Raw genomic sequence first — 72,089 nt, 5'->3', positions numbered from 1 at the left:
GTTCATTCCTCTTCAACTGTCCTGCCTACTGAGCTATTCTGTATCTATAACATTAGAGAACCTCAAGGGCATCTCGTCACTTCCGTATCCCACTTCTTTGCGTATCGATTCTTCCAGACTAATCTCTTAAGCCTCAGCCTACTCTTCATCACTACTACATTGTGATTTGAGTCTATATCTGCTCGTGGGTACGCCTTTCAATCCAGTATCTGATTTCGGAATCCCTAACTATGACGTTATGTAACTGAAATCTCCCAGTATAGCTGGCCTTTTCCAAGCAAACTTCCTCCTGTTGTGAGTCTTGAGTGTTCGCTATTATGAGCTGAAATTTATTACATAGCTCAATTAGTCTTCTCTCATTACTTGTCCCAAGCCCATATTCTCATGTAGCCTTTTCTTTTACTCCTTCCACTGCAACTGCCTTCCAGTCCCTATGACTATTTGATTTTCATCTCCCTTTACGTACTGTATTACCATTTCAATATCCTCATGTACTATCTCCACCTCTTCATCTTCGGCTTGCGACGTCGGCATGTATACCCGAACTATCGTTGTCGACAGTGGTTTGTTGTTAATTCTTGTAAGAACATTCCTATCATTGAACTGTTCACACTAACACACTCTCTGCCCGACCTTCCTATTCACAATGAATCATACTCCCGTTATACCGTATTCCACTGCTGTTGATATTACCCTATACTCATATGACTAGAAATCCTCGTCTTACTTCCACTTCACTTCACTGACCCCTACTATATCTAGATTGAGCCTTTGCATTTCTCTTTTCAGATTTTCTAGTTTTCCTACCATGTTCAAGCTTCTGACATTCCAAGTCCCGGCTCGTAAAACGTTATCCTTCAGTTGATTATTCAATCTTTTTCTCACGGTAACCTCCCCCTTGGCAGTCCCCTCCTCGAGATCCGAATGGGAAACTATTCCGGAATCTTTTGCCAATGGAGAGATCATCACGACACTTCTTCAATTACAGGCCACATGTCCTATAGATTCACATTATGTGTCTTCTGTATCCTCACGTCGTTGATCATCACTGATTCTTCCGCCTTTGGCTGCAGTTTCTCACCCCTAGGACAAGAGAGTGCCCTGAACATCTGTCCGCTCCTCCGCCCACTTTGACAAGGCCGTTGGCAGAATAAGGGTGACTTCTTATGCCAGAAGTCTTCGGCCACCAATGCTGTTTATTAACCATAATTTAAACAGCTGCGGGATTACAACAGGGACAGAATACGTTTTGGTTATGAATCAATGATGCTACCCCTAGACCACGGTTGTCATTGATACTACTGAAGTTTAATGAACTTGAGGTTTTGCTGCAACTGTTAGATTTTTCGATGATGAATTTTAAGATTTAGCCGAAGAATATGATGGTTTTACTACATGCTTTTTAGTTTTCTGCTGTGTGAATTTATTTTGCGCTTCGTACTTCGTGTTAATTGTGACGTTTTACTATGTATCTACGTTTTTAGCTGCTGGCTTAACGACTTTATAATGGATTTATCCCCTTGGCTGAGATGTTATGCTGCTATTAAAAGGTTCTGATGAATAATTGTTTAAATATTTGGGCTCAAAAGCGATTGTGCATGACCAGAACCCCTACAGACATTAAGCTATCAATGGTAAAATTTTAGGTCGCATATTTCACTCACCAATGTATCAGGTAACGCTGTGAACAAGTGTCGTGACTGAAAAGTTTGTCACGTCGTACTCTTATTTCTTGAAGATCAATCTTCTTAGATGTTCTACATTGCCATTTATTACTTCTCCAAAATAAAGAATTAGGCTCAATCATCGTTGCAAATGGCATGCATGCAGTAAAATTGGAAAACAAAGCCTTCAGTTCTACGCAGGTTTTGCCTAAAGCCAATCTCAACGTGACACTCCCTCTTCTTCACCCATCTTTCACTCACCAATCTTGTAGACCATACCACGCAAGGAAACTTCAATAGTTCCCAACCCATATCTCTCTGCTGACATGCATAATGGTATAAACCTCCACCATGGTCCACAGCCATAAATCGGCTACAATCACCTCCAGCAAACATGGATCAAGACCTGTTGATGCAGCATCCCTAAACTGTTGGGAACACATTGCATCAACCTCCTTGTCTGGCTCTATTCGAGATATCGCTTCTTCCATAGCAATCGGCACTGGAAAGTTGTATTTGTAGCCCCAAGACCAGCCCGTCAGCATTGAGTAGCAGTATAGCAGTATGACGTCCAGTCTTTGCCGGGCAGTGCCGTACCTCTGATGCAGCCTCCGTCTCAGGGATGCGAACCACTGACCACTGACTGCCTGGGCTCCTGGCAGCCAGCCTCCACATGGTCTGAGACATGCGATGAGGTCCAACAAGATGGCGCCAGTCCGCATGTCCCTGATCACCGGTGGTTACACCGCCATCCTGTCGTCGTGACGTACCCAACATCAGCGATCACAGGCAGAGGTAACAGAAAATTGTGTATGTCGTCTTCAAAGAATGCCTGTGGCGGCACACCTATCCAAACATGCTGTCATTGCCCAAAACCTACTGTCTACCTGCTACAGACACACTGCTCTATGTCTCCATATATGATTGCTGCAACGAGCTAACTGTTCACATCGTCTGCACCACCACTCGCCTCGAGCAGGCAGCCACTCAACCACACTTTCCTACGAAAACTTATTACATTTGGTGTCAGAAGAACTGCTGGAGATTTGTAATGATGGAGTAAAGGAGGGCAGTAATGAAAACTATGCAGCAGCAGTGGCAGTCAGCACAAGAATTCAAATAAGTGCCGACTTGAGGAATTTTGGCCTCTGTGGCTACAGTTTTTTTCCTTTCTTTCTTTTCCGTTTGAGTACATTTTTCTCTTATGACGGTAGTAATATATAAAATGTTTGTTGATACGAGACCGACTACCCAAGAAGACGACTGAGCATTTCAGAGAAGTAGATCGTTTGAAGGGTGACGGGGTGGGGAGGCAACTTAGAGTGTGTCTCCACCTATCCTTGTGCACATGGTTGAGGAGTGGAGAGCTGAGTTAGTTTCACGGACACAGTTGCACCGAACTTTCTTAATCTGAATATAGCAAGACCAGTAGGAAGCGGCAGGGCTTCGGACGCAGCTTCGTCTTATGCAGAAAGGACGTCACTGCACCATGCGCAGTCAGCTGTAATAAATGCTAACGTGAAAGACCAGCAACGTATTCTGAAACAGAGATCAGTATAAATGGCCGGCCTATAATTGCGCCGATAACAGTTTATTCTCTGGAACCCACCATAGCAGGCCCAAGGCAAAGCGATTTGACAAAGCCCACTGTTTACAACGATTGAAACAACTGTCTATTACAATTGTAAGACATAAACTTCCAACTTGCTTAACATATTTAATTCCGAGTTTTAATAGTCTGCGAAAATTTATTACCTTAAGATGAACTCCAAATCTTTAAAAGCTAAAATAATTTAAACAAGGTCAAGGTGTTCAACTTTGCTTCCGCCGTTTTTTCCCCAGCATCTATGGCTTTAATGAAACAAATTGGTTACACATGTATCATAAAAAGTATTTTTCATCGCTGGCCACTACTTTCTCTCATCTTTCGGGCAGTGTACGAATCCCGCGTCGAAAGAATTGTTCATCTTTTGAAGCGATCCAAGAATCGATCCAATTTGTAATGTCTTCATGTGATCGGAAGTGTTGGTCAGCCATGCCATGCGCCATTGATCTACGCAGGTGACAGAGGGAGCAATGTCTGGAGAATACGACGGGTGGCGTAGAACTTCCGATTTGAACGTTTCCAAGTACGTTTTGATCTCTTTTGCAACGTGGGGTTGATCGTTGTCGTGCTGCAAAATCACTTTATCGTGCCTCGACGCCGAGCTGGTCCTACCAAATGCAGAGCATGATCTAGGAGATGTGAATATTCGGTTTGGCCGTCGACGTGGAAGCATGGCCGGGATATCCCCACGACTTTTTGCATTTACTGCTATCGTAGTGAACTCATTTTTTGTCCCCGGTCACAAGGCGTTGCTGAAATCCCTTCCGTTTTCGCCTCTGAAGCAACTGTGTCAAACGCACAAACACCGTGCAACGTCTCTTGGTTTTATCTCACACGCGACCCAAGTTCCTTCTTTGTGAATCATGCCCATAGCCTTGAGACGTTTTGAAATGGCTTGCTGTGTCACTCCCACTAATCGTGACAATTCTTCTTGAGTTTGACGCAAGTCTTCACTCAGAAATGTCTCGAATTCTGCATCTTCGAAAACATTCTCTCTTCCACCACTATGCCGGTCTACGACGTTAAAATCACCGTTCTTCAAGCGTTGAAACCTCTCACGACACGTTCTTTCACTAATAGCGTCCTTACCATACATACTTGAGAGCATTCGATGTGACTCAGCCCCTGTTTTCTTCATATTGAATGACGAGAAGTAAGCTCGTGAATTGACATTTTCAATCAAGAACAACTTTATGATGCAGACACAAATCGACTAATGTTTGAATGAGGTTATATTGTCCGAGGTCGAAGCTAACTGCCTGATGTCTGCGATCTGTTTCTTTCGACCTCTACTTAACGTTGTCGCCACCTATCGACAAACAGCGGAGGCAAAGTTATACAACTTGTAATTCTATGGCTTAAAGCAAATAAGATCGCGAAATGATACTGAAACTTAAATTTCCTTAAGCCTTCAAACTTCAATAAGCAAGAAGAATTATACATATGTAGTGGTCAGCGTTGTCCACGAAGAAATACACAAGACATAATGATGTAGAAATCACACGGGAATTCACTTTAAAAACACAGTTGTACCACACACAGTAAACAATTTAACTAAAGGTTAAACGAGCAACTGACCAATGCAGAAATTTGCTCAGCAAGACACCCACGAACCTAGCCAAACACACCTGATGCCTGACCCTGAGAGTGGGTGACCCACACAACCGATATCTTGAATCAGATCTCAATTTAACTATGGAGAAAGGTCAGTAGTAATGTACACAGGCAACATCCAAGGGGAAGGACAAGCTACTAAAACAACACCCACGCTTCCGATTCGCTTCTCATTCAACTCGCCTACGAAGTCACTGCAAGCCTCAATATTGTCCAAAATGTTCCGCAACTACAAGGATACAATCGCCTACGCGGCATTCGAACTGAAAAGACCTAGTGGTCCAACAAAGCCGGCTGTGGCACTCAGAACCACACAGTGTCCTTGTCCTGCAGACGTAACATCCCGTACCATACCAGGCGTCCAACAGAAGCGAACCACCGGCTGAGGGCGACTCCTCGGCCAGGAGCGCTCGTGTGTGAACACGAGAAGTTCCCACCCGAGAGCGGCGCTATTGGTGTGGCACCAGGCTGCATAAACGCGCTGATTCATATTTCCGGAGAAGTGAGTAACCAGCACACTTGTTGCTAGTACTGCGTAACTGGTAGCCCTACCATCCTATAAATCTGAAGAAGAAGTTTCTCTCTCTTTTGATAACTGGCACACGGCTGCGAAGTTGGGGAACTGGAGTAGCGAGAAGTTGTTAAATGTGGCTTTTTTAAGGCGGCCGCTGTGGCCGAGCTGTTTTAGGCGCTTCAGTCCGGAACCCCGATGCTGCTACGGTCGCAGGTTCTAATCCTGCCTCGGTCATGGATGTGTGTGATGTCCTTAGGTTTGCAAGGTTTACGTAGTTCTAAGTCTAGGTGACTGATGGCCTCAGATGTTAAGTCCCATAGTGCTTAGAGCCATTTGATTTGGTACTTTTAAAATTAACAGGGGACGCTAGAACATACGCAGTGAGAAGCTGCGGCATGCTCAATTCTTCGCGAACTTTCGGGAAGAGTTGGTGGGTCATTACAGAAGAGAGAATATTTCTAGCGGTTATCGGGAACAAATTAATGATATACTTCAAAAACAAGTGGAATAGATACTACGCTTTTTCGGAGAAATCGTACTGGTATGTATGAATGGACAGAATGTGATTATGTCAGTAAGGTCATTATATAGGAAGCAGAACAACGGGCAATTGATGCATTTTTGTGGGAACCACTGGCTGAAATATCACGAAAATGGCACACCGAATTTCCGAAGACCTTGGGCGAAATACCAGCAACTGCAGTAGCTTTGGCTGAAACTGACTTAATGTCTAGGCTGTTAAACAAACGAGTGGTTTTCAATACAGAGGTCATATGTTGTACATTCGGATTCCAGGCCACTTTCAGTTGTTTTGTAGGAAGCCATACTGTGAAAGGTGCAAGCAGGTGGGGCGCTCGGTTAGAAAATGTCCACAGCCATGTGGAAAGTGAAATGAGGGTTAACTCTCGTGCCTCTAGATGAAATGGAATACGGGGCGGTGTGATCACTACACAACACTCCCAGTAAGTGTGACCAAGGGACACCTTTGCGCAAAAACAATGGCAGTTATTTGTGTAACCGTCTGTGCGAAGGGAAGGTTGTGTAAGTTTTTGTGGCTGCAGGATCATAGGAATCTTTGTCGAATCCGAGTGTATTTGGTATCACAAATTTGAACCATCACGTTCTTGACTAGGTGGTGCGGATGGTAATAGTGTTCATCCACTTGGTTTAGCATTATTGGATTTACGAGTGGGGAGGAGTGACTTCCTAGTTGTGTGTGTGTGTGTGTGTGTGTGTGTGTGTGTGTGTGTGTGTGTGTGTGTGGGTGTGTATGTGTGTGTAAGTTGTCAATATCATTAGTATAAGCTATGACACTCTTGGGCTAGTGGACCTCCTGTAATGCAAAGTCGCAACTAAATATCAGTCGTGCCACACGTAACCGATCAAAGACATCATACAGACGCAGCATGTGCTCCTCCTACATGTCTTTGTAGAATACAGTGATACTGTCCAGATAGACCATACATCTTTCGATTACAGATCCCATAGTACTACATGTAGCAAGAGTCTGAAATCGCTGTTGCACTTTTCAATCCTATTGCCATCCTACGGTATTGGTAGAGACCAACGATGTTGGTTGTGCCCATGTCCAACGAAAAACGCTGTTTTATGTCGATCCTCCATTATGACCTCTAATCTGTGGTACCTGCTTCGTAAGTGCTTGACGGTATTGTCCCATGTTGTCTAAGGTCTCTGTAATGTTTGGCACTGGGTAAGCGTCTGTGGCAGGCTCTTGGTTTAAAATTCAATAATCGTACGCAGTAAACCGTATGAGACTTCTTACCACCTGAGAACTTCTCTGGAACGATGATGATAGACGCTGTTTCGACCTGAGTAAACATCACACCAAAGTCGAGATGCAACAGCGCACAGTGAAGCTGAGTGGGACGTCACTCCACCACGGTTTTACTACTGAAATTTCCGAACTGTCACAACGAACAAATGAGACGTCAGGTGAACCAATTAAACTGTATACACAATCCTTTAGACTTAACTCACGGTATATAATACTGACAGGTCCTGGGCGAATGCTCTGTATGAACGTAGGAGATGATCTTTTGGTTAATTATGTATGTATAGTAGAGCCCTTGCCAGAGAATGAAGAACTGGTTCAGACACTACATTTCATATGAAGTAGTGTATCCTTTACGCAGGAAATTTTTTGAAGCTGAGTGATGCCCGTCAGTGTAGCCAGTTTTGGTTTAAAAGACTTGAGGCTATCAAAAGACGCACTGACGGCTAACTTAGAGGTGTTAGAAGCATTAGTTGAATAGGGTTTCGAGGGTAGAATATTTCAAGCCAGGTCACTCTGTCGATTACCAGCACTAAGGGAAAAGATGTTGCACCTGAAAGGACGTGATACAAAGGTCATGGAGAGATTATTGGAGGAATATGCGAAACTATTTAACTTACCTGCACCATTACCTGCTACACCACTGATGCAACACAGAATTCCTAGAGGGAACAAACTGCCTGTGCACAAAAGCCATATCAAGCCCCAAATCGTACACAAGTAGTGAGAGAGGAGTCTTTTGGTCAACAGGTCGGGGACTGAGTTAGAGGTGAAAGCACAGTCTCTAGGCAGCATCTGTCATCATCGTTCCAAAGAAGTTCTCAGATGGTAAGAAGGCTTATACGGTATACTGCGACTATTGATTGTCAACCATCAGACTATCACAGACGCTTACCTAGTGCCAAACATTATAGAGACCTTAAACAATCTGGGCAACGCTGTGACTTTACTACTAACGATTTAAGAAGCAGATACCATCAATCAGAGGTAGCAATGGAGGATCGACATAAAACAAGGTTTTCCGTTCGATACGGTCACGACCAACATCGTTGGTCGCTACCAGTGTCGTTGGATAACAGTAGGATTGAAAAATGCACCAGCGACTTTCCAACTCTTGTTATATGGAGTGCTACGCGGTCGGAAACCGAAAAAATGATTGGTCTATCTGGACAACATCACTGCATTCTCCAAGGGCATGTAAGAGAACATGCTGCGTCTGTCGGGGGTTTTGATCGGATACTTGTAGCACAACTGATACTTTGATTAGAAAAGTACCACTTCGTGTTATAGGAGGTCCACTATTTAGGCCATGATATTGGTCAGGATGGTGTGTTAACCAATTCACGACTTGCACAAGCCGTAAAGGATTTCTGAACACTTCGCAATGCATATCTCAGGATCATTAACTTCTATAGAAAATTAATTTTAAATTTGTGGATGGAGCAAAACCCGTTGCACATATATACATTTATTAAAAACAGGTGTAAAGTTTCACTGGACTTCAGATCGTAAAGCAGCATCTGAGCGATTAAAAAATTTATAGGCCACCGGTCCCATCCTCACTTTTTCTGACTATCGAAGACAGATTACATTAGTGTGCGACTCAAGCGGCCATGATCTAGGCTGTGTTTTGACCCAACAGATATATAGGCCATAACAATCAATAGTAAATTAAACAACAAGTTTACTGTTATCAGTCAACATTTCATAAATTTCCGCAATGTGTTTCAAAGGTTGAAACCTCCATCATTAGTTGAATTTATTTGTGCTAATGTGACGTGTGTGTTGTGTTTCGACTTTAGGCTGACTCCAGTGGCCAAAAGTTCCTTTTTCTGTCATACTATATTACAAATATACGCCACACTTTGTAAACAAAGATGGGGTCTACAAACCAATGGCCTATTCTTTTACACAGCGCAATAAGGCGGAAAAGAACTATTTAACTACCAAAAAGGAAATGAGGAAGTGCTCAACTGGTTCAAATGGCTCTGAGCACTATGGGACTTAACTTCTGAGGTCATCAGTCCCCTAGAACATAAAACTACTTAAACCTAACTAACCTAAGGACAGCACACTCATCCATGCGCGAGGCAGGATTCGAACCTGCTACCGTAGCGGTCGCGCGGTTCCAGATGTAGCGCCTAGAACCGCTCGGCCACCCCGGCCGGCAGGAAATGCTCATGCTAATTTATGGCATCATCTACTTCACTGATATCTGGATGCGTGACGTTTTTTAGGGTCATAGCGGATGACGGAGCAGTGAAGTAGCTCCTGAGTTTAAAAGATCCCACTAGTTCTTTGACCTGCTGAACTCAAAAGATAAGTAAATTTGATTCTGAGGTTGTACATCGTCCAAAAAAATCCACGGAAGTACAGATGTAAAAGAACAACACAGAGCTCAGGCCACTGGCCCGTTTTGTCAGCAGTTCATAAGACAAACGTAGTTCAACTTTTAACACAGTGTGCTGTACAACCAAACTAGGTAAAGCCATCTCATAGTGGTGCCAGCAAGTTTGCATAACGAAGCTTTGAGACAGGCTCACGACTCTATTTTGGCTGAGCACATTGGACCATGTGCCACTCTGCACTGCATCCTGGAATATTATTGGTAGTTGAAAAGGAGTCAACATGTAGAGCATTATGTAAACATTTGAGAGTCGAGATGAGACTTGAGCAAAGATTACCTAATGTCGATAGGTCACTCCAAATGATCTTAACAGACATTTTTGGTCGCTTTGCAAAAGGACCAGCAGGGAATGGATGTATATTCACTGTAATTGATCATTTCTGACGTTTACTTGCTCCTCCCACCAAACCAAACCATCGGGCACAAATGGTGGCATGGGTTTTTGATAACCACTGCTTATTGAAGTTTGGAAGACCTGTTGTCACAATAATTGACAAATGCAGTAACTCTATGTCCGAGTTACTGAACCAGTTTTATCGACTATTACACATAAAGGAGTTACGAAATAACGCACTACACCCACAAACAGATGCCCACATAGTAAGGAAAATTTTCCATTATTACTTCAATACTAGCCAGAAAGACTGGAACGCCTTACTACCATAGGTACTATCAGTTTATCCGTCGGTACTAGCAGCGTGTAACTCGAAGATCCACGAAAATGTGGGTGTATCACCATATGAGGTTGTTTATGGCCCAGTAAAGCCCTGCCATTCGAATTGTGCAACCTACCCCAGGAAGAGATATGTCCTCCATTCGAAACTTTTGATAAAAGTTTAAAAGGTACATGGTACCAGGCTAAAAAGATTAACAAAATGGCTCTAGAATAGCATGAAGGAACCGACAAGAGCATAGAAAAATTGCCTAAATGCCACGTCAGACAGTGGGTAATGTTATCTAAAAGTTACGTGTTGAAAAGAAAAACTAATAATTAAATTTACCAAGGGCCTTATCAGGCAGTGGAAATTACATCTCTGATTAACGTCGACCGCAATATCCAACCTGAAGCCGAGTGGTGCATGCAGGGAGAATTCCTCAATTTCAGGGCGAACTGGAAACAGTGCCTCAATTTCTGGAAGCACCTTCTAAAGGTGCGAGGTAAGTGACTGGACAAAATACGAAAAAGAAAGGTAAAACTCAGAAAGTGAAGCGGGATGTACCGACAGTTGTTCCAATATATGCACACATCTTGCGACCAAGAGATGAGTTTTCGAGCGAATTTTTGTGTTTTATTATTAGTTATTGAGGATTAGTGGGCAGGTGGGCAGTAGCGATCGAAAGCGCCTTACTTCAGGGGTAAAACGACGAAAATGAAACGAGGTGACCTTTGTGACAATATATTATGGTATGTGTCTTGCTGTCACAAGTGAGTGTAATGGAAATATTTTGCTTAGGTGAGAGATTGAAAGAGTTTTTAGATGAAACATAATGTACAATGTTAGTGGAATCTTAGTGCGTCTAATTTTGTTTAGAAGGAAACATCGATTTACCGGATCCAGTACATTTATTGTTTGTATAAGTACGTGTTTTGTGCAGAAATAGTTGTGCTGTCTTGCAACATTAAGTGGTAAAAAGAGTGAGTTCGTGTATGTTAAGCCTTATTGCGACGTCGTCTATGTCGATCCACTCATGCAGAATGGTCAAGAATGTGAGGAAGTCTCAAGCACTGTTGCCCAAAATAGGATTACTGTAGTGCCGAACTGGGCAAGTCACTGTCTGCACCACAAAACGGATACACAGGGCTACAGAGTCAGTCTGTCTCACTGCAAGAAGGGCGTGACCGACGTCCCACGGAGGTTCGCAAGTGAAGCCGAATTCTTTCAGAAAGGTATGGTCAGTGGGTGCTTTCAGTACTAAAACCGGTAGACATCAGTAACTCCTGCTACAATCGAGGTCATTTTAGCTGTGTACCGTGAACAGAAATTCAGGGATAAACGGTACCACATGCGACATTTCAGGACCTCCTTTGCAATTACCCACCACTATCACTGAACCACGACCTCAAACGCCAGCTAGTCTTTACTGTACCAGCCAGAGGTACCCTTTGAGATACTGCCCGAGGAAAACCAAACTTACTTAAATCACTCACTAGACTTGACTATTCTTGCTTAGCTGTCTCAGGCGATAGTTGTACAAAATAGCCGCTTGATGGTGGAACACCTGCTTGACTGTGTGAAAAAATATCAGACCGAATGTAAGCACTGACTCATCATCATAGTAGTTTCCACATCAGCGTCCTCCTTAATTCTGATAACGGTATGAATCATGTACTACCACCTCCGACGTAGATGTGTCCAAATTCCACCCTTATCTCCCTTTGGGGTTCAAATGGCTCTGAGCACTACGGGACTTAACATCTGAGGTCATCAGTCCCCTAGAACTTAGAACTACTTAAACCTAACTAACCTAAGGACATCACACACATCCATGCCCGAGGCAGGATGGCAGGATTCGAACCTGCGACCGTAGCGGTCGCGCAGTTCCAGACTGAAGCGCCTAGAACCGCTCGGCCATACCGGTCGGCTCCCTTCAGTGAAGAAATGATTCACCCTCACTGAGTGAAGTAAAGTTACACAAATGGGAAGTAAAGGACGGGAACCAGAAGCTCTATCACAAAGTAGGATTGTGTACATAATGCAATAAAAGAAGAAGGAAACAGGAAGCAGAAAAATTACGCAAGAAATGTTTACTCCAAATTCGTGCAGTAGAATGAAAGTGTAGAAACAGTGGTAAATGTATCAGCTGCATCTAGAGTCTTAAAAAGCAATTGAGTGGGTTGGATTATTCTAAGCAGGGGGGAAATGTAGTGGCATAAACTCCGCCACATTCCACAACCATAACCAGGCTTTAGGCACCTCCAGGACTCACGGACGAAGACAGTCGATGCAGCAACCCTTTACGGGTGTGCCACTTTCACGTCAACCTTGAGTGACGACACCCGAACCTAGAAAGTTGTACAGAACTTTGTGAATATTTCTGACTACAGTCAGATTGAAGAGTAGCAGTAGGTCTCAACAATAAATATACAAAAAAATTTTCTGATCATTTGGCACTGGACACATAGCACCCAACGTCAACTGTTGTCTTCAGCCTCAATGGTACTGTTTCCAAACCTTTATTTGAATTTCTCCATTTTGACATTCATGACAATTTGTGTAAATTACAATAAAAAGAAGTAGTTCTACTACTGTAATTTCGGTGCCGAACACCACATACGTCGACTCAATTTGACAGGCTTTCAGATAATGTATTATTTTAGTTAAATATATTGTTGAAGTCAAAACTCTCCAGTAGCTATAGAATGGATTTCTGTCCGATTTCTCACCACCAAACGAAAAGTGGGGAATGGGCAAATGAAGCATCAAACTGACCAGCACATACACTGCTGGGATAAAAAATTAGCACAGCTGAAAATACGTTTTTGATCCTGACCCGGTGACGTGATATGACACCTGGGGGACTATTGATAAAGTAGTGGCTCAGCTAACAGCGCGGCATTGTGTCTGCCCTTTAATAGGGAATACTCACAGCCAGAAGGCTCAGTGTGATGCAAAGGTATGAATGAAGCAGGCAACCATGTCACATAGGCACACTCGTGCTTCCTACAGCCAACTGAGAGAGTTTGAAAGATTTCAAATTGTGGCCTTCCAACTGGCGGGATAATCCTTTCCGCGAATTGCACACAAATTAAAACTGTGTGCCGGACCGAGACTCGAAGTCAGGACGTTTGCCTTTCGCGGGCAACTGCAGCGCACACTCCGCTGCAGAGTGAAAATCTCATTCTGGAAACATCCCCCAGGCTGTGGCTAAGCCATGTCTCCGCAATATCCTTTCTTCCAGGAGTGTTAATTCTGCAAGGTTCGCAGGAGAGCTTCTGTGGGGTTTGGAAGGTATGAGACGAGGTCCTGGCGGAATTAAAGCTGTGAGGAAAGGGGGAGGGGGGAGTCGTGCTTGGGTAGCTCAGTTGGTAGAGCACTTACCTGCGAAAGGCAAAGATCCCGAGTTCGAGTCTCGGTCCGGCACACAGTTTTAATCTGCCAGGAAGCTAGCACACACTCCGCAGCAGAGTGAAAATCTCATTCTGGAATTGCACACAGGTTTGACGTGCTGCATCAGTTGTGCAACGTTGCTGGAATCAGTGGTTAAGTTAACATTATCACCACGCGTAGACGAGGTTCTTGACCGTCACAGAGCACAGATGCCCATCAGGATCGTCGTACAGCAAGAGAAGTAGTGGCAGCTCGCACTGCTACCACAGCACAGATAGGAGGGCTTGTGCGCCCAGACATGCCAACACGAACTGTTGTGATCCGGTTATTAGCAATGGGACTACGGGCACGCACAGTTCTGGCCTGTCTTCCACTCACGCCACAGCATCGACGTGCACGACTCGACCGTTGGCGCCAGAGGATATCTTGAAACATGGAAAGGCGCCCCGTGGTCTTCAGCAATGAAAGCAGATTCTGCCTGCACTCAAGTGGTAGTCATTTGCTCGTACTACGTAGACCTGGTGAGCGCTGTCTCGTAGAGTGAATTCGTCTAACATCAGGCTATAGGGTGTGGGGTGCGATAAGCTACAACTTTCGTTCATTTTTGGTGTTTCTGGAGGGGTGCTAACCAGCTATCGTTGTATTCAGAACGTTCTTAGACCTGTACTTTTGCCCTTTATGCGACAGGAAGGTGATGTGTTGTTCCAACAGGATAATGCTCATTCACACACTGCCCATGAAACTGAACGTGAAGCAACTTCCTTGAGCAGCACCATCCCCGGATATGTCTGCAGTTGTGTACGTGTGAGATATGAAGGAACGAGAAGTGACATGTGCGACTCGTCAACCAACAACTCTTACGGAACAACGTGAACAGGTCGCGCATGCGTGGTATAACGTATCCCAGGAAAGCATTCACCATCCCTAACTTCGACTGGATGCCAAAGTCAGAGGCTGCGCTGCCACCCGTGGAAGCTACTCCACCTACTAATATGGCTGTTTCATCAAGGGTCGATGCCTGGTACCTCAGAACCTCTTACGCTATTGGTCTATAAATTTAATCATTTCATGTACTCGATATGCATTGTTGCAACAATAAATCTTGAGCGAACTGGAAACCTCTAAAAAGGTTTATTAATTTCGTTTTCCGGCAGTGTAGCCTAGCAAAAAAAGATTTATTTGCTTGAAAGCAGTCAGTGGAATCAAGAAAAGTGTGATTAGTGATTTGAGGGAAATGTGTAATAGTTCGCAAAGAGCTACGGAGGTGAGGTGTAAAAAACTTCATCGCTTTCAGGTGTTGTTATTTTGCGTACAAAAAGTTGCACTGGTATGATATTCGATTTTTTAAATGCCTTCCTTTGAATCAGGTACTAAATGTAGTACATTTAGAGAGCAGTGACCACAGGAAGACAAGTGAGGTGTAAAAAATTTATCCTTTCATTCTTTTATTTCTGAAAAAAAATTGTTCAAATGGCTCTGGGCACTATGAGACTTAACTGCTGAGGTCATCAGTCCCCTAGAACTTAGAACTACTTAAACCTAACTAACCTAAGGACATCACACACATCCATGCCCGATGTAGGATTCGAACCTGCGACCGTAGGGGACGCGCGGTTCCAGATTGTAGCGCCTAGAACAGCTCGGCTACTTTATTTCTGAAAAAATATGAAAATAAAGCAAACTGAAAAAAATGAAAATAAAAGACTAGTCAAATGTTTTGGAACAGCGATCGGCAGATGCTAGCGAAGTCCAAAATGTTTTTGAAATGATTCTACGTATAAGAAATAAAATAGATAAAGAAAATTTTGACGTACGTTTGAAGTTACTCGACTTCATGTACAGGAAATGTTGTGCCGATTGAAATTTATTCAATGTTCAAGTTAAAATACTAGAATTTTAAGGGGTAGTAGGGGGTTTTGACTGAAAATGCAGAACGTACAGTCAATTGTGGCCTTGATATATTTCTATCATCTACACCAAGAAGTATAAAACTTCTAATTAGGCACCTCATTTGCTATACATGATATCGAGCATCTTTAAAAGGCGCGTCCAACGCTTCTCTAATCTGTTCTATTTCGTATCATTAGACAAGTAGCTTCATGAAACAATTTTCTCAATTCTTTGTTTTACAGTTTTAATTGAGGATTTTACTGATACACATGTTTCGATTTTGTAACGAATGTTTGCATTTTACGCTCACAGATTTTGCACTATGCCATTGAGGCGCATATTCATAAACAAGATGCTAAATCGTCCTGCACCAAAGAATATGTATGAACGAGTCTAATCATTGGTGTCAGTAGTTTCATAAAATATATGTCTTGTAGTCCTTCCCTTCGTTCCCTCTCAGAAGTGGAACAGTTTTTAAAGAAAATTTTACGCTACAGTGAAATAATTTAATATATAACATAGAAATTAGGAAATAAATGTTTCTATGACACTACAGATATGAGCTTTGGTAGTACGAGGTATCCAGCACGTTCATAGAAGTTTAGTTGTCAAACGTCTCTCCCCTGGTGGACGCACAGTGAAAGTTAAGTGCGCATGTAACACGAATTTGATGGTATTTCTTACGGTAAGCAATGCAACTGTGAAGTTGTTGAGTCATTTCAAACTTAGACATCTCGTTTGTCATTATTTCCCCGTTTTAGTGAAGTTTTACGTTATTTTACACAATTATATCGAATCAGTATGAATATGGAACATGTAAACTTGGTTGGTGCGAGGGCAGTGTCCTCTTAAATACAGGGCTATTACAAATGATTGAAGCGATTTATTTCCCCGTTTTAGTGAAGTTTTACGTTATTTTACACAATTATATCGAATCAGTATGAATATGGAACATGTAAACTTGGTTGGCGCGAGGGCAGTGTCCTCTTAAATACAGGGCTATTACAAATGATTGAAGCGATTTCATAAATTCACTGTAGCTCCATTCATTGACATATGGTCACGACACACTACAGATACGTAGAAAAATTCATAAAGTTTTGTTCGGCTGAAGCTGCACTTCAGGTTTCTGCCGCCAGAGCGCTCGAGAGAGCAGTGAGACAAACTGGCGACAGGAGCCGAGAAAGCGTATGTCGTGCTTGAAATGCACTCACATCAGTCAATCATAACAGTGCAACGACACTTCAGGACGAAGTTCAACAAAGATCCAGCAACTGCTAACTCCATTCGGCGATGGTATGCGCAGTTTAAAGCTTCTGGATGCCTCTGTAGGGGGAAATCAACGGGTCGGCCTGCAGTGAGTGAAGAAACGGTTGAACGTGTGCGGGCAAGTTTCACACGTAGCCCGCGGAAGTCGACGAATAAAGCAAGCAGGGAGCTAAACGTACCACAGCCGACGGTTTGGAAAATCTTACGGAAAAGGCTAAAGCAGAAGCATTTCTTAAACAGGAGATTGGAAAACCTATGGATCGGTCGTGGTGGAGATCATGATCAACAATTCATGTCATGGCCTCCACGCTCTCCCGACTTAACCACATGCAATTTCTTTCTGTGGGGTTATGTGAAAGATTCAGTGTTTAAACCTCCTCTACCAAGAAACGTGCCAGAACTGCGAGCTCGATTCAACGATGCTTTCGAACTCATTGATGGGGACATGCTGCGCCGAGTGTGGGAGGAACTTGATTATCGGCTTGATGTCTGCCCAATCACTAAAGGGGCACATATCGAACATTTGTGAATGCCTAAAAAAACTTTTTGAGTTTTTATATGTGTGTGCAAAGCATTGTGAAAATATCTCAAATAATAAAGTTATTGTAGAGCTGTGAAATCGCTTCAGTCATTTGTAATAACCCTGTAGACGATAATGTTTGGTTTGTGGGGCGCTCAATTGCGTGGTCGTCAGCGCCCGTATAAATTCCCAATTCTTACACAGTCCAATTTTTACTCAGTCCAATCCAGGTACTCTCACGAATAATGATGGTGACGATGAAATTATGAGGACAACACGAACACCCGGTCCCCGGGCAGAGAAAATCCCCGACCCGGCCGGGAATCGAACGTGGGACCTCGTGAGCCATCTTAAATGGAATGTCTATTCATGGACCCTCTTCATGGAGAAGAAGAAAGACCTGATTGTTTCAAAACTGTAATATATTTTACATAACAATTTTCAGAATACATTATTCAGTAACTGGTCTTTAAGTGATTTATGTTTTTACTGCTGTTCCTTGAAGTCGCGCTCGTAAATAAACACATCTAATAAAGGCCACACGGAAAATATTCACATTTATTCTGTGTAAATTTTGAGCTATTCGCTCCAATTGATTTATCATTGTGACCTTTACAACCCGAGCTTCGCTGTTGCTCTGTGATCATGTTTCACTTCTCGGTCATCTCTGAATGTTGGTTTCATCCAGCACGGGAAAACGTTGTACACTCAGGTGCACCTTCCCCTTCGTCGCGGGAGGGGCTGGCCCCTTAAGTTAGCTGCAGCGTGTGAGCCTCCATGTAGCTCCCCACTCTACCTAATGGAGAGGGGCGGCGTCTTAACTGGCAACCATCTGCGAGCCGGCTCGCGCCGTTGCGCTACCCGGACCGCCAAGAATGCAGCTGACGTGTCAACGCGTACAAGGCGGCGCGGCTACAGCTGCCCTGAGGCACACCACCTGTCCGAACAACTAAAGACAGTACTACACTACCATATTTCCTTGACAAAGAAATATGATCAAGTATTCGTAAAATTTCTTTCGCATAGAACATTGGCGTGGCGCTGAAACAGGCTGTTACAGTCATGTTTTTTGTGAAATTTCAAGATGGCGGACCACATCTACCTGTTATTATGAGCCGCAGTTGCTTTTTCCACAACTGCATTGTGTATGCATTTGGAAAAAGAGCGGTGGAGAAAAAGGAAACATGCTTAGGTGAAGCCATGAGATAGTAAAAGCATTCAGCAAAATTTGTTACGAGAGTTGCCAAGTGGAGTACGTCAGGTCTTATATAAATTACATACGAATGGACGAAAGTGTATTTCGGTATTTGTCCAGTTAAGTGGCTTGTTCATATTACAAAACAGAATACTCACTTGCGAAAATCTGTATGTGCAGAAGGCAGGCTCACCTTCACACTTCTTTATACAGGACAGAGCTTTCTAGTAGCACATGAACCGCAAATAATTCTAGAAACGCGTGACGCAATTTATAAAGCACTGAAGGGGGAATATTTGAAGATAAATAAATGTTTGGTGCACTAAAAGGCAATAAGAACTATTTTTATTTTTGAGTAATTTAATGTATATAATTAGTGTTTCAACCACTACAAAATTAATAATAAGAACGAAATAGGCTGGCGCTTTTTTAACTTGTCTATTGAAAAATAGATAATTAAAAAAGTGAGCTAAGAATTTATTTATTTTAGAGTGTCACCACTCTAGTCCGGCTCGCTGAAAGGCTGCCTGGATGTTTCTGGATGTAGAGGTGGATGGTTGTAGCTATGGTTGTAGATAGGAAGACGCCTGCAGCATTTTCTATCTGCCCATCAGCATAACGATTAATAGCACGCATTGCGCCCCTTGCTCACCCACCCCTGTCGAAGCATGGTTAGCAATAACTGACCCAACCAATGCTGCTCACAACTTCGAAGCCCTGTTTACAAACAAACTACAGAAAAGTCAAATATCTGTTAACGAAGCCAGCGCTCCAAGCGGTTACATTTCACATTCCAGTAAACAGAGGACGAACGACTTTTATGATCAAATCCATGGCGAGGCTCTAGATTTGATCATATTTCTTTGACGGAAGGCGAGATTTGATGAAGTTCGCAATTACACTAATTCATTGACATTATTATGTGTCATGTCAACTTTGACAAAGAAATATGGTAGTGTAATACCAGACTAACCAGCTGAGGCAGTTACTTCTAGTCTAGTGAGATACTTCCGTCATTTGAGACACTTCTGAAGTTCTTCTACCATGACTGATCAGCTGAGATGTAGCCATTTTTTCTGACTTATAATCAAGCCCCCATCAGCTCCAAATAAAAAAAAATTGGTTCAAATGGCTCTGAGCACTATGGGACTTAACTTCTAAGGTCATCGGTCCCCTAGAACTTAGAACTACTTAAACCTAACTAACCTGAGGATATCACACACATCCATGCCCGAGGCAGGATTCAAAACTGCGACCGTAGCGGTCGCGCCGTTCCAGACTGAAGCACCTAGAACCGCTCGGCCACCTCGGCCGGCCTCCAAATCCACAACACCCAGGTATATATTTGGGTGAACTACTTTCGTCAATGGTTCTGGTCCACGACTTCATTATACATCTGAGCTAATATTGAAGTTTCAGTACCATTAACATCTTCAGAATTTGCCTCTACTTTTGAAACCGGACCTCTGTTTTCATACAATAATATCAACCTTGTTTCTGCCCTGAAATACCCCTTCCAGGCACCAAGACATGACCCACTGGTAACACAATCTGACTGTTACGATGACGTTTCGGAGATGATAAAACTTTCGCAAAGTGAAGCGAAAAGGACCGGTTTACTCGGAAAAGCACAGAAGGAATTTAAATTTTGTGTGTCCCTCCTTGTGACCGTATCTCTGTGGGACTAAGGCCATTCACTACTATAAGAAATTGAAATACCTACAGCCGTCCATGTCAAATCACTTATTTTACGGCTACCAGTTTCGGCGCCTCAGTGCCCCATCTTCAGGCCGCAGCTGGTGCTGAAGGGATTAACACCATCCGTATACACGATGTATCAGTAGACAACATAACTGGATTACGCAGTTGATGATCGGAGAAACATCACCACACTTATAGTCTGTGTAATCTAGTTATGTTGGCCACATATACATCGCGTATGCGGACGGTTTTAACACCTTGAGAACTATCTAAGTCCTGAAGATGATGCACTGAAGCGCCTTAACTGGTAGCCGTAGAATAAATGACATCATAAGGGCACCTGTAGGCGTTTCATTTTCTTACGAAATTTAAATTAGAACATTGGCTTCAAAGATCGAACAATACTGTTTCGAGTGTGATGAGTTGAAAAAGAAGAAAGCAGGATTAAAACCTAACGTCCCGTCGACAGCGGGGAAACGGAGTACAAGGTCGGATTACTAAAGCATGAAGAAGTAAAATGATCGTAAGTTTTTCGGAGGTATCATCCCGGCATTCGCTAGGAGTGATGTAGGAAAATTACACCTAACCAGACGATGATTTTGACACATCGTCCTCACGACTGCGAGTCCAGAGTGCCACTGCGCCACCTCGCTCGGTGTTATGAGTTCTGCTTTACAGATTCATCTTGTGCGGGACGAATACGTTTTGTCTGTATAATAATTTATTACGTCAAGCTTACTTAGATAGGCAGAAAACAGTCACATCGCCGGTTTCGGCAATTACTCTCCATCCTCAGGTTGCCTAATCCATTAAAGTACTTTCTATACTCACTACTCGCCATTAAAATTGCTACACTACGAAGATGACGTACAACAGACGCGAAATTTAACCGACAGGAAGAAGATGCTGTATTATGCAAACTGATAGCTTTTCAGAGCATTCACACAACGTTGGCGCCGGTGGCGACACCTACAACGTGCTGACATGAGGAAAGTTTCCAACTGGTTTCTCATACACGAACAGCAGTTGACTGGCGTTGCCTGGTGAAGCGTTGTTGTGATGTCGCGTGTAAGGAGGAGAAATGCGTACCATCACGTTTCCGACTTTGATAAAGGTCGGATTGTAGCCTATCGCGATTACGGTTTATCGTATTGCGACGTTGCCGCTCGCCTTGGTCGAGATCCAATGACTATTAGCAGAATATGGAATTGGTGGGTTCAGGAGGGTAATGCGGAACGCCGTGCTGGATCCCAACGGCCTCGTATCACTATCGGTCGAGATGACAGGCATCTTATCCGCATGGCTGTAACGGATCGTGCAGCCACGTCTCGATCCCTGAGTCAACAGATGGGGACGTTTGCAAGACAACAACCATCTGCACGAACAGTCGAAGACGTTTGCAGCAGCATGGACTATCAGCTCGGAGACCATGGCTGCGGTTACCCTTGACGCTGCATCACAGACAGGAGTGCCTGCGGTGGTGTATATTCAACGACGAACCTTTGTGCACGAATGGCAAAACGTCATTTTTTCGGGTGAATGCAGGTTCTGTTTACAGCATCATGATAGTCGCATCCGTGTTTGGCGACAACGCGGTGAACGCAATATGGAAGCGAGTATTCGTCATCGCCATACTGGCGTATCACCCGGCGTGATGGAATAGGGTGCCATTGGTTACACGTCTCGGTCATCTCTTGTTCGCTTTGAAGGCACTTTGAACAGTGGACGTTACATTTCAGATGTGTTACGACCCGTGGCTCTACCCTTCATTCGATCCCTGCAAAACCCTACATTTCAGCAGGATAATGCACGACCGCATGTTGCAGGTCCTGTACGGGCCTTTCTGGATACAGAAAACGTCCGACTGCTGCCCTGACCAGCACATTCTCCAGATCTGTCGCCCGCATCTCGTGGTCGTGCGGTAGCGTTCTCGCTTCCCACGCCCGGGTTCCCGGGTTCGATTCCCGGCGGGGTCAGGGATTTTCTCTGCCTCGTGATGGCTGGGTGTTGTGTGCTGTCCTTAGGTTAGTTAGGTTTAAGTAGTTATAAGTTCTAGGGGACTGATGACCATAGCTGTTAAGTCCCATAGTGCTCAGAGCCATTTGAACCATTTTTTGAACCAGATCTGTCACCAACTGAAAACGTCTGGTCAATGGTGGCCGAGCAACTGGCTCATCACAATACGCCAGTCACTATTGATGAATTGTGGTATCGTGTTGAAGCTGCATCGGCAGCTGCACCTGTACACGGCATCCCAGCTCTATTTGACTCAATGCCCAGGCGTATCAAGGCCATTATTACGGCAGAGGTGGTTGTTCTGGGTACTGATTTTTCAGGATCTATGCACTCAAATTGCGTGAAAATGTGATCACATGTCAGTTCTAGTATAAAATATTTGTCCAATGAATAACCGTTTATCATCTGCATTTCTTCTTGGTGTAGCAATTTTAATGGCCAGTGGTGTATATACAATCAAATACAGTTAGGGAATTTGAACAGCGGGGCTAATGGAGTGGTGACAGGAATGTCATTATGCCATTCTTTAAACTAACCATTAACTACACCAGATAAGTATATGACAAGTCGAACCCTTTGGGTATAAGGCTTCCTTCGAATCTCTCGTTGAGCAGTGTGGTTTGGCAGTAGAAAATAGCGAAAGAAAGGCCGAAGTTATAAATTCCACGTTTAAGAAACGCAGGAGAATCGTCCAAACGTACCGTCATTTGACCATCGTACAGACTACCACATGGGTAACCTAGTAATAAGCATCCCTGGCGTAGAGAGCCGAATGAAGAGTTCAAAACCAATGTTGCGTTCGTTGTGTTATTCATTGGTTTGATATTTAACTAATTTGTAAATGGAAATGATAATCTTATGTTATAACATTGAGTAATTACTAAATAATTTTTGTCCCGGCTAAAGATTTGAGCAAGTTGCTAAAGGACTCCAAGTTTACGTCGTGTTAAAGTGTTGTCTGTAAGTTGTTTAAGTGTCACTAAATCACAGTTCATCCAACAGGTTCTATACAACTATTGATTAAGATGGAAGCAGTTATCATCAGCAAAATGATCATTAAAACCACCGAATATCAGCCGCGCACAACACTGACGTATGTTACCTGAAACAATATTCTTCGCAACTCGTGCGTAATTAATTTCGGCTCCATACATCAGCTAGAAGAGTTTGTAATAACAATCGTGCTATGAGCACTGTTTTTAAAGAAACAATCTGATTCGAATCATCTTCATTAAAATGAGTTCGGGACCACCGGTGCACATTTATTTTTACACATTTGAATTACCTTCGGCATTTATTCTGCAGAGTTGCGTAATTTAAATTTGAATTTGCCGCTGAGATAATTGTCAAGATGGCGGCAGACAATCGATAGAGACTTTCTATTGTTAGAGCAAATAAGTAAATATTTAAAATGCTTATTGAACTCTATAAAATCTACTTTCGTATTGTGCACTATTTAGACTTCATCAGGCAAACATTTGATTTGTTTCTACGGAATACACAGACAAAAACGCGATACAAATCGCTATCATCAATGGCTGCGCTCTTTGCAGCGAAAAGAAATAATTAACACAGATAATGCTTACTGAGAGAGGAATTAAAGTTACAAATAATTATTCACTCATATTTATAATAATAATGAACTCTATTTCCACGTAATGATTAACAAATAATTACAAGTTCTTAACAGACCTCAGTTCGATATGCATCCGCAACCTACAAAAGCCAACCAACAAAAGGTAAAAACAAAGGAAGAGAAACGCAGATCATAAAAGGAAATTACAATTATCATTGTCTTTGTATGATACACATCGATATGGCCAATTACATCATAGAATATTACATAAAAAATTAATATTTATCATCGTTTTCATTCGTTTTTACTGTTTTTTCATACGTCGAAAAGATAATGTTTATAACTGTACGAGGCATAATTTTCTCTCGTGGCACTGTAGCTAAAATTTATGTCGTGGATGTTACAATGCCCCTTGGGCTGAGAGAAAAAATATTAGTTTATCTATTGTATTTTTTTTATCGGTCCACGTAATCCACGTAGATTTGCTACTCTCAAGATGCAAATATTTAGTTTCAATGTTGTTTTAGACATGATAAAATTATAGTGAATCGAGTACTATAAATGACTTCAGGGACTGTATTATCTCGGAAATTGCTGCGGATACTTCCCGGATTTACTTATCCCCCCCCCCCCTCCCCCCATTTGGGTTCACTGGACTCGGAAAACCGGGAATAAAACCGTCCAAGGGGCTTCAAGAAAATACAGACACCTACTTTTAACAGTCAGGCTTGATATGACTGTAATAAAATATGCTGGAAAATGCAAATTTATGACTCTGTTGTAAGCATCTGAGATAATGATTGTTTTTTCATTGTGGTATATCATAACAATTTCCAAAGTCACTCATTTATCGAATGTCATAAGAATTTGCTGCTGACGTCGTAAGACCGCCCTCGTGTCGAGCCGTTGGACCGCAGACAGGTAGTGGCTGCTGCTGGACCGCCCCCGGCCGAGTCGGTGGGGCGTCGGTTGCCGTCGGCTGCATCGTGGTTTGAATCTGCTGCTGGCTAGAAGTCGCGCTGCATCAGGTCTTGTTTCTACTTTCCCACGTCACTCAGTTTAAGCCGGGTACATGAAATGTCAGAATATAAGCATCAGTGACGAGATAATTACTATTCTCAGCCTGTGGAAAAGTCTATTAGTGTCCATTTCACTTGCATTCACACGGATGGAATTAGACTGTTCTTGGAGTATGTTCTGTATTTTGACACTGTTCAACACAATGCAGTGATTCACAAGTAAGTTTATCTCAATATGCACATTTTGAACACTGCACCGTTAATCATACAAGTGTCCGTAGTGTGCTTCGTTTACTTAAGCGGAATGTAAATAATTTCGCGAAGCGCTGCGTAGCCAACGATGCATTACTGTTTTGCCGCGCGGCTGGCAGTACAGTCTGTCACTTTAAATTTGGCACGCGGAGACGCTACATATCAAACTACTAAAGGTCATCAGTTCAAATTAATTATCAATACAGTCAACAGTACTCAACGTTCATAGCGTTGCTGCTAAGTTTGACACTCCAAGAGCGTTCATAAGGTTACGTGATCACAGTTTTTATCACTGTTCATCATTATTCACAATGTAAATCACAGTTCCTCACGCCTCCACAAGTTCCTGCGAAACACGTTTCACTGTTCTGATTGCTGTCAGTAGTTTTCCACAGTACTTAACAGACAATCTATATGCAAATGAAACTTTTCAAGTAATGAGGTCTGGTACACTTGCACATAAGTTCATATTACCATGACTGAATAACAAAATTTAAAATTTTACACTGTCACATGAACATGAGACAATATAAAACTTTCAGAATCTGCTACATTATCTTGACCATGAGATCATTACTGAACTGTCCAGATAACAGTACAGTTCCATTTTTATTACAGATACATATATTTATATATTTCTATTTTTTATTGGAATTGTTATTTACCACGTTTTTAGGACAGATGTCCATGTTCGGTTTATCTAACCGGAATGTTGCTCATAAGAGCATTTTAAATGACTTCGTAATGAAACCGTGTACGTAAATCAGTACACATTCAGATTTCGCTTCACTAATGGTGAAAGCATTTTATTTTATTTTTTATTTATTTATTTATTTATTTATTTTCAGTCACACAGCTCACACACCACCAACACTCACTACGTGTGTGGGACTACATGACTCGTCTTATGAAAATATTTTTGTTATATCCATTCTTACACACGAACAAATATATTAGTTCAGCATTTTAATCATTTCTGTCCTACGTATAGGAAGGTAAAATTCCTCACATTTAATGCAACAACACTCAAATGTTTATCAAGTTATTTATCCCTTTTAGAGAAAAAATACATTTATTATGGGGATTCTCTATTCCTTGTTCAAATAATTCAACAACATTACAGTGTAATACTTGATATAAAAGCTTATAAACTAATACATACATAATATTATCAAATTATTACTGCTAATTATTTTACCATAAACATTATATTTGGAGTTATGGGATAGTGAACTTACACTTCTGATTGGTCCCTTGTATCACTTTGTTTTTCTTAGTCCAGGGGACCGAGTAAGATGCTCTGCAATAGGTCTTGTGCGGATATACTTTCGTATTATACTGGTAATCTTTTATGATTCCAGGGCGTTCAGTGAATACTTCGAGCTATCCGGATAATAATTCTGTTAATTGTCTAGCCTCTGAAACATTAATGCAAGTTGCCTCCTGTACTTTCTCTTCTATTGTTGTGACGATGTCACTCACGTTGCTGGGTGCATCGTTATTTCGATTTTTGTGACACATCTGTGGGTGCTTATGATCCAACACTAACAACTTCTGACTGCTGACTGAAAGATTCATTTTTCTCATCAGCGGAAGGTTCGCACCGAACTCCCGATTCAGCATTAATGTTATGGGTCGCTGTTGGTACTTAAGTGCACATGTCCCACGGGCGAGATCAATTATAGCTTCCCTTTCCCGATGGAACTCAAGACCCAGAAGCACCGGTACTGACAAGTTATCCATTAGTAGAAACGTGCATAATAAACGATCATTTCCCTAGGAAACTTTCACCTGTGTCTGGTATTTTATACTCTGTGCCTTTTTTCCCAATGCCCCTATAACATTACAATTTTCAACCGGAAAAATCGGCAATCTTCTTATCTCCGATACCTTCTTGAAAAACTGCGTGTTCATAACTGATACATTCGCACCTGTGTCAAGCAGAATAGTAGTTGCCACACCATTTACAGCTCCGGTGACACTTGCTTGGATATTTTCCCTTGTGACTTATCAGAGACAGCAGGTTCCTGATATAGCTCATCTTCGATCCTGTTGCCATCCTGATAGCGTATCATGTTTATTTTTTGTTCCGTCGACCTATTGCCTTCATTGTTGGCCTCGGTCACCTGGCGAAGGCCTACAGGGACCGAAATTAGTTTGTTGGCTTCTGAGTATTTTGTTTTGTTTCCGAGGGTACCTCCACTATTCTAACATTTTGTGAGTTTTCAGTCGGAGGAGGCCTGCTTGGATCCCACCACGGTGGATATTGATTGATTGGTATAGGTATAGCCTGTACATAATTTATTGGCTGACCTGAATTGATTGAATTTTGCTGCGGCTATCAGTGACTTGGCCTGGCTGTCGCCAATATTCACTGTCACCCCGCATATTTTTAGGCTTGTCTTTATACGGACTGTCTGACCTGTTGTCATTTCGTCTCTTTCGGATGCTATTGTTATTGTTTGGGTTTTCATTGTGGTACGGCCTCTGATTGCCATTCAGTTGTTGGTGTTCTTCGGCGTTTTGATAATTACTGTTATTATTATTAGGATAACCAAAATTTTGGTTGTAGGGTTTCCTACTACTATTATTATTATTGTATTTTCCGTTACTATAAGAATTACTTTTATTTTTCTTTGGACTACCTTCGCCCCTATTTCCATTATTTCCATTCCATGAATTTTGTCTATTAGGACTATTGGTATTTCTGATCACGTCAGAATTTCTTCTGGCGTCTTCTTGCACTAGATCCAGAGAATCAATTACAGACAGAAATTCCTTCAGATCGGTGTCTGTAACATTAAATAATTTTTCTCTGATATGTATGGGTAATCCAGCTTTTAACACTCGCAATAAGTCTCTGGTGGTTACTGGCTCATCCCAGTACCGGGTCATGTTAATAAATTTATCAAAGTACTTTCTTAAGGAACCTGACTTCGGATTGTACATTTCTGCATCGTAAACAATTTTACGGAGTCGCTCTTGGGTAGACGCTGACCAGAATTGAACAAGAAACGCCTTCTCAAAGTCGTGGAAAGTCTTGAAAGTTTCTGCTGCATTTAATGCCCAGAGCGACGCATCACCAGAAATATGTGAAATCACAAACTGTATTTTCTGTTCTTCCGACCATGATTTTGGAAGAACACTTTTGAAGTTTCGAATGAAAACTACTGGATGTATGTTTTTCTTGCTTTCTTCGTTAAATATTTGAAACTGTCTATGCTTAAGTAGGCTTTCTTCATGCATCAAAGTAGTTAAGTGCATGGAATTGCTATCATTCGCAGGTAATGTGGTTACTTTATTACAAGTACATTCTATTCCACTATTATTGTCCCTTGGTGTCACATATTGCTCTGGTAATATCGGTTGATTACCAAAATTTGGTCTTCCTTCTGGTGCATTAAAATTCGCCATTAGATTATCTACGATCTTTTCCCTGTCAGTACCAGTGTTGTCATTACTGCATACTGTGAGGTTTTCAAAGTTTTGATTTTCAGAGCTCAGCTACCCTTGCTACTTCTGTTCGGACTTGATTTCGGATTTCAGAGGGAATGTCCTCCTACATTGTTTCCACAGCGGTAGCCAAGGCTTTGAATTGGTTCTCTAGTCTATCTACTTCAGTTTGAAGACTATTGACCTGAACTGGAATGTTTGTTAACGGTTCAATAGTGGTTTTTACTGCATCGATCTCCTGCTTAAAATGGGTAGTAATAGCATTATCACGATCGACCAACAATTAATTTATCCTACGGACAATTTCTTTATCTCTTTCCAGAAAAATATTGTTTATATTTTCCATAAATTTCTTTTCCTTTTCTTGATCCCTGAGCTCCTGTTGCTGCTTTTCTATAAGCTTTTCCTGTCTACGTTTTTCCTTTTCCTGCTGACGTTGTCTTTCACGCTCCTGCTCTTTAAGTTCGCATTGTTTTTCACGCTCCTGCTCTTTAATAGTAAACTTTTCAAATAATGCTGTTAGCATATCCTGTATGGACATAGCTTGAGCATTACCAACTTCTGCCCCTTGCCGAGAAGAAATATTGTCATTAATTCCTAACTGGTTGAATGCAGGAGTGTCAGTTTGTTTTAGCATCTCCTCGGTTTTACTATCACTCGGGACATCAGTTTCTAAATTATCATTCATAATTAAATTTTCTAATAATTCGACAGAAATATAGGTAGATTGTTCTACCTGAGACTCTGATGTCATCTCTGCATCAGTATGATCATTCGGTTTATTTTTCTTTTGTTTATCCATTCTATCACCAATATAGCACAACAAATATATAAATCACTGACAAGCACCAATTGACACAAATTAATCTTATAACTAACACATATACACAAATAACACTTAAAAATATTATTCTCGCAGCCAGAATGTTCAATTAATACTACTTATGGCTGCAGGCACCGATTTTAATTTAATGTTGCACAGGTAGCGATTGTTGGTAGCGTGCTGCCGTATAACGACTAAATGTGAACATCTGTTCCTACCTGAGTTGATAGACAGCAGTGAACTGCACTGCTTATATGAAGTTATTCGTGTGTCTCGCACCAGCGGCTAAAGAACTTCAAGTTAACGTCGTGTTAAAGTGTTGTCTGTAAGTTGTTTAAGTGTCACTAAATCACAGTTCATACAACAGATTCTATACAACTATTGATTAATTACTATTGATTAAGATGGAAGCAGTTATCAACAGGACAATGATCATTAAAACCACCGAATATCAGCCGCGCACAACACTGACGTATGTTACCTGAAACAATATTCTTAGTTCATACAACAGATTCTATACAACTATTGATTAAGATGGAAGCAGTTATCAACAGGACAATGATCATTAAAACCACCGAATATCAGCCGCGCACAACACTGACGTATGTTACCTGAAACAATATTCTTCGCAACTCGTGCGTAATTAATTTCGGCTCCATACATCAGCTAGAAGAGTTTGTAATAACAATCGTGCTATGAGCACTGTTTTTAAAGAACCAATCTGATTCGAATCGTCTTCATTAAAATGAGTTCGGGACCAGCGGTGCACATTTATTTTTACACATTTGAATCACCTTCGGCATTTATTCTGCAGAGTTGCGTAATTTAAATTTTAATTTGCCGCTGAGATAATTGTTAAGATGGCGGCAGACAATTGATAGAGACTTTCTATTGTTAGAGCAAATAAGTAAATATTTAAAATGCTTATTGAACTCTATAAAATCTACTTTCGTATTGTGCACTATTTAGACTTCATCAGGCAAACATTTGATTTGTTTCTACGGAATACACAGACAAAAACGCGATACAAATCGCTATCATCAATGGCTGCGCTCTTTGCAGCGAAAAGAAATAATTAACACAGATAATGCTTACTGAGAGAGGAATTAAAGTTACAAATAATTATTCACTCATAGTTATAATAATAATGAACTCTATTTCCACGTAATGATTAACAAATAATTACAAGTTCTTAACAGACCTCAGTTCGATATGCGTCCGCAACGTACAAAAGCCAACCAACAAAAGGTAAAAACAAAGGAAAACAAACGCAGATCATAAAAGGAATTTACAATTATCATTGTCTTTGTATGATACATATCGATATGGCCAATTACATCATAGAATATTATATAAAAAATTAATATTTATCATCGTTTTCATTCGTTTTTACTGTTTTTTCGTACGTAGAATAGATAATGTTTATAACTGTTAGAGGCATAATTTTCTCTCGTCGCACTGTAGCTAAAATTTATCTCGTGGATGTTACACAAATAAGTCACCAGGTCCGAATGGAATCCCAATTCGGTGTCAAAAAGAGTACTCTACGTCAGTGACCCCTTATTTTGTTTGCATATATCACGAGTCTCTCGACCAGCGAAAAGTGCGAAGCGACTGGAAAAAAGCGCAGGTGACTCCTGTGTATAAGAAGGATAGAAGAAGGGACCCGAAAAATTACTCACCAATATCATTAATATCGGTTTGCTGAAGAATTTTAGGGCATATTTTGAGTTCCTAAAAGCTCATGTCCACGAACCAGCACGACTTTATAAAGCATCGTTCCTCCGGAACCAAACTTGCACATGATATACTGCGAACTGAGGATGAAGAGCAATAGGCATATTTCATGTTTCTAGATATCCGAGAAGCATTCGATGCGGTACTCCACTGCAGACTGTTAACGAAGGTACGTGCATACGGAATAGGCTTCCAGATACGTGACTGCCTCGAAGACTTCTTAAGTGATAGAACCCAATGTGTTGTCGTCGGTGAGCGTTCATCAGAGACAGGGATTACATCAGCAGTGCAAAGGGAAGGGTGAGAGGACCTTTACTGTTTTCTATATACTAAAATGATCTGGCAGACAGGGTTGATGGCAACCTGCGGTTATTCGCTGATGATGCTGTGGTGTGTACAGGAAGGTATCGAAGATAAGTAACTGTAGGTTGGTGAGAGATGACCTAGACAAAATTTACGGATGGTGTGATGTATGGCAACTTGCTCTCAATGTAGAAAAATATAAATTAATACGGATTAGTAGGAAAAACAAATCCGTAATGTTCGGATATAGCGTTAGTAGTGTCCTGTTTGACTCAGTCACGTCATTTGTGGGCGTAACGTTTCGAAGCAATATGAAATGAAACGAGCAAGTGAGGATTGTGGTAGGGAATACGAGAGGCCGACTTCGGTTTACTGGGAGAATTTTAGAAAAATGTTTGTCATCTGTAAAGGATACAGCATATAGGACGCTGGGTGCAATCTATTCTGGGGTACTGTTAGAGTGTTTGGGACCCGCACCAGATTGAACTGAAAGAAGACATCAGAGGCGCTTCTAGATTTGTCACCAGCAGATTTGATCAGCACGCAAGTGGTACGGATATGCTTCGAAAGCTGAAGTGGGAATCACTGGGGGAAGAAGCTATTCATTTCGAAGAACACTACTGAGAAAGTTTAGAGAACCGGCATTTGAAGCTGACTGCAGAACGATCTTATTGCGGCCAACATATATTTCGCGTAGGGATCACGTAGATAAGATACGAGACATTAGGGGTCATACGGACGCATTCAGAAAGTCACTTTTCCATCGCTCTATGACGAAATGGTAAAAGAAAGAAAATGACTACTTCTGGTACAGGGTACCCCACCTCACACTCTACGGTGGCTGGCGAAGTATGTTTATAGACGTAGATGTAGATGCAGATGTGGGACAAAGACACAAGTGAAAGAAGAAGAATGTGCCTGAATCATATCGCCACGCGATAAAAGGATTGAAATTAAAATGTCTCCTTCCATGCGCTTTTGTGTATAGATCTGGCAAAGAGGCACTAAAAGGAAGGATGAGGACAGGGGGGGGGGGGGGTTAGTTAACAGGAGGAGAGCGAAAACACAGACGATGTGTGCAGATCTGCACCAATATATGTTTCCTGTTGTCAGTCACGTAAAACTGGTATTTTAAAGAACATATACAAGAACTCAAATAGTTAAAGCTATAAAAATTTAAAATAAAAGGATGTATTTCAAGAGCAGTAAAATTAGAATAATATGAAAAATCAAAAACTTATGCATGTCAACTACTGTCGTATTTTAAACACAGCGACGGTGCGGCCACCAGCGATAAAACATTACTGAATGGCCATTACTATCCAGTGCAAATTTAATTTCATTTTAACAAGTTTTAGTAATTGTTTGCGCTCTTTTTATCACAGACATAACATTTGCAATTTTGTATGATAAAGACTCTTTCGAGCTTATTTTTTTCGCTAATGTTACTGTTCTTATAAAACTCATTTCCATCATGGTTATGTCAACCATTTAATATGACCACTTCTTTTAGTACAACACATTCCTCCTCCAAGGATTGGACTCGTGAAACGTTACTTTTCATGTGTAACTAAATTTAAGCCCAAAAAGTAAAATAATTTATGTAAACTTACGTACGAAACGCTATATTTTTTTATATTAATTCCGCGTATTCTCTTTGAATTGTCTTATAATATAAAACTGTAATTAATTCTTAAATGTGAGAGAACAATTGTAGTTTTTTATTGCCAAATAATGCATCAGACGCAGCGACAGCGGCGCGAACAACCAAATTTTATCCGCTCAGCTGCGCTGGAAGGCAGTGCGTCTGTCGAACATTTTTCCACGCAAGAGGCTTCCAAGACAGGAAGAGAGTGAGGAAAATTGAGAGTAAAGTTGCGTTCAGTTGCCTACTTATATATAAACGCGAGAGGCGTCTGGCTAGCTCTCTCTCGATCTCTCTCTCTCTCTCTCGCTGTCTCTCTCTCCACTGATGTCTCCGCTTTTGTAGATCGCTCTCTCTTAATGATCGCTCCCTCGAATGGTTCTGTAACATGCATGTACTTGAAAGATATTTTCAAGGTGTGTAAAGTATTTATCTATGTAAAAGTATCTTCAGTATATGAATAACTGTAACTTTTACGAACGTTTCATTTCAATGCATGTTTTATTTTTATGAATGTTTCATTAACCTTGCCTGCCAACCTTTCTATGTTTTAGTAAGGAGAACTGCAAGAATGGCGACGTAACTGATGTTCGAATTTATAGCAGCCACTCGCGCGTCCCTGAGATCTGTTAAGCCGATCTGTAAACGCAGTCTCCGGGCAGCACTTCTGCGCATAACGCGTAATATTAATAATCGGCATACGGCCTACAAACGTTGTGCACGGTCAGTCCGCTTCACGGTATCAAAGCAGGTTTGACAAAATCTTCAATTATTAATTTTCTCTCTCTTACTGGTAAATTTATCTGTGCCGTGTGATGATTTAATCTTATCATGTCTTTTTTTTCCTTATTTACTTGGCTGCCTCTTTTAGTTAACAACACTCCAGTTAATGTCCTCTTATCAAAATTTATTTTTCAAATACTGCTAAAGAGCGACACAAGAAAAAAGGAAACCTTCTTTTTTTTGAAAAAAAAGGTGGTAATTTAACCCCCCCCCCCCATACCCAGTGACTACTGACTGAAATGGCTAGGGCTACTGCAGTTGCTGCAGCAATAGTTCGCAGGTCAGCCACCTCCAGTACTGCATGGACTGCTGGGACCACTCACCAACTCTTCGCAAATAGGACGCTAGCGCGGGTCATGTACTGCGTCTGCTGTGATTTGATTTCATTCATCAGTGTGTCGAAGTTGCTGACAGGTGGGTATGTCCATTTTTATCACGCTCGACTAAGATGCGTGGGTGGCGCCGAGGGTGTTGACGAACATGAAGGGCTTAGAGGGAACCCTTTGCCGTTTGATTCACGCATATGATAATAATAATATAAGGGATCGCGAACCAGTAGAGCTGGTGTAAGACGTGTATATTTCTATTGTCGAACCACAATTTATCAAAGATGTTTATATTTTATTAATAGGAATTATTAGTATTTGTCATGTTGTAAATATGTAAATAATTGTGATAGCAGGGAGTCTGGACCAAAGTATTGTTGACAAGAGAGATCGCAAATTGATATAAATTTAAAAAGGGCGGGAGACACCGCGTATGGATACATTTTAAGAAAAGAACAGGAAAGACAGCGCATTGATACATTTTGTAATGGTAGCAGGGATTGTCTGCGCCAGAAAGCATTGATGGCAGGAGAGACGGCACTTGAGTGTTCGTAGGAAGCCAGTAGTAAGCGAGATGTGAAGCTAGTTGGTAGCAGGTCTGAAGCGAGAGGTTGAGAGGAACAGTGTGCCTGCCAGCCACCAGCTATGATTTACAAGAGATGATAAACGGATGTACAGAGACATCAACTAACTATTATCATAAGGGGAACTAATATTATTGAATTATTTTCTTTGCGAAACTCAAGACTACTGAGGGTATATTTGCGCAATGCTAGTTGTAAGATTATTGTAAAAGGCAAGTCCCATTTGAACGTTTGTAAAATCATTTCATTACCAACAGTAAATATTTGAAGCCTTTTCAGAATATAATTAATCTTTGCCAGCAATGTTGCATTACTGATTGTAATCCATCCCAAAAACCATCAAAGTAAAACTTTGCAAAAATTTTATTGTTGTAAAGAAAAAGTGTAACTATGAATTACGTAACTTCAGTCAAATTAATTAAAGAGCAACGTCAGCTTTGCTATTAAAGAATAACGTCAGCTTTGGTAATAAATACAGCCACTTATTATGACAGCCCACCAGCAGTTAACAGAGTATAGAAAACCAGAGTAAGTATATTCATTTCTCAGTTCGATGTAGCAGTCAGATGGCGATCCAGTAACAGTAAAAAAGGTAAGGAACAGTTTTGGGTTATTGCAGATAACGACCGAGGGCCACGACGACGACACATTCTATATTTCGTCGAAATAATCAGAAAATCAGTATTAATAAGCAGCAATTAAATTTGTATACGAACATTGAGAAAGAGAATAAATTTCAAAGGGAAGATTTCATTTGTTATTATTAAGCAAGAGATAGAAATCCTAAGGAAAGGTTTCATAGGTTATTGTAGAAAGGAAGGTTGCGTAAAAAAAAGAGATATAGAGGAGACGGGAAGGTTTCACTGGAATGCTTCGAAACTTATAAAATTGCTCCTACCAAAGGGGTCAGATCATGTTCGATGGAGTTCCATCCTCACTATGTCTTTATGGTAAGGTTGAAATGCATAGGGGTTGTCAGCAGTATCGAACTTTGTGAATAGCGTCGTCCCATTGCTCGCCGCACTGCGATACGTCGTTTCTGAGCGCGAAAAGTGTGTAGGAATGAACGCACCAATGGTTTCAGTGACACCCTTTGTACCACCTCCGAAGGCCTTTTCGTGCCAATTGTGATCGGCTCTGTGTCTGAAACGTTTCCCTCTGCCATTATTAAGAACACAGCGAGATTTCAACGCAGAGTGTCGTCAAGAGACTGGATGACAGTGGGTAAGAGGGTCTGAGACACCCTTCCTATCGTGTGGCACGTCCACGGTCAGATCTTTGGTGACTGTATGAAATCATAAATCCGCCTTACAGATCATATCAACTTCGCGACGTCGCAGCGAACCACCGCTTTGCAGCACTACGGGGTAAATTTCAGACTTACGAGAAGGAATGGGAGACAGTTACCGGGTTTCAAAAAAGGGATCCTTCAGTTTTGTTTTTCAATGTGTATCTAAGCAATTGTGACGTATTAAATTATTATACTATCGTTTAAAAAGGTCGCATACTTCAACTTGGCAATATTCCAGTTTTGAAAAGGCGTTTGTTATATATGAACCTTCAACAAGTTCCGATGACGGCGTCCCTTCCGCTTCTAGTCTCCAATTACTGCGTCATGTAGTCTTACCTGTAGTGCTGTAAATTTCTTAGGAAATGTAACTGCAAGGGCCACATACATACGCTCCATAACCCTTCACCCATAAGCTCAATCTCCATAACCCTTGAAGTAAATGCATTGACGGTGAGAAGGGCACATTTTAGGAAGCAAATGTTAAATATATACATGCAGAGATTCGGAACATGGTAGGCTTGTGAACTGAGGAAGAGGTGCAAGATAAGAATTTCACGAAGACCAAGCATATAAAAAAGTGTAACGTTAAAAAAAAGGCAACATACATAAGGTCTCCATCAGATCAGAAATTTTAATATACTCACCGAACATCATAGCACAAATAAAATTCAAAATAATGTTACAAGCTTCTTAAGCACGACGCTACGAATGAGAGAAACTGTTTCTAAGTTGCGTGAACCCACGGATGGTTAGATAAGAAACAGACGATAATGTCTTCTGATGAGATCAAAAGAGAGGACAGGAATAAAATGTCCCTCATGGCAAGTTCGAATGCACAACGTAACACGAAAAGGACCACTATGCAGGAATTACAACACCTGAAGACCCTAATTCACGTCGCTTGTAGGGTTCTGGTCGTATTGTGCAAGATACATCTCTGGGTCACACCTATTTGTTGAGCAGCCAGGAAGAAGAATGCTTTGTTCTTAGTTGCACGAAGCATTCAAAACGAAATATATGCACTGTGTGCTCCAGTTGGCCAGCTTCTCTGTGCTTGCTGCATTTACATACATACTTACTGATTCCTTTGCAAAGCAGGCCGGCCGAAGTGGCCGTGCGGTTAAAGGCGCTGCAGTCTGGAACCGCAAGACCGCTACGGTCGCAGGTTCGAATCCTGCCTCGGGCATGGATGTTTGTGATGTCCTTAGGTCAGTTAGGATTAACTAATTCTAAGTTCTAGGGGACTAATGACCTCAGCAGTTGAGTCCCATAGTGCTCAGAGCCATTTGAACCATTTACAAAGCAGTCAAGAAGCTTACACGTGGCATACGAATATGTGATCTGAAAGACGTTCATGTGGAAATGAACATGAAAGTTATCAGTATTCAGCACAAACAAAAATGCATACCTGATGATTTCCAGTAAGGCAGATATCAATGTTGGCACCATATCGTTTCTCAAAAACGATAATGAAATGCCAGAAGTCACATCAGCTGTAGGATCCAGACCAAACACTGACGTCCCTTGAATGACGCTCTCTGATTGTCCACCATTAAGTGCCCACCTTCATCAGAGGCAGCTTCTTTCGCAATGGTGACCTGTGATGTCATTATAATGACGCCATGAAAGCCATACATTCCCAATTCAGCTAAATAAAACATCGTTTTTAGATGAAAGTAGTTACTGAATCGAGGTATTCTGACTCCTATTTTGACTGACAAATCTAAATTGCGTGAAAGTGCTTTCATTTTCAGAAAATGTCAAAAATAAGTCGTGCAGTGATCTTGTATCAAACTTCGTTTTTGGGAGATATTCTCCTCAAAACCAACCTTCTCACTACGAATAAGAGGTAGTTCACACATTCGATAGATGTTAGTATGACTTCTAAAATGAACCAAAAGTGAAAACATGAATTGTATGATGAGAGGTGATAGAGTTAATGTGAGTGAATTGGATGAAATGAAAAGAGACACAGAGTTACAAGAAATATTATGTTTTAGCCGAAACTGTGTGTTATGTTACAGCATAACCACATTTTACCATGTGAAAATTTAAGTTAAGATGAATACAGAGCTTTCCATCTGAAATAACCAATTACTCATAGATCACGTGCTTATAAATGATCTGATATGAACTAAAAGTATGGATAGCTTCACCCATAGAACAGGATGGAAACTACGCGGAAAAATAGGGTGTGTAGATAAAACACCAGTATTTCGTGTGTTTAATTCTCATTATCTTCAATAAAGAAATGTTTTTACTTTCTGGGTAACCCTCGTATTTCCGCCCGTGGAGGCAACAACACAACACTTACTAATATTTATGTTTCAGCGTGGGTCAGTAGCGCTTGTGATATTGATCTCTAAATGTAATCGTTTCATGTAATCCATACATAACTTTGCAACAATAAACACTGAGTACATTGGAAGCCTCTGAAATGGAATACTACATCTGTTCCCAGCAATGTATTGAAAACCAACAGTACATGGCAAAACCAAAATAATAAATAGGTCAATAAACTTAAAACTTTAAAAATGTACGCTTCCCGCGCCCGGGTTCCCGGGTTCGATTCCCGGCGGTGTCAGGGATTTTCTCTGCCTCGTGATGACTGGGTGTTGTGTGCTGTCCTTAGGTTGGTTAGGTTTAAGTAGTTCTAAGCTCTAGGGGACTGATGACCATAGACGTTAAGTCCCATAGTGCTCAGAGCCATTTGAACCATTTTTTTTCAAAATGTGGAAAGAGAGGAGCAGGGGCATTTACATGATAAACTGGAAACAGTTTATACTTATCGATCTCTCTAGTCATTGCAGCTACACTGTAAAACATTTGAACATCATTAACTACATTACAAGAACCCAAAATCGTGCTTCATCCTAACTCCAAAAGATAAGAAGCATAGACATAGTCGTAACACCACGACAACTGCAGACCACTATCTTGTGGACTTGTCTTGGTCTCTTATAGCTTCGATACCCTTTAGCGTCGGCGAATGACGCTTCTGGATAAGAGGTTGTTTTCTCAGTTTCTTCCTCAAGATACCTAGTACAAACCATCCACGTCTATGGGTACCGTTTTATTATACGATGTATATAGTGTTCTAATGTTTAACTGTCCCCCTACATCTGGTGTCTGGTTTTACCTTCTTTACCAATGCTACACTGAACTCCTTAGCTAGTTGGCTTTCTTTTCCAACAATACAGTGGAGCCAACCCATCTAGAAATTGTATTAAGAGAAAATGAATGCTGATTAACAGTCACTGCTTTCAAAAAAGCCACAAGCCAGTCATTCCATAAGGAGGATAGTAAGCATAATTTTTATCCAGGATAACCAAAATCATCTGGAAACAACAATTGTAGTTATTTGCTGTCCAGTAGTATGAATAGTTTTTAACCAAGATAACAAAAATCAGCTCGAAACATCCAATCCTAGGATTTTCTGTCTTTTGTCCACGACTTAAACCACTCTTGAATCGGTGAAGATTAGTTATTGCGGAAGTCTGGATTTTATAGGATGTGAGTGTGCCACGGCTAGTAATGGTCGTTTGTAACAGTCACTAGTAAGAGTTCAGCACGCACTATAGATGTGTGTATCAGTCAACGTAAGTGCAACACTGATCTTTTGCAATCCTACATCGCCTAGTATTTTATCTCCACCACGATTCAGCGGAATATGATAAAACAGTAATACTTGTTCAAAAAAAAAAAAAAAAATCTTTTGGTGAGTTAGTTAGTAAAGAGTTCTTGGAGATCAGCATGTCCAGTTCGAGATACGAACATCCAATAAAAATACCGTGCTGGGCAGTAAACGTCGAGTAGATGAAACCTCGAAAAATCATAACAACATTTTAATTTTGGCATACTGCTCAAACTTAAATTTTTTTAGTATGTTTGGCAGGATTTTGGTTATACACGTAAATACCTTTTAGTATAAAATTTGTTATTATTCATTCTTGATATTCCTAGACCTGATACTGTCGCAAGAGAAACGTGTAACTGTTCAATTCTTACGATCAATAGGAAAAAAGTTAATTTTTTTCACCATCTCTGCGTTGGTGAGCTGGTGCTCTGTCTTCATCTGTTTCGATGCGAAAGGGATGTTAAGCGAGGACCTTCTTTAGTGTTGAACGTTACAGTCTAAATTAGCTAGCATGTGGCCGTTAAGGTCCGAAATTGCTACGTTGTCGTGGCAAGTAACGTCTGCTGCAGGTAGACACTACAGCGCCCCGCTTTCATGAAGATAGAAAATTGCTTTAAAGTGTCTGCTCCCTTTGACATCGATGCAATTTAAATTCATGTTGTAGACCTCTTCTCCGAGGAGCGCTAGTCCCGAAAGGTATGCTCGAGAATGCTGTGAATTTCGGAAGGTAGGAGAGAGCTGTTCGGTCATTTTAAACGCATCTATTCTCTTTTTGCCAGAATTGCTCATTGTGCACGTTTAACTTCGGGACAAGGCTACACTCCAGGTAGATGCTTTCAGAAATGACTTCCTAACACATATACCATGTTAACAAACATCTCTTCCTTTTCAGAATCGCTTTTCTTGCCATTAATAGTCTACATTTTATATCCTCTCTACTTCGGCCAGCATCAATTATTTAGCTGTCGAAATAAAAAAACTCATCTACTACTCTGTCTCGTTTCCTAATCTAGTTCTATCAGCATCACTTGCCTTAATTCGACTATATTCTGTTGTCCTTACTTTGCTTTTGTCAATGTTCATCTTATATCTCCTTTCAAGACACCATCCATTCCGTTGAACTGACTTTCAAGTCTTTATCTGTCTCTGACAGCATTACAGAGTCTCTGGTAAACCCAAAAGTTTTTACTCCTTCTCCATGAACTTTAATTCCTACTCCAAATTTTTCTTTGGTTTTCTTTTCTGCTTGCTCAGTGTACAGATTGAATACCGTCAGGGGTAGGCTTTAACCCTGTCTCACTTCCTTCTCAACCATATTTTCCCTTCCATGTCCCTCAACTCTTATGACTGCCGTCTGGTTTCCCTACAAGTTAGAAATAGCCTTTCGCTCCCCTTATTTTACTCCTGCTACCTTCAGAATTTCAAAGAGAGTGTTCCAGTCAACATTTTGAAAAGCTTGCTATCGCTATAAACGTAGGTTCGACTGTCCACAACCTATCTTCTAACATCTTCTCCGATATCGGCTTCTACAAGGTTTTCCATTCGTCTGTAAACAACTCGTGTTAGTATTTTGCAGCCGAGATTTATAAAATGATAGTTCGGTAATTTTCGCACCTGCCACCACCTGCTTTGTTTAGAATGGAAATTATTATACCCTTCTTCAAGTACAGGTATTTCTCCTACCTCACACATCTTGCACACCAGATTAGTTTTGTCATGGCTGGCTTTGCCAAAGCTATGAGTAGTTCTGGCGGAATATCGTCTACTCCCGGAGCCTTGTTTGGACTTAGGTCTTTCAGTGTTCTGCCAAATTCTTCTCGCAGTATCATATCTCCAATCCCTTCGTCATCTACTTCGTCATCTTATATAATACTGCGTTCATGTCCCTTGTATAGTAGACCTTCCGTAACTTTACAGCTTTCCCTTCATTGCCCAGAATTGGTTTTCCATCTGCGCTCTTGATATTCGTGCTTTCCATCGGCGCTCTTGATATTTGTACAGGTGCTTCTCTTTTCTCCAAAGTCAACTTTAGTTTTCCTGCGGACAGTATCTATCTTTCCACTAATGATATTTTCTTCAAAAATCTCCCATTTGCCCTCAAGCCACTGTTGCTTAGCCATTTTACATTTCCTGTTAATCTCATTTTTTAGAAGTTTCTGTTCCATTTCGCCTGCTTCATTTTTATATTTTCTTCTTTCATCACTTAAATTCAATATCCCCTGTGTTATCCAAGTATTTTATTAGGCTTTGTCTTTTTACCAAAAATGGCTCTAAGCACTATGGGACTTAACATCTATGGTCATCAGTCCTCTAGAACTTAGAACTACTTAAACCTAACTAACCTAAGGACATCACACAACACCCAGTCATCACGAGGCAGAGATAATCCCTGACCGCGCCGGGAATCGAACCCGGGAACCCGGGCGTGGGAAGAGAGAACGCTACCGCACGACCACGAGCTGCGGACGTTTGTCGTTTTACCCATTTGATCCTCTGCCGCCGTCACTATTTCATTTCTCAAAGATATCCATTTGTCTTCTACAGTATACATTTCGCCTGTTCTTTCTACAAGTGTACAAAAATTATATACCTACGTTTGCCTTTCTTTAACACGTAAGATAAATCGTAGACTCAATAGAGCCTTGTATTTTGTTACATTTCTCCTGAATCCAAAGTGATCTTTCAAGAAAAATCTCATAGCACTACTGAACATTTACACTGATAAGCCGAAACATCATGACAACATGCTTAATAGCTTGTTTGTTCATCTTTGGAACGAAATACGTCACTGATTCTATGTATCACGCATTCGAAAGTTTGTTGTTAGCTTTGTGTTAGGTGTCTATTCACAGGTCATGTAATTCGCGTAAATAAGGAAGCGCTGTTTTGCGTAAACGATGATGGCGTCCGATAGTGACCCGGATGGTTTCAATAGCACACACATCAAAAAAGTTTTGAATAGCCTCGGTTCCGAGAGTTTCGGAACCAGTACAGAAAATTGGAATAGAGATCAACATAAATATCATTTCCGACCTTTTTATTGCTCATGAGAACCACACATCGCATGTTGTATCAACATACAGTGAGACCTTCAGAGGTGGTGATCCAGATTGCTGTACACACCGGTACCTCTTATACCTAATAGCAGGTCCTCTTGCATTGATGCATGCCTGTATCTGTCGTGGCATACTATCCACAAGTTCATCAAGGCACTGTTGTTCCAGATTGTCCCACTACTCAACGGCGATTCGGCGTAGATCCCTCAGGGTGGTTGGTGGGTCACATGGTCCATAAACAGCGCTTTTCAATCAATCCCAGGCATTGTCGACAGGGTTCATGTCTGGAGAACATGTTGGCCACTTTAATCCTGAAGAAAGTCATGCACGATGGGGGCGCTGCGTTGTCGTCCGTGAAGACGAATACGTCGCCTTTATGCTACCGATGTGGTTACACTATTGGTCGCAGGATGGGATATGCGTATCGTACAGCTGTTACAGTGCCTTGCATGGATACCAGAGGCGTACGTCGGCTCCGCATAATGCCATTCCAAAGCATCAGGAAACCTCCACCTTGGTATTCTCGCTGGAAAGTGTGTCTAAGGTGTTCAGCCTGACCGGGTTGCCAGCAAACACGTCTCCGAAGATTGTCTGGTTGAAGGCATATGCGACTCTCATCGGGTAAGAGAAGGTGTGCCAATCCTGAGCGGTCCATTCGGCATATTGCTAAAACCATCTGTATCGCACTGCATAGTGTCGTGGTTGCAAAGACTGACCTCGCCATAGACGTCGGGAGTGAAGTGGCGCATCATGCAGCCTGTTGCGCACAGTTTGAGTCGTAACACGACGTCCTGTGGCTGCACGAAGAGCATTATTCAACATAGTGATGTTGCTGTCAGGGTTCCTCTGAGCCATAATCTGTAGGTAACGGTCATCCACTGCAGCAGTAGTTGGGCGGCCTGAGTGAGCCAAGTCATCGACAGTTCGTGTCTCTCTGTATCTCCTCCATGACCGAAAAACATCGCTTTGGTTCACTCCGAGACGCCTGGACATTTGCCTTGTTGAAAGCCCTTCCTGGTACAAAGTAACAATGCGGACGCGATCGAACAGCGGTATTGACCGTCTAAGCATGGTTGAACTACAGACAACACAAGCCGAGTACCTCCTTCCTGGTGTAATGACTGGAACCAATCGGCTGTCGGACCCCCTCCGTCTAATAGGCGCTGCTCATTCACGGTTGTTTACATCTTTGGGCGGGTTTCGTGACATACCTGAACAGTCAAAGGGACTGTGACTCTCTCTCTTTCCAAGTATTAATCCCGACGTGGAGGGGTCTGCTGTTACGGTTAAACGGGCGTGGCATGTTAATTTGAAGGGATGGCCGGATACCCTTCCTGTCGCCACCCCGTACCACACCTGCCTGCGCCTAGTATAAGCCATGGAATAGTGCGAACGTTTTCAAATGTAGTCAAAGGGACTGTGACTGTGATGCAATATCCAGAGTCAACGTCTATCTTTAGGAGATCTGGGAACTGGGGTGATGCAAACCTTTTTTTGATGTTTGTATTTGCATCAAGGGTATTTGGTAGTCCAGACACCAACGTGAGTTCACTATGATGTTCCTCAAACCACTGTGGCACGGTTTCATCTACGAGGCAAGGACTATTATTCTGCTGAAGGGTGACATCGACGTCGGGGACTACATCGGCGTGTCTTAAATTACCGCAGGTCCTATGCAAGCGCAAGAGAATATCTCCCGCTGCATACTACTGTTCCCATCATGCCTGCGTCCGTGGTGCGGTACACGTTTCGAGCTGCCATTCTGGAGACGACCATCGACGTAGTGTAGCAAAAATGTGATTCTCCCGAAAAGTCGACACGTTTCCATTAATCGACGGTCGAATCTCGTTGTCCTCGTGCCCACTGCTATCGTAATTGACGATGTCGTTGTGTCAACATGGGAACACGTAGATGTGATCTGCTGCGGTGGTCTGTGTTCAACAATGTACGATTAACGGTGTGCTCCGGGACAGTTGTGTGTGCCCCAACATTGTGCGATATGGCAGAGATGCCACAGATCATAATCTATCCTACTTTGTACTGCATATAACCCTACAACTACTATTGTAATTTAGTATGCCTTTACTTACATAACAGAAAACCCTGTCTCTATGCCTGTCTCTATGTTGCCATATGTAACCCTGTTACTAAATTTAGTTTAGTTTACACATAATGTACACTATGGGAGGATAGTCCCGTTGATAGGAAAAGCTAGAGTTACCCTCTTAATAGGATTTCACCACGTTTTGTGTCTAATGGATAAATAAGTCAAACTATTCCATTATTTTCCTAAGATCTTACCCAGCGGTTAGAAACAAACGGCAACTCAATGTCAAGTTCATTTAGTAGTTTAAATATATACTAACGATCGTCAGTCTATCTAGGCAATGAAACAGTGAAGTACTGGACAAGCATAAGTATGAATTTTGTCTGCTTTCTTGCTACTGTTTAAGTTGCTTCTTCAAATAAATATTACACCACGTAAACAATGCTGGTGCAGACACTGGAATTTCTTTTCGACTGCTAACCCTTATACATTACGTTTTTAAAGCGAAAAAGTCCAGTAGATAACTTCAACGACGCAAAAAAAAGAAAATAGACAGGGAGACCTTTAGAAAAGCACTTTCCATAATCAACAAACTTAAACACTAAAATACTGAGATACTAAAGCACACACTTTTTATACTAAACATTTCACTTCAATAAAACCGTTTTCTTAATGTAATTTATTTTCAAAAGCTATTGTTCCTTGAACTAACTCTGTATAGTCATTTAATATGTTCTAGTACCTTGGCTTCACTTTTACTATAATACTTCGCAATAGTTAAGAAAACTTTCTCATTATTTACACAAAAACAAATTAAATGGTGCCTCTTTATATTAACTTGACACTTTATAAGTCTGTACAACAGGATACTCGTGCTAATCAAACATCAGGAAGTAAAAATATACGGGTGTATGATTAGCATGATATAACAGGGTGAATCTGATTCTTTAAAGTTCAAGAATGATTATTAAAACACAGTTTAACTTAATGGTTCACGCTGTACAAAAGTAAAATACCAAAAAATCATGTCTGGTGGCTGTAGGCTTGAAAGTGGCGAACAATTATAGCGGCTACACTCCCACAGTGCAGCCTGCAAGTATCTTGTTGTGTGGGCTCCATTTCTCTTCTTGGCGTCGTTCAATTTTACATACAGTAGCTCGTGGACTCGGGATAGCATCTCTCATCCATAAATAAAACGTTTTTAGGTCCGGGTTCGAATCCCACAGGTGCTTAAATTTTGATTAATAATCATAATTGACGGCCGAAGACTTCAGGCATAAGAAGTCACTCCTTCTGCCAACAGTCTTGCCAAAGAGGGCGGAGGAGCGGACAGAGGTTCAAGGCACTCTCTTGTCCTACGGGTGGGAAACTGCCCCTAAAAGATTAAGACTCAGCAATGATCAACGGCACGAGGATGCAGAAGGCAATGAAAACCACTGCATTAAAAACACGTAACGTTTATCCACAGAACATGTGGCCCATAACTGAAGAAGTGTCATGATGATCTCTGCATTGACAAAAGATTCCGGAATAGTTCCCCATTCGGATTTACGGGAGGGTACTGCCAACGGGGAGGTTACCCTCAGAAAGAGATTGAATAAACGGGAGGATAACGTTCTACGAGCCGAGACGTGGAATGTCAGAAACTCGAACATGGTAGGGAAACTAGAAAATCTGAAAAGGGAAATGGAAAGGTTCAATCTAGATATAGTAGGGGTCAGTGAAGTGAAATGGAAAGAAGACAAGGATTTCTGATCAGATGAGTGTAGAGTAATATCAACAGCAGCAGAAAATGGTATAACAGGAGTAGGATTCGTTATGAATAGGAAGTTAGGGCAGGGAGTTTGTTACTGTGAACAGTTCAGTGATATGGTTGTTTTTACCAGAATCGACAGCAAACCAACACCGACAACGACAGTTCAGTTATACAAGTCGAAGTCGCAAGCTGAAGATGAAGAGATAGAGAAAGTGTATGAGGACACTGAAATGGTAATACAGTATGTAAAGCGAAATGGAAATCTAATAGTCGTGGGAGACTTACATGCAGTTATAGGAGAAGGAATAGAAGGAAGAGATACAGGTGAATTTGGTCTTGGGACAAGGAATGAGAGAGAAGAAAGACTAATTGAGTTCTGTAACAAGTTTCAGTTAGTAATAGCCAATACTCTTTTCAAGATTAAATAGAGGAGGATGTATACTTGGAAAAGGCCGGGTGATCCGGAAAGATTTCAGTTAGATTACATCATGGTCATACACAGATTCCAAAATGAGATACTTGATTGTAAGGTGTACCCAGGAGCACATATAGACTCAGATCACAATATAGTAGTGATGAAGAGTAGGCTGAAGTTTAAGACATTAGTCAGGAAGAATCAATATACAAAGAAGTGGGATACGGAAGTACTAAGGAGTGACGAGATACGGTTGAAGTTCTCTAAGGTTATAGATACAGAATTAAGGTATAGCTCTGTAAACTTTAAGGTCGAAGAGGAATGGACATCTCTAAAAAGGGACATCACAGAAGTTGGGAAGGAAAACATAGGTACAAAGAAGGTACGCGCGAAGAAACAATGGGTAACAGAAGAAATACTTCAATTGATCGATGAAAGGAGGAAGTGCAAAAATGTTCCGTTAAACTCAGGAATACATAAATTCAAATTGCTCAGGAAAGAAATACGTAGGAAGTGCAGGGAAGCTAAGGCGAAATGGCTCCAGGTAAAATGAGAAGACATCGAAAAAGAAATGATTGTCGGAAGGACAGACTCAGCATGCAGGAAAGTCAAAACAATCGTCGGTGACATTAAAAGTAAGGGTGGTAACATTAAGAGTGCAACGGGAACTGCACTGTTAAATGCAGAGGAGGAGCGAATATGTGAAAAGAATAAATTGAAAGCCTCTATGTGGGGGAAGATTAGTCTGATGTGATAGAAGAAGAAAGAGGAGTCGATTTAGAAGAGAGAGGGGATCCAGTGTTAGATTCAGAATTTAAAAGAGATTTGGAGGTTTTAAGGTCAAATAAGGCAGAAGGGATAGATAACATTCCATCTGAATTTCTTAAATCGTTGGAGGAAGTGGCAACAAAATGACTATTCACAGCGTAAAACGCGTATGACAATACAAAATGGAACAAGATGTTCGAAATTCTGAAAAAAGTAGGGGTAAGCTACAGAGAGAGACGGGTCATATACAATAAGTGCAACAGCCAAGAGGGAAAAATAAGAGTGGACAGCCAAGAACGAAGTGCTCGTATTGAAAAGGGTGTAAGACAAGGATGTAGTCTTTCGCCCCTACTGTTCAATCAGCACATCGAGGAAGCAATGATGGAAATAGAAGAAAGGCCCAGCAGTGGAATTAAAGTTCAAGGTGAAAGGATATCAGTGATACGATTCGCTGATGACATTCCTATCGTGGGTTAAAGTCAAGAAGAATTACATGATCTGCTGAACGGAATGTAGAGTGTAATGCGTACACACTATAGATTGAGAGTAAATAGAAGAAAGATGAAGGTAGTGAGGAGTAGTCGAAATGAGAACAGCGAGAAACGTATCAGGATTAATGGACACGAATTAGATGAAGTTAAGGAATTCTGATGCCTAGGCAGTAAAATAACCAATGACGGACGGAGCAAGAAGGACATCAATAGCAGACTAGCAATGGCAAAAAAGGGCAATCCTGGCCAAGAGAAGTCTACTAATATCAAACATCGACTTTAATTTAAGGACGACATTTCTGAGAATGTACATCTTGTGTACAGCATTGTATGGTAGTGAAACATGGACTGTGGGAAAACCGGAACAGAAGAGAACTGAAGGATTTAAGATGTGGTGCTACAAACGAATGTTGAAAATTAGGTGAACTGATAAGATAAGGAACGAGGAGGTTCTGCGCAAAGTCGGAGACGAAAGGAATATGTGGAAAATACTGACAAGAAGAAGGAAGAGGATGATAGGACATCTATTATGACATGAGGGAATGACTCCCGTGGTATTAGACGGAACTGTAGAGGGTACAAACTGTAGAGGAAGTCAGAGATTGGAATACATCCAGCAAATAATTGAGGACATAGGTTGCAAGTGCTACTCTGAGAGGAAGAGGTTAGCACAGGAGAGGAATTCGTGGTAGGCAACATCATACCATTGAGAAGACTGACGAAAAGAAAAAAAAAAAACGCCCAGCATCTCGCAGCTATCTATGTCATTAGCTGTTTGCAGTCTTCATCCAAGGCATTATTCTGCATATTTGGAGGCATAGCTTCTCTGCTCTTCTAGTGGGTTGCCTCTGTCACTGCTGCCTACAGAGTGTGAGACTTAGTTCCCACGCTTGCTGTAGATGGTGCGCCAGTTCACCCTTGCCCAGAGAGCCTGTATAGGGAGAGAGTGGCCAACCGGACGATACGGCGGCCATTTTTCTACCAAACTGCGGGCGGGACTTTCGAATGGCCAGTAATGGAGTAGTGGAGTACACACTCACCGAATCAAAAGCACAAGACAGTAGGGCGAAATCATTCGTTAAATGCCCTTGTTTATAAGAATAATGTGTTATAATAATTTTCACACAACCAATTTACGGGTCAGTTTTCAAATTTAACTATGTATATTGCAAGCTCTTTTATATGTATTAACCAGCAAAAACGACTTACTTCGCATAGATAAGAGAACTTGGTTGGTTTCCAGAAGGCTCCTGCTTGATTTATGTCAGCCCTGTTGACTGCGATTGCCCACTGATTTCGTCTTTCTTCATTGCATGGAAGTGCTAACATGCGAAATCCATCTTCGCCTCTTTTGGAATAACTAAATGTAGCACAACCTGGCATCGTTTACGAACGTCCGAAAAACGAATTACAGATGTCAAAAACAATACTGTACAATTACTAACGTGTTTACTTCAAACATGTATGCCAACCGACTTCATCACAAAACGCTTCATTATTTCAACTCGTATTTAAGATCGCAAACGCTAATTACGTACTAAAAACGATATACATCTAAATCGAACATGCATACACAACACATAGCACTTCTCTCAATAATTCAAATACCTTTTAATCGTTTCCAAAAGTCCTCTGAACTTCAATTCAACTCAAAAGCACGGTGGACATAGGAAGCGCGAGAGACGTTTGGAGCCATTTTTCTGCCAAAGCTAATCAACCAATCACGGGCAACTTCACCTATGGCCACTCTCTCCCTATACAGGCTCTCTACCCTTGCCACCTTTTCCACTCCCCAGAGCCACTCTGGTCTCAAACGAAAGCACACTACCTTTTACATAATACCTGTTTCTTACATTGTTCCTAAGCGTGATCGTTACTTACAACGGTCAAATTTACGTCAATATGAATAGCTTGTAGGCACAAATGCAGATGATAAACGGGTATTCATTGGACAAATACACTCCTGGAAATTGAAATAAGAACACCGTGAATTCATTGTCCCAGGAAGGGGAAACTTTATTGACACATTCCTGGGGTCAGATACATCATATGATCACACTGACAGAACCACAGGCAAATAGACACAGGCAACAGAGCATGCACAATGTCGGCACTAGTACAGTGTATATCCACCTTTTGCAGCAATGCAGGCTGCTATTCTCCCATGGAGACGATCGTAGAGATGCTGGATGTAGTCCTGTGGAACGGCTTGCCATGCCATTTCCACCTGGCGCCTCAGCTGGGCCAGCGTTCGTGCTGGACGTGCAGACCGCGTGAGATGACGCTTCATCCAGTCCCAAACATGCTCAATGGGGGACAGATCCGGAGATCTTGCTGGCCAGGGTAGTTGACTTACACCTTCTAGAGCACGTTGGGTGGCACGGGATACATGCGGATGTGCATTGTCCTGTGGGAACAGCAAGTTCCCTTGCCGGTCTAGGAATGGTAGAACGATGGGTTCGATGACGGTTTGGATGTACCGTGCACTATTCAGTGTCCCCTCGACGATCACCAGTAGTGTACGGCCAGTGTAGGAGATCGCTCCCCACACCATGATGCCGGGTGTTGGCCCTGTGTGCCTCGGTCGTATGCAGTCCTGATTGTGGCGCTCACCTGCACGGCGCCAAACACGCATACGACCATCATTGGCACCAAGGCAGAAGCGACTCTCATCGCTTAAGACGACACGTCTCCATTCGTCCCTCCATTCACGCCTGTCGCGACACCACTGGAGGCGGGCTGCACGATGTTGGGGCGTGAGCGGAAGACGGCCTAACTGTGTGCGGGACCGTAGCCCAGCTTCATGGAGACGGTTGCGAATGGTCCTCGCCGATACCCCAGGAGCAACAGTGTCCCTAATTTGCTGGGAAGTGGCGGTGCGGTCCCCTACGGCACTGCGTAGGATCCTACGGTCTTCGCGTGCATCCGTGCGTCGCTGCGGTCCGGTCCCAGGTCGATGGGCACGTGCACCTTCCGCCGACCACTGGCGACAACATCGATGCACTGTGGAGACCTCACGCCCCACGTGTTGAGCAATTTGGCGGTGCGTCCACCCGGCCTCCCGCATGCCCACTATACGCCCTCGCTCAAAGTCCGTCAACTGCACATACGGTTCACGTCCACGCTGTCGCGGCATGCTACCAGTGTTAAAGACTGCGATGGAGCTCCGTATGCCACGGCAAACTGGCTGACACTGACGGCGGCGGTGCACAAATGCTGCGCAGCTAGGGCCATTCGACGGCCAAACCGCGGTTCCTGGTGTGTCTGCTGTGCCGTGCGTGTGATCATTGCTTGTACAGCCCTCTCGCAGTGTCCGGAGCAAGTATGGTGGGTCTGACACACCGGTGTCAATGTGTTCTTTTTTTCCATTTCCAGGAGTGTATATTATACTAGAACTGACATATGATTACATTTTCACGCAATTTGGGTGCATAGATCCTGAGAAATCAGTACCCAGAACAACCACCTCTGGCCGTAATAACGGCCTCGGTACGCCTGGGCATTGAGTCAAACAGAGCTTGGATGGCATGCACAGGTACAGATGCCCATACAGCTTCAACACGATACCACAGTTCATCAAGAGTAGTGACTGGCTTAATGTGACGAGCGAGTTGCTCGGCCACCATTGGCCAGACGTTTTGAATTGGTGAGACATCTGGAGAATGTGCTGGCTAGAGCAGCAGTCGAATATTTTCTGTATCCAGAAAGGCCCGTACAGGACCTACAACATGCGGTCGTGCATTAACCTGCTGAAATGTAGGGTTTCGCAGGGATCGAATGAACGGTAGAGCCACGGGTCGTAACACATCTGACATGTAACGTCCACCGTTCAAAGTGCCGTCAAAGCGAACAAGAGGTGACCGAGACGTGTAATCAATGACACCCCATACCATCACGCTGGGTGTTACGCCAGTATGGCGATGGCGAATACACGCTTCCAATGTGCGTTCACCCAGATGTCGCCAAACACGGATGCGACTATCATGATGCTGCAAACAGAACCTGGATTCATCCGAAAAAATGACGTTTTGCCATTCGTGCACTCAGGTTCGTCGTTGAGTACACCACCGCAGGCGGTCCTGTCAGTGATGCAGCGTCAAGGGTAACCGCAGCCATGGTCTCCGAGCTGATAGTCCATGCTGCTGCAGACACCATCGAACCGTTCTTACAGATGGTTGTTGTCTTGCAAATGTCCCCATCTGTTGAACCAGGGATCGAGACGTGGCTGCACGATCCGTTACAGCCATGCGTATAAGATGCCTGTCATCTCGACTGCTAGTGATACGAGGCCGTTGGGATGCAGCACGGCGTTCCGTATTACCCTCCTGAACCCACCGATTCCATATTCTGCTAACAGTCATTGGATCTCGGCCAACGCGAGCAGCAATGTCGCCATACGATAAACTGCAATCGCTATAGGCTACAATCCGACCTTTAGTAAAGTCGGAAACGTGATGGTACGCACTTCTCCTCCTTACACGAGGCATCACAACAACGTTTCACCAGGCAACGCCGGTCAACTGCTGTTTGTGGCCGGCCGGTGTGGCCGTGTGGTTCTAGGTGCTTCAGTCTGGATCCGCGTGACCGCTACGGTCGCAGATTCGAATCCTGCCACGCGCATGGATGTGTGTGATGTCCTTAGATTAGTTAAGCTTAAGTAGTTTTAAGTTCTAAGGGACTGATGACCACAGATATTAAGTTCCATAGTGCTCAGAGCCATTTGAACAATTTTGCTGTTTGTGTATGAGAAATCGGTTGGAAACTTTCCTCATGTCAGCACGTTGTAGGTGTCGCCACCGGCGCCAACCTTGTGTGAATGCTCTGAAAAGCTAATCATTTGCATATCACAGCATCTTCTTCCTCTCGGATAAATTTCGCATCTGTAGCAGATCTTCGTGCTGTAGAAATTTTAATTTGTGGTGTACGAAAATTTTAAAGCAGAATATTACATAAAATATAGATGAACCGTAAGCAAATACTGCTAATAGCAGACAAGTCTCCGATCACCACTTTCTGTGAGAACGTCGAACCCTTAGCGCCTAGTGGTAGTTTCACTGTCCTTCCACCTCTTATGGTAGATTATCACAACAGTAGCACTTGAACATTCGATCAGCTTCGCATTTCTCGAGGTACTTGTCAAAGTCGCTTATCTCAATGGATATCCGCATTTGCAGCTCATATCTTCGTTAGGGCGATCCACCGTCCGTGTATGCTCCGCTTACGTACTTATGTTACCGCGTCAACTGTCCCCAACGTCACCAGCCGGCATCCGACGTTGCCACTATGGACAGCTCCGTTCCAGACAGATATCATGGTATCTGCTGCACAGCTGTAAATTTCAGAAGGCTTAATCGGTTACGGCCCGTACAAATACGAGGCACTTAAAGCTGAGCGATGCAGCAGCGATGAACGCCGCGCAGTCGGAGTTAAGCCCTCCTCGTAAGTGGGATGGCAGCGTCGGACACACGCACTGCCACAGCTCTGCGCTGCGCGGCGCGCGCGTTGCGTTGTGTACTGTGCAATCCGGCCGAAGGAGCAGTCCGCACAAACAGCGGCCAGGGTAAATGTTTGGCTTGTAGCTACGGCAAACACGGCGCAATAACAGTTTCGTCGCCGGCAGGTGGCGCTTAATGACCGCCGCCTGGGTCGGATCACGCGGGGGCCCGGGCAGAGCGACTTGTCGCCCGCCGGCCCGTGGTCCCACACGTGTTTCATTGGTTTCTCGTCACGCTGTTGCCTCTACGCTGTTCACAAGCCTCAACATACACAAGCGGCTGTAGAGCCAGTTCGCTAGGAGCCTTCCGTTCCTCCACTCGCCTAGTTTACCTTCGTCGTTGATTTGTATTACGTCAGGTGGGAAGCGTGCAAGAGAATATTGATTTACTAACGACAGCGTAGTCGAAACACCCATCGGTGAAATTAAAATCAGGGGCGCTAACATTAGAAGTGCAATGGTAATTCCAATGTTAAACGCAAAAGAGAGGTGTTCTTGGTAGAAAAGAGTATATTGAAGGCCTCTTTGAGGGGGAGGACATGTCTGATGACGTGACAGAAGCAGAAACTGGAGTCGATGTGGATGACAGAGTGGATCTAGTTCAAAAATGGCCCTGAGCACTATGGGGCTTTTCTGAGGTCATCAGTCCCCTTCAAATTAGAACTACTTAAACCTATCTAACCTAAGCACGTCATACATATCCAGGCCCGAGGTAGGATTCGAACCTGCGACAAATAGGTCTTTTTTTCTTTTCGGTGATCAGTCTTCTGACTGGTTAGATGCAGCCCGCCACGAGTTCCTCTCCTGTACTCCTGTGCTCAGAGTAGCACCTGCAACCTACGTCCTCAGTTATTTGCTGGATGTATTCCAATCTCTGTCTTCCTCAAGAGATTTTGCCCTCTGCAGCTCCCTCTAGTACCATGGAAGTCATTCCCTCATGTCTTAACAGACGTCATAACATCCTCGCCCTTCTCCTTATCAGTGTTCTCAACATATTTATTTCTTCTCCGATTCTGCAGGAAACCTCCTCATTCCTCACCTTATCAGTCCTTCTACATTTCAACATTCGTTTGTAGCACCACACCTCAAATGTTTATGTTCCTGTTTTCCCATAGTCCATGTTTTACTACCATACAATGCTGTACTCCAGATGTACATTCTCAGAAAAGTATTCGTCAAATTAAGGCCGAATTTGATATTAGTATACTTCTCTCGGCCAGGAACGCCCTTTTTGCCATAGCTAGTCTCTTTTTATTTCCTCCTTGCTCCGTCCGCCATTGGTTATTTTACTGCCTAGGTAGCAGAATTCCTTGACTTTATCTAATTCGTGACCATCAATCCTGGTGTTAAGTTTCTCGCTGTTTTCATTTCCACTAGTTCTCATTACCTTCGTCTTTCTTCGATTTACTCTCAATCCGTACTCTGTACTCATTAGACTAGTCATTCCGTTCAGAAAATCATGTAATTCTTGTCCACTTTCACTCAGGATAGCAATGTCATCAGTGAATCGTATCACTGATACCTTTTCACCTTGAACTTTAATTCCACTCCTGAACCTTTCTTTCATTTCCATCATTGCTTCCTCGATGTAGAGATTGAACAGAAGGGGAGGATGTTTCAAATAGCTCTGAGCACTATGGGACTCAACTTCTGAGGTCATCAGTCCCCTAGAACTTAGAACTACTTAAACCTAACTAACCTAGAATCACACACATCCATGCCCGAGGCAGGATTCAAACCTGCGACCGTAGCGGTCGTGCGGTTCCAGACTGTAGCACCGAGAACTGCTCGGACACCCCGGCCGGCTGTGGACCTAGTATCAGAATTTAAAAGAACTGTGGAAGGTTTGGTATCAAATAAGGCATTGGCATTTCTAAAATATTGGGGGAAAGTGGAAACAAAACGACTACTCAAGTTGGCGCATAAACTCCATGAGAAGGGACATGTACTATAAGACTTCTGGAAAAATATCATCTGCACAATTAAGAAGATAGCAAAGGGACATAAGTGCGAAAACTACAGCCCAATCAGCTTAACAGCACATCTATTAAAGCTGCAGACAGAAAAATATACAGAACAATGGAAAATAAAACTGATGATCAGTCAGATGATGGATCCGTTTAGACTCACGTACGGCAAAGGTTGCAGGGAGCTGCATGAGGTCCTATGGCCCAGATGAGACAAACTATAACTTCTTAAATATTTTTCCACGGTACTGAGCAACTATATTTGTCATATGCAAAAGAAACTCTACTGAAAATCAAGGAGTAATGCGATTACAAAGATAAATTATTATCTGTAACACAAGTATTATTATTATCGTCTTTGTTCTTTTCGGTATCGACATGAAACAAAAAGCGTCAGACTCTCATTCGCTTGTTCTTGTTCGGATAGGACGCCGTTGTGCGCCATATACATAGTAAGGTGTTTTATTATTTGAGCAGTGAGCTCTAATATACGTCTAAGATGTTTCTGTTATTAATTTTAACTGTAACCTACACCACATATCCTGTTTGCTTCTTCCATCATTTTTAAAAGAATTTTAGTTGCCGAGACGGTTTAAGGTATGTGCAAAAGGACACAAGTTTGGACTGCACTAAGACATAATTAAATCACACGTAGGTGCTTACGTATTGAAAATGGTGAAATACATTTTTTATGTGTATGTAGCCTAATGATTAACTGTTTTTGAGCATGGATTCTTCTAAGTAATTTTAATAATTATGCAGGATCCCATGCTACATTTTTGTGCCAGTAAAACCTAAGAAAATTAAAGTAAAATATAAATTTGAATAAAATTAAATAATACAACACACACATTAATAGGTTATATAGATAGATACATTACAGCTAAATGTGATTTGAGACTTTCTCGGCGTATTCCATTCGTGAAATCTTCTCGGGTGATCAGCCGAGTAAAGGCGTCGTCTTCTCGCAAGGTTTCGAAGGGTTTCGTACCCATCATCTTCAAGAAACCTTGAAGGGAACGATGATACCTCTGGCTGAAATGATATGAATTCGCTGATGATACTGCTATCCTCAGTGAAAGTAAGGAAGAATTATAGTATCGATCTAATAGAATGAAGCGTTTAATGAGTACAGAACGTGGGCTGAGAGTAAACCAGAAAAAGAAAAAAATAATGACATGTAGCAGAAATGAGAATAGCGAGAAATTTAACATAAAAATGGCGAATTAGATGAAGTTTAGGAAGTCTGCTACTTTGAAAGCAAAATAACCCGTGTCGGATGAAGAAAGGTCACGTAAAAAGTAAACCAGCCAGGCAAATAGGGTATTCCCCGCCAAGTGAAACATAGGCCCGAATTTGAGGAAGAACTTTCTGAGAATGTACGTTTGGAGCACAGGACTGCATGGTAGTGAAACATCGACCGCAGGAAAACTGGAGCAGAAGAGAATGGAAGCATTTGAGATGTGGTGTTACAGAAGAAGATTAGGTGTTCTGATAAGGTAAGGAATGAAGAGATTCTCCGAAGAATCGGCGAGGAAAACAATGTAATTATGGAAAACACTGACAGGAAGAAGGGACAGAATGTTATTAAATGCGTTACAACCTGACGGAGTAATCTTCATCGTACCAGGTGGGCATCTAGCGGGCAAAAAGTGTAGAGGAACATCCAAGAAACGTAGGGTTAAGTGCTACTCTCAGGTGAAGAGGTTAGTCGAGGAGAGGAATTCGTAGAGGGATGAATCATACGAGTCTTCCGATTGATGTGAAAAAAAGACAAAGAAATTTCTTTTAGTCGTACATCCTAGCATTCTAGGTAATGCATGGTGGTTATAATTAATCTTTCGCCACTTGAGAGGGCCCCCACGAAAAAGCGTGTGACCGTAGGACAATGAAACATGGCGGTAAAATGTGTAAGGACATGCGAAAGAGAAATAACGAATAAATCATTGAAAGAAACAAATTTTAATTTCCACCTGTGAGAGAAAGGTTTCTTAATTGCGTACCGTGTTTACGTTACAGTTTACAAACGTTGCTCGATTTGACGACGTTCTGCATCCACGAGAGCCTGGAACCGCACTAGGTGGGATGTTGGCTACATTCCGCCCCATGATCGTCTTCTACTTCCAACGTGTGTTAGTGTCTCGTTGATAAACCCTGTCCTTCAGGTAACTCCACAGCCAGAATTCACGCGGGTTCAAATCTGGTGATCACGGTGGCCACATAGTTTCGAACAATCGGTCAGTTTTTCGATATTCTCCAAATGTGTCTCGGAGTAACCGAGTGACATCATGACCACTGTGAGGCGGAGCTCCATTATGCATCGAAACATTTGAGTTCAAAGTACCTCTTTCCCGCAGAGTGGGGATTACATGTTGGCGAAGCAGAGCACAGTAACGTATGCCGTTCACGCTTCATGTACTCGGTCCTCGGCGTCAAAATTCCTCCTTACGTCGCCGGCCGTTGTGGCCGAGCGGTTCTGGGCGCTTCAGTCCAGAACCGCGCAACTGCTACGGTCGCAGGTTCGAATCCTGCCTCGGGCATGGATATGTGTGATGTCAAAAATTGGTTCAAATGGCTCTGAGCACTATGAGACTTAACGTCTGGGGTCATCAGTCCCCTAGAGCTTAGAGCTACTTAAACCTAACTAACCTAAGGACCTCACACACATCCATGCCCGAGGCAGGATTCGAACCTGCGACCGTAGCGGTCACGCGGTTCCAGACTGAAGGGCCTAGGACCGCAGGGCCACACCGGCCGGCTGTGTGATGTCATTAGGTTAGTTAGGTTTAAGTAGTTCTAAGTTCTAGGGGACTGATGACCTCAGAAGTTAAGTCCCATAGTGTTCAGAGTTATTTGAACCATTTGAACGATCCTCCTTACGTCACCTTACCAGTGCGGGCGCCTAACTGCACGTCATGAGACTAACACTGCTCACAATGCAAATCCTGCACTGCACAGTCTGAACACCATCCGTATGAAGTTATGTATCCACACGGTAAATGATTTTTTGTCCACACTGTTTCAGGTAACGGAAGTTGAATTACAGCCACCCTGTACTTTATACTTACTGATATCAGGGTGCGTTCAAATCACGTCAAGAAACAAACAACCTTCCATCTTCCGTTAATCAGCAAACTGGAAGCTGAATGTAACATGGATTGGCATCACCCGCAAACACACTGTAATGCCGACAACGGTGTTGCAGGATGGCTATTTCAACCTCCAGATCGGCGTGTTATGGAGGCAGTGGGGTGCGATCTACCATTGCTGAAGCAAGCACGCAGTAAAGAATGCAGCCTCAGTAGAACTTTCTTTGTTATTCGACAGTTCTCATAAAGTAGGTCGGCGTCTGGGGCACAGCTGCCGATCATGACTAGCGGAAGGCAGTGGGTCCGCTGAGGCAGCTAAACAGCGGCTGGCGGTGACGGCTACTCAAAAGCCTCTATGCGCACTGTAATTGGGCTGGCCTTGTAGTCGCGGTCAATACGGAAGCTTTACGTAGACGAGTGTATCATATTCCTAGACAATTCACTTACAAGTGGTTAGGGAGATACTGTTGGCTTAATTTGCCAGATTTTGTTTCCATTACACCTATTGGTGTATGTGTCAAAATATTGTGTGTGCTGATCTTGTGAGTGTCGTAAGCAGATGCTTTAATTGGTTTAAAACCATGACTTTTTGAGGGAAAAGATTTCAAGTCAGAGTCATCTTCACACTTAAATCAGTAACCTATTTTCATTTCTTAAGGGGGATAGGACGTAAAACGGGACGACTTGGAGCAGGAGAGGCACCACAGGACATTTTAATTTCCACTCTCTATACTTTTACAAATAAATTCATAAAACATTGTCAGCATGACCAGGAAGGATTCAGGATTCACATTCATAGCAATGGAAAATTAAAAACATAACAAAATAAATTATTTTTTTATATGTGAAATATCATCATTTTTCCACATACTATTGCCTGCATTAGTTGCTATAGCTACACTTTCTTCATAAGTAGGAGAGATTCTTCGTTAAATTTTGCACATCATACAAACCATACCAGGTGTATGCAGTTCTATAATTTATTTATTTTATGAAAAAAAGAACTAGCGGTTACATTTTAAACTTCATGTTTAGAAAAACTCAAATTTTATAATTAATTATCTCAATTTTGACCACAGTTTTTAACAGATTCGAAAAATTATAGAGTTTCGTATACATGTAAGTATGGTTTGTGTGCTGTACAAAATTTATTGAAGAGTCTCTCTTACTTATGATGAAAAGTGTACCGATAGCAACAAATGCTGCCAGTTGTAAGTGAAAAAATGATGCAATTTAACACGCAAAGAAAATTTATTTATTTCTGTTTTTGAACTTCCACTGCTATGAGTGTGACTCCTCAGTCCTTCCTCGTCATGCTGCCAAATTTTTATAAATTGGTTCCTAAAAGCATAGATAATGACAATTAAAATGTCCTGTGGTGCCTTTCCTGCTCCAAGTCGGCCCGTTTGACTACTAACCCCCTTAAGAGTGCGGTAATATTAGAATTTTTATCGTACCATAGATAAAGACATTAGTTAAGAAGATTCAATACGCAAAGAAGTGGGATACGGAAGAACTAAGGAATGATAAGATACGCCTGAAGTCCTCTAAGGTTAGAGATACAGCCATAAGGAATAGCTCAGTAGGCAGTACAGTTGAAGAGGAATGGACATCTCTAAAAAGGGCCATCACCGTAGTTGGGAAGGAAAACATAGGTACAAAGAATGTAACTGCGAAGAAACTATGGGTAACAGAAGAAATACTTTAGTTGATTGATGACAGGAGGAAGTACAAAAACGTTCCAGAAACTCAGCAATACAGAAATACAACCCGCTGAGGAGTGAAATAAATAGGAAGTGGAGGCAAGTTAAGGAGAAGTGGCTACAGAAAAAATGTGAAAACATCGAAAAAGAAATGAATGTCGGAAAGACAGACTCAACATACAGGAAAGTCAAAACAGCCTTCGGTGACATTTAAAGCAAGGGTGGTAACATTAAGAGTGCAGCTGGAATTCCACAGTTAAATGCAAAGGAGAGTGCAGATAGGTAGAAAGAATACATTGAAAGCCTCTATGAGAGGGAAGATTTGTCTTATGTGATAGAAGAAGAATCATGAGTCGATATAGAAGAGATAGGGGATCCAGTATTAGTATCAGAATTCAAACGAGTTTTGTAGGACTTGGGGTCAAATAAGAAAGAAGGGATGGATAACATTCCATTAGAATTTCTAAAATCATTGGGGGAATTGACAACAAAACGACTATTCATGTTGGTGTGTAGAATGTATGAGTCTGGCGACATACCATTTGACTTTTGACCATCCACGCAATTCCGAAGGGGGCAAGAGCTGACAAGCTAAACAGCTCATGCATCCAAGTTGCTTACATACTAATACAAGATCAGTTTCACTTTAGGAAACGTAAGGCACGAGAGAGGCAATTCTGACGTTACGTTAATAATAGAAGCAAGACTAAAGATAAATCAAGACACGTTCATAGGATTTGTCCACCTGGAAAAAGCATATGACAATATAAAATGGTGAAAATGTTCTAAATCCTGAAAAAAGTAGGGGTAAACTGTAAAGAGACGGATCGAATACAAAAGGGTTCAAATCGCTCTGAGCACTATGCGACTTCACTTCTGAGGTCATCAGTCGCCTAGAATTTAGAACTAATTAAACCTAACTAACCTAAGGACATCGCACACATCCAGGCCCGAGGCAGGATTCGAACCTGCGACCGTAGCGGTCGTTCGGCTCCAGACTGTAGCGCCTAGAATCGCTCGGCCACCCCGTCCGACGATCGAATACAATATGTACAACAACCACGAGGGTATGATAAGAGTGGACGACCAAGAACGAAGTGCTCGTATTGAAAAGGGTGTAAGACAAGGATGTAGGCATCCTCCCCTGCCGGCCGGAGTGGCCGAGCGATTCTAGGCGCTACAGTTTGAAACCGCACGACCGCTACGGTCGCAGTTTCGAATCCTGCCTCGGGCATGGATGTGTGTGATTTTCTAGTTTAGTTAGGTTTAAGTAGTTCTAAGTTCTAGGGGACTGATGACCTCAGAAGTTGAGTCCCATAGTGCTCAGAGCTATTTGAAACATCCTCCCCTTCTGTTCAATCTCTACATCGAGGAAGCAATGATGGAAATAAAAGAAAGGTTCAGGAGTGGAATTAAAGTTCAAGGTGAAAAGGTACCAGTGATACGATTCACTGATGACATTGCTATCCTGAGTGAAAGTGGACAAGAATTACGTGATTTGCTGAACGGAATGACTAGTCTAATGAGTACAGAGTACGGATTGATAGTAAATCGAAGAAAGACGAAGGTAATGAGAACTAGCGGAAATGAAAACAGCGAGAAACTTAACACCAGGATCGATGGTCACGAATTAGATAAAGTCAAGGAATTCTGCTACCTAGGCAGTAAAATAACCAATGGCGGACGGAGCAAGGAGGACATAAAAACAGACTAGCTATGGCAAAAAGGGCATTCCTGGCCGAGAGAAGTATACTAATATCAAATTCGGCCTTAATTTGACGAATACTTTTCTGAGAATGTACATCTGGAGCATTGTATGGTAGTAAAACATGGACTATGGGAAAACAGGAACATAAACATTTGAGATGTGGTGCTACAAACGAATGTTGAAAAGTAGAAGGACTGATAAGGTGAGGAATGAGGAGGTTTCCTGCAGAATCGGAGAGGAAATAAATACGTTGAGAACACTGATAAGGAGAAGGGCGAGGATGATATGACATCTGTTAAGACATGAGGGAATGACTTCCATGGTACTAGAGGGAGCTGCAGAGGGCAAAATCTCTTGAGGAAGACAGAGATTGGAATACATCCAGCAAATAACTGAGGACGTAGGTTGCAGGTGCTACTCTGAGCACAGGAGTACAGGAGAGGAAGTCGTGGCGGGCCGCATCTAACCAGTCAGAAGACTGATCACCAAAAAGAAAAAAATGCCTATTTGTGAGCAAAATTTAAAACGGTTTGTTTACTTGTTTTATACTGCAGTTTTTAGCTAGAAAATCACTACATTCAACGTAACATGCACTGAATTTTGACAATTGTGTTGATTTGCGATGAGGTTGGGATGAGAGGAGACAGTATCTGTTATTCCAAATAATGTTCATGGACAATGAAATCACGTATGCTTACCTGATGTATTTAGAAATTTGTCTATAAGCGTTTTCATCACGAACGAGGAGATCATTTTAATGCATAATGTTCTCCACTAGAAAATTGCAAGTCGCCTTATTGACTGGCTAACTTCGCTTTTTATTTGTTCTGATTTTAGCCCTAGTTATGGCTTCTTATCAATATGACAAGAGTAAATGAAGTAGCAACTAAGGAAGAATACCAGGCAATATTCGTAATTTTATTAATGCCTGTCAAGCATTTCCATCGTACACCTATAGCCCATGGAAGATCGTCACCCAACTCCTCACTACTTCATGTACTGTGTTTCATTATACAACCAAACCTATGTGCTCCTCACATAGAGTGTAATCGGTATCACTTGATTCCATATTACAATTATACTCCTGCTGACTGAAAATCACTATTGAACTGTATAATTGTAATATGGAATCAAGTGATACCGATTACACTTTATGTGAGGAGCACATAGGTTAGGTTGTATAATGAAACACAGCACATGAAGTAGTGGTGTCAGTGAGAAAAACAACTGCAGGAGATGAAAACTGCTAATGAGTCTTGATCGCAATGATTTGGCTTCAAATTGTTCAAATGGCTCTGAGCACTATGGGACTTAACTTCTGAAGGCATCAGTCCCCTAGAACTTAGAACTACTTAAACCTAACTAACCTAAGGACATCACACACATCCATGCCCGAGGAAGGATTTGCACCTGCGACCGTAGCGGTCGCGTGGTTCCAGACTGTATCGCCTAGAACGCAATGATTTAAAAAAAAACTAAAAATCACACTTCAACATCGTAACCAGTTTCGATTTTATCAAAATTCATCTTCAGACCATGTCTCTTCCACCAAGGGTGCGAATGTTCTAGTCGAATCATAGTAGACTCTGGATAGTACACAAATGTAAATAATTAATAAATGATAATGGTTTATGTTTTAAGAAAAAAAACAAAAGTTGAACATAGAAACATGAATATCTTGTAGTTAACAATGTATACCTTCCTTCCTTTGTTTTTGTTTTTACTAAGTTGGTAGGTCCATAACCATGCTGTTTGCTTTTTTCAGAAAACTCCATGCAAGCATTTCCTACACAAAACCTATCCTACCTCAATGACTTCCTTGACAGTTCCCTTCTGAAGTCATTAGATATGTTCATAAACTCACAGCAAGGCAAAATTGATGCCAATGTCATGATGCAACATGTCTTAAAGTTAAAAAGTGAACACAAAACTAAAATTATAATGCTAGGGAACGGGTATATGTGGAACCTTCGTGTTGGTGTTTCTGCTTTGTAGTTTGTTTTATTTAAGACGAAAAAATAAGGCAAATAGTAATACACCACTTCACCAAATCCCTGTTAACAGGATACCATACTTTTAACTGGTGTACTTCAGTGGTTACTTATGAGCATTAGTGTATTAATTTTGTTTGTTGTACTTCAGACTTTATTAAACAGTCTCATGTTAAAATAAAGAATACTGTAGAATAGATATTCTTGCATTAATATAGGGTAGATTAAACAGGTGTTTCTATGTAATTTTCTAAGTAAAAATACTACTTTTTTTATTCATTGTCATCAAGATTTGTTACACTTATTATAACGATTTATGTGTGAACTATGTGATTCATGAGCGTACAGTGCTTTACTAAAGTGATAAAGTATTTTCAACATACTTCATGTGAAGTATGTGTAATCGTCTAAGTCGAGAGTTTTCATTGCTTGTGATAGTGCTTTTGCCGTGTGAAGAGTGGAGGATTGTCGAGTGGTAATTTCGAGGGCGAATTTCTCCAAAGAGTGGACGGATGTTGAGTGGTACTTAAGAAAGGTAAATAAATTAGTGAAATCAATGTGAAGTGAAGTAGAAATTAGAAAATAAATGCAAAACTTAGTTTAGTTTAGAAGAGTTACACACTGGCAAACAGCGGGCAGAGCAGCAGTGGCAACGGCCCCCGCTTGCAAGTCAGCACATTCAGGAGAAGCCATCGCCCTCCCCACATAAGCGGAAGCTGTCGATTCAGCCGCCAGGGCATCATCTGACTGGCACACAGCTTTCTCAGTTGTCACATGTGATCGAGACCCCCGCCTACATTCCAAGAGCCAATGACTGACGTTAAAAAGATTCTTCGAGAAGCTTCTCAACGTGACAGAAGAGGCAATGACCATGAAGTCGTTCACCTCCAGTGAACTGAAGTAAATAAGTACACGAGATGCAGTGGGCCCAACAGTAGTTTTCAGTTCAGTTTGGGTTCGAGTTCAGTTCCAGTACAGTTCAGTCGGTGCTGAAGACCGTCATGCAGGAAGAGACTACATCGTACACAGAAGCACCAAATCCACCGCTGTAATGGAATAGCAAGCAGCAGCCTCGCCGCCAGACGACAGAAGTTAGAAGGTATTTGAGGACTGATTTTTACGTACCCGGGTGACTCGTGAGGACAGGAAGGAGACGGCTTCAGCTCAGCAGTCACCTGTCAGCTGGTGATGAAGATCTGACAGCCGGAGACTGGCAAGCTGGAGTCCGTTGTTCGAGTCCGGGACACTGGCCTTCCCCTGCCGCGCCGCTCCGCTGGCCAACGCATCTCACTGACACACGCAATCGCATAGAGAAGAGAAACACTGAGACGCCACATCCAAGGTATCGCCATCCGATTCACGACTTCGTTCACAATAATTAAATGGGCCACCTCACGATGCGCGTCTCCAGTCAACTGGGCGAAACAGCGATAAGAGATACACACCGCCAGGCATAATCAGACGCCGCCGATCACGCAGCAGAAGGCTTTGCAAACGACACAGCTGCCGCTCTCCCAGCCAGAACACTCCAGTAAGAAAATCATTGTACAAATCTTTCAATAAAATTTATCTTATGTATAAAAATGCTGTTTCATTCTACCTCATACCCGAGCCAAGGAAGAACCCACCCTGCCCACATGTTGTTAAGAGAGAAAAAGTAATTTATTTAGTGTTTTCATCCTGACATAATGGTTTAGAAACAAATTACCTTTGCAGTAATGGTCATCCTGACAATTGACTAGCATTAAAAGAGGTTACCCAGTTACTATGCTACAAAAATTTTGGTTGTGTGACAGGTATGGGGCGGCATCGTGTCCAGGTCTCAAAGTTCTTTATACCTGCCCACCTTGCCGCCACCAGCCTGGCAGGCACTCTCACAACAAATGTGGCGCAGTGGTAAGAATGAAAAATGGCACAATGGTTAAAGCACCTCCCTCGTAAATCGGATATCCGGGTTTCGAAACCGGTCGAGTACAAATTTTCACGCTGATTCCGTGTAATTCGAGATGGAGCTGACAGCAGTGATCCCCTCCATTTCCTTTCCTTTCTCGATCTATCACGGCTGCAGATTCTGCATCGTGTCTGTTATCTCGGACATGTCCGAAAGAACAGACCCACACATTCATATTACTGATGCGCCTAGCTGGACAATGAATCCACTTTCTTCAGCGCAGATGAACAAATTCGTCCGACCTCCTGTGCGAATCTCCCCCCACCCCTCCATCTACCGCCGTGTCACCTGTATAGTGCTGTTATAAGTGAGTGTTGAGTGTTGTGTGTCCCCTGTCAGAGTTGCGAACAGCCACCATACTGTCGCTAGTTGTATTTTTATCTCGTGCGAACAGAAACCAGATTGTCGGCGTGTTTATTTAATTGTGCATGCGTCCTTCCTGTGTGTCTTAAACCGTACTGTCAACGCCGTGTTTCTGTTATAAGTTCAGCAACTTCCCGCCACTTTACTGTTATTAACAAAGTCACCATTTTATCGCCTTTTTATATATGGTTTGTTCTCTCACCGTTGTTTTGTTTAACTTTCTCTCTGCTGTAGAGCAGCGTATTAACCTGCTGTCAGCCCGCCCCTCCCCAGGTGGTGGGGAACCGAAAATCAATAAAGAAAAGAAATATGGGAATCTCAGAGCAGAGAACATGGGGGAAATGGACAGGGGCTGCTGATAGGTGGCGCTCTATAGGAGTGTGCATCGGCCGTGAGGCGAGATGCGGTAGTCCGCGCAGGTATTACTGTACTGTCTCTCGTATGGCGGAGTGGTTAACGCACCTGCCTAGCATACTGTTCGCTCAGAGGGTTAGCTGTCCTCTTTAATGAAAAAAAAAACTGAGTTAATGGATCAACAACGAACTTAAACGGATGTCTTACGACGTCCACCCCGAGCGGATGCTACGAACAAAAGCGAACAAAAAGAATTTAAAAAAAAAAAGCATACAGGAGATCCCGTGTTCGAATCCTCGTCTGGTACGCATTTTTACTCGTCGCCTCTGATTTCACGTAATGTTTTGAGGCAGTTGACCGTAGTCATGTCCTCCCTTTCCTTTCCTTTATTCTCATCTCAACCTTTAATTTACGTACACTGTATTAGTTGCTTTATTTTGAAATGCCGTGAAACTTTTCGCAGCTTACAATGAAGTGAAGTGTCTATGACACTGGTTTCTTTCCTCACAGGCCACCCACGAGAAGCGACACACTGCAGGGACCGTCAGGATGAGAAACAGATGTAAGATGAGAAGAGGGGAAGGGGGGGGGGGGCTGGACTAGGACCGGGGCAGAGTCGTGCGCGCGACGCCGGGCGGTGGCTCAGCAGTCGGCAGAGCGTGGGCGTCGTGGACGGGAGGGTGGGGGCGGCTGCGTCGCGGCCGGACACCGCGGCGCCATAATCGGATTCCGGCTGGCTGCAGCTGCGGCCAATCTGCCAGAGTGCCGCCGCCCCACGCTGGCCGCCGGTGCTCCGCGGCGGCACCGACGCCGTACCAGACGCTGGTGCCGCCGCGACGAAAACGCCAGGGGCCTCCGACGGCGCGGCAAACGGCCAGCCGGTCACGCACTCTGTCGCTCGCCTCTCCCTCTGATGGGCGGCCGGAATCGTTCGCAGCCACACCAACAATACGTCAAAGCATCCGACACTGAGGTGACGACAGTCGTAGAGTGCTTGAGCGTCTCACCTCTTTTGGCATTTCCCGTTGACGTTCAGTGTGCTAACAAAACTTAGTTTTGTCTTGGCACCTACGGTGGCGGGAATAAACGCATCGGACATCCACTTTGCATACAACGACTGCATTACATGAAGCAGACCGCACCTAGTGTAGCGGAAGTATCTTTCAGTTACAATCGAACATCCTGGTTCTCAGGTTCGATTTCAATCACTGTCTAACTTTAGGAAAAAGGTCATCAGTAACGTCGGTCCCAATATACGGAGTAACCCTCGTTCTGCCAATGGCCTTGTCAAAGCGGACGAAGTAGCGGTTGGAGTATCTGGGCAACCTATTGTCTTTGCTTCTGGAAACTGCTCCTAAAAGGCGGAAGAATTAGCAATGATCAACAGCAAGAAGAAGAATCTGGCAGTGTAAACTACTACTTTAAAGACGCATAATGAGTATTCACAGGACATGTGGCTTGTAACTGCGAGAAACATTTCTTATCACCTATTCAACACGGTTTTAGAAAACACCGTGCTCGTGAAACACAACTAACTCTTTACTCACACGATGTGCTGAGCGCTATCGACGAGGGACATCAAATTGATTCCGCATTTATAGATTTGACACCGTACCTCTCAAGCGGCTTGTAGTCAAGTGGTTCAAGTGGCTCTGAGCACTATGGGGCTTAACATATGAGGTCATCAGTCCCCTAGAACTTAGAACTACTTAAACCTAACTAACCTACGGACGTCACACACATCAATGCCCGAGGCAGGATTCGAACCTGCGACCGTAGCGGTCGCTCGGTTCCAGACGGTAGCGCCTAGAAACGCTCAGCCACTCCGCCGGGCGCTTGTAGTCAGATTGAGTGTTTACGGAATACCGTCTCAGTTATGTGACCGGATTCGTGATTTCCGGTCAGAGAGGTTCGTAGTAACTGACGGAAAGTCATCGAGTAAAACATAAGTCACTTCTGGCTGCTCCGATTGTCCCCTAAATCGTTTATATAGATAAGGAACAGCAGAGGGCCTATAATACTACTATACTAAAAACGGAGTAACATCAAAGCTATTATAGAAACGTAAAAAAAGCAATAAAAATAATATAACTACAGTACAAGGGGAGATACCCTTGCTGTCTTCTTCAGATGGTTGTGCAGAGTATGTACTGCTCTAGCATGGCGTGAGGAGCAACTGCAGCATGACATGTAGTTGCCGTCGCATAAATAGCGACATCTCCGCCTACAGTCTCCAGTATTAGGTCAATGATAGCCAATTATCGTGAAATAGGAATAAAATCATTATAAATACAATTTCAGAACGAAATATTTAGATCACGTCCACAGTCATGTAAATATAGCAACAGCTTTTAATAAAATATAATAAAAGAACGTGTAAATGAAGCATAATAAAGAAATAAACATCAACATTAGACCGAGCGGGGTGGCGCAGTGGTTAGACACTGGACTCGCATTCGGGAGGACGACGGTTCAATCCCGCGTCCGGCCATCCTGATTTAGGTTTTCCGTGATTTCCCTAAATCACTCCAGGCAAATGCCGGGATGATTCCTCTGAAAGGGCACGGCCGACTTCCTTCCCAAACCTTACCTAATCCGATGAGACCGATGACCACGCTGTCTGGTCTCCTTCCCCAAACCAACCAACCAACCAATCAACATTAGACTCGGCCACAAGAGCGAACTCTATCGGTATTTGTGTGTAGCATACATAGAGCAGAGATATCACAAAAGAGCGCCACCAGAAACAATAGTAATGGTACGAAGATGGGTATGATCCTATATCGAGTCAAAGACACAGAAGTATGCCTGAACTATTTTTGTCTCGGAACGTAATGTACCATCGTAATTATATACAGAGGAGATAACAAATATATTAGATACAACAGGAAGAGTATCACTGACGCTAAAGAGTGTATGAAAGAACTACAATAGGGCAATGAAGCAATAAACCATTAACACTGAAATTAGACACAAGGTGCCCTATGTGGGGACTAGCACGTAATATATGCAAAGCAAAAATGACTCAAAGAGACCCCTAGACAGCACCAGTAAACGTGGTAACAGCGTAAAGATCGATATGTTACGATTACACGTCACAGCAGCAGTAGGGAGTGGCTTGTTACTATATCTTTGTTTCTTTCGAAACAGTATATACACCGTAACATTATTAAATACAGCAAAAATAATGGGTACACTACATGTATTAGAACAAATGCCACTAAAACTAAATGGAAACACAAGGCACCGTCTATGGGGGCTTCTGTTCAACGTACGTCGAGCAGCGATGGCTCAGATGGGATGCAACTGCAAATAACTGATGCATTCCTGCCACGTCACAGAATATAAAACTAATGGCCAGTCATTGTAGTACTGACTTGGACCATATACGTCATTTTATAAGTAACATAATATTGTCCACTTATTTTACCTTTCAAACGCAAAAAGTTAATGAACATAATGGTTAGTGTAGCATGAATCCATCATGGATATAGCTACTACCTTAGAAATGATGTAAAGAATATAAATGTGTTCAGATAAGAGAAGTGAACTTGTAACACCATTATCTATTGTTGATTCATTTAGCTTTCTATTTTGTTCAACACCCCCATCGTTGAACTTCTGTAATTAGCGTACGATTAATTCGATACTGTAATGAAGTATAATCTCTGTAATGTTATGTTTTGTCTTCCTCATATAATCTCCTTGATTATCTTTAAAATTAAATAATTTTATTTAAATAATTTTGTGTAGAACTACCAATACATGCAAATGTCCTGTTTTATTTAAAATGTTTGTTTGCTGTTACGTAAACTGCTGACCTTCATTTAGGGCTCTTAGTTATTTTGTATGTAAAAGGCGTTGTGGTTCCGCTCGGTAACGGAACTGCGTAGCACGCACAAATTTTGGTTGGCCTAGGTAGAGAAGGTGGAACTAAGAGTCAGTCGGGTACGAGTTACCAAACTGTGAGCTGCCCATGTAAAAGTTGTACATTCTGCTGGTTCCGAGAGAGGCTTTTATTGACGCTTTCCAATGCCTCGGTTGGATGGATAAAGAACTGGAATTATTCTGAAATTGGTATCTATCATCGCCACCAAGAAATGACAGAGTCCAGCAATTCTACCAGCAAATCCACCTACCAACATGCTATCGCCAGCACATTGCGTAATCACTGTCATGGAAAATATTATAATGTACAGTGAAGGATCGGCTTATTGGATGTGTTAGTGCGCTCAAAATATAAGGTAATTTATAACTCAATTTATGTACCTACCTCGATTTTTTTCCTTATCATAACACCTCTCAGGTTCCTCTCCGTTTGAACTTAAGTGATTACCGAGTATCCTTAGTGAAAGAATATTAAAGCCTAGTGTTTTAACTAGTTAATGTCTCTTGAACATAGTAAAAAGAAAGTTAAAGTTAATGTGGCAAGAGACCAAACAAAAGTAAATGATGCTTGCAGAAAATATGTTGTTGCCAACTTCAAAATTAAACGTTCTTAAGACTAAGGCTTACAAAGTTTTGCTTAGTAAATGATCACAGTGCTACCTATTGTAGATCGCAAAAGGTGAATCAGTATCTTACAAATATGTTAATTTTGTGTCTCACTGTAGTAAAAGCGGAAAAGTGCAATAGTGGAAAGTTATACACTCATGCTTGCTAAGCGCTTGTTTCTTTTGGGTGTTGAAAGTGCATATTAATAATGTAATAGGATCCACAGGTTATCCTTTACGCTCATAATGAATAACAATTAATAGAAATACCACTATTTATGAAATCAATAATTTCTTTATTCAAAAGCCAGTGAGAAGTAACCTGTTAGTGAATTACAATTAACTTTCATTCTAAATAGAATAGTATTTAGTTGAGAGAGTTAACCTGTGATCAGTTCATAATTTTGCAGTGAACTACATTTACAATTTTATGTCATCTAGGAAAATGTGTGAAAAGTATTACTGAACCTATGTACAATTTATGATTCTACAGTGAATGTTAATAGTAATGTTATAAAGACCATTCAGTATGAATAAGCTCTGAAATAATACTGTTTATTGTTATCTGTTATATTTGTGCAAATAGTTTGTTCTGATCTGTCAGCTCCAATCTTACCGTGAACATATGCAGGTGTCAGAGTTCATTGCACTCGCGTGTGGTCAAGTCTAGGTTGTTTTTGTCCGTTGAAGTTATGCATACCTACTTTCTTAAACGACAATGTTAATCATCCTCTTGCCTAATTAGGCTGGCGACCGTTTTCTTTATCTGTTAAACAG

Source organism: Schistocerca piceifrons, chromosome 5, assembly GCF_021461385.2.
Source record: "Schistocerca piceifrons isolate TAMUIC-IGC-003096 chromosome 5, iqSchPice1.1, whole genome shotgun sequence".
Lineage (NCBI taxonomy): Eukaryota > Metazoa > Arthropoda > Insecta > Orthoptera > Acrididae > Schistocerca > Schistocerca piceifrons.
This window is presented reverse-complemented; position numbering follows the sequence as displayed.